Raw genomic sequence first — 72,089 nt, forward strand, 5'->3', positions numbered from 1 at the left:
GTCGAATTACTTCACGGGATAGTTCTATCAAGTATATTTGTACTTTTTATGTACAGGATGCATCTTTGTTTAAAATTGACTGGTCTGCAGGTGTGATCTGGCTACTCTGAGCAGAACCTGACCCCAGGGTCACGTTACTATCGTATCCCTTTGTCAACACTTCAAAATAAATGTATCCACGACTGATTCGTTTGGATTACTACAACTTTCTACCTTCTGGAAGAGACGTGTATATGATATACCATATTTACGTGGATGGATACTTCAGCATTTTAAATACTTTAATATATAAATACTTATAACCAGGTAAGCTTGTAATAATAATTAAATAATTAAATAAGTATTTATATAATAATCCGAATTTTTATGTTAATGACCGTAGCGACTTAACAACAACTGTTCTGAGTACATATTGACAAAATTAGATTATCTGACCACACGGGAACATTGTACGATGTTTACCTGCCGAAATATACGCAATTTAATTCCAACCCAAACCGCCACACAGCTTCAAGTCGCCATCTTTGCTCAAATCAAAGCATCTGTGCGTTTGAAAGAGTCGGTATTGCAAAGCTTCTAAACGATCTTGTGATAAAAAAAATTAAGATTATAATAGAAACGAAAAGTGAATTTTAAATTAATTTGATTTCAATAACTTACGCTTTAGGTTAGCGAATCGTAGCAATTATTAACGATGAAACTTTAATTTTGCACTAAATACTGATCTCAATATTTTTATTTTTACATTTTTTTTATTTCTTTCACTTCGGTTCATTTTAAGTGGTAATTTAGATTTCCCAATATATTCGCGGGAAATGAATTTGATGACGTAACCAGAAGAGAACGTGACCCGGAAAATATGCATGACGATAATAAAAACAGAAAATCACTGAACATTATACCGGATTTTTTTCGCATTTTTTGAGAAGCCAATGTGCTAAAATACAACGGAAGGTAACACTGATTTTGTTCATAACTATCGTATCAAGTAAAACGAACAGTTATTGCGAAAATAGCAGTATTTACTTTACCTAGTGGCCATGGGGATAGACCTACTTTCGTTTTACAGTTTACAGATATGGTCGTATAAATAATTCATCTTCTCAACCATAGTCGATCTAATTGCTTATCCGCGGGATTTTTCTATTAAGAATATTTGTACTTCTCATGTCAGTGCATCTTTGTTTAAAATTGACTGGTCTGCAGGTCTGATCTGACTACCCTCATCAGACCCTGACCACAGCCACAGGGTCACGTTATTATCGTATCCATTTGTAAACACCTCATAATAAATGTATCAACGGCAGAATCGTCTGGATTACTTCATTTTTTACCTTTTAAATACTTTAATATATAAATTCTTATAACCGGTTAGCTTGTAATAATAATAATAATAAGAAGAAGAAAAAACATAACAATAACAATAGGGATTTCCATCAGAAATGGAAATCCCTAATAATCAGACTAGTAGTGAGTTGCACTAATCGTGCAGGCTAATTGTGCAATGCAATGTAGTATATCAGGAAAAGTGTAGACAATGTTGGTCAACTAATATAATATATACATGTCTATATATCCTGTATTGGTCACAGAATTCTCCATCAAGGATAAATATAAGTTATATGATTCCATTTCCATATTATAATTCGTACGTACGATTTATTTTTAGTGGCCCTAATACGCTGCCGTAGGTCGGACACCTATTTTGCGCAAGTTTTGCATTTAGTGTAATAATTGTTCATACATTATGATGCTCATCTAAACAATATGTGAACTGGAGATGTAAATGTGTAAATATTTCCCGGGAAAAGAATGTGAAGATATTGTCATTGTCTTCCTGTAAAATACTGTTAAGCTAGTTTGCTATTTTATCAGGAAGATTCCCCGCGTGCTGACATCAGGACCAACAAGAGTGATTGGTATAGGTGGATGTAATATATTTCACTTCAATCGTCATCATTGGTATATCAACAAGTATCCTACAGGCCTTATTATACCTCTGACTGATATGCAACTACAGTCAAACTTCGTTCACTCGAACTCGGTTAACTCGAAAACCCCGTTCAACTCGAAGTATTACTCCGGTCCCGGCCAAAATCCTTCTTTTTCTTAGTAATAAAAACTCGGACAATTCGAAAAACTCGGTTATTCCGAAGTAAAATATTGGTCCCGATATCATAAAACCTATGTAAAATGTACCGGTTATCCCGAAGTTGAAAACATCATTTTCATTTTTAAACAAAATGTGTCAACACAATACTCATCGTACGTCTTGGTTGAATTGTTTACAATTTCGTGCACGGGAAATATCCAGTTTTTGTTTCGTTTTGTTATTAGATTATCTTGAAATCCGTCTTTATTAAGATCCAGCAGTATTGATGTTGACAAACAGAACTTACATAATCCCTTTGATGATTAAAGCAGTGCGATAAGTAATAGATACATATATGGGTACGAGTGATGTATCGGATATATCACACGAGTGCGTAGTACGAGTGTGATATATGCGATACGTCACGAGTACCCATTTTGTATCTGTTTTATCCAATGACAGCCGAGGTTTTGTCACCCACGTGCCTAGGGGTGGAGCTATAAAATTGATCAGAACCTGTCACTGTGATATGTTTCCCGCCAATTTCTGACACGTTTCATTTTCTGTCACAGTAGCCTATTCATTTCTAGTGAGACGGTCAACCATGGCGGATCATGTACTGATCATTGATGTTGATGTGTTTCACCGACCTCGACCAAGTATGAGTATGAACTGGAAGATAGTGACACGGTAGCTACTGACATTGGATTATATGATACCAAGAAATTTACTCAACCAATTGTTGTAAATAAACTGAATGGTAATGTGAAAAAACATGTGAAAGACTGAAGGATTCGAGGGAAATTACACAAACCGCTCCGGAAAGAGGACCTGCGCTACTTCCCTTTACCAAGCAGGTAAGTCGAAAATCAAATCGTTTGAACAAATTATGAAATGAAATATTTTTCGTACATTTCGATGTTCATGATGTCACAAATCTGACGTTCATGATGTCACGAATCTTTTCAAAGTCCATGAAATTGTTTAAATACATTGATGAATCGGTTAATCAGTATTTTTTATCCACTCGTCCTATTATCATTTCATCACTATTTTGTTTATGATAAGATTTTTGTGCAACGAAAATGTATGGTTACATTTGGCGTAATCTATGTAACCATTTTTTTAAATGACTGGAATTTTATATGTAATCATGAACGCGGTTTTTTTTAACTGATCTGTTAAAATATACTGAACAGGGTTTTATATTCTGTTTCGTCAGGTTTTGATGAACAACTCATTATGGACAGGACGGAACATCGCAGCACGGCTGTACGTGCATACAAGGTGAAGAAAGAAGACAACAAAGAACGTTTCTAAATGGCACTCGTATTTCATTAAATTTTGTTTAAAATGTATTTCCTGTCTTTGTTCATTTGTCACGCCCACATTTGAAATTGGCCCCGCCTCAAGACTGAGGCATGGACCAATCAGAAATGCCATGTGATATTTGAAATATAACATAGTATGCAATATATCGCAAACAAAAGATCAAAGAAAAACCGAGGCGTCATTGGATAATTATACCCAAGCTGGCGTCTCTGTATAGTTATCTAGGTCACCATGTGCGTTCAGGTGGAACTATCTGACACACCTGAAATCACAACTATGGCCGGGTAACGCGTGAATTAATTTCAGGACTTCGTTTCTGATCGAACTATGATAAACTGTGCATTTCCTGCTGCTACTGCACATGTCAACACATGGCCTGTGCGGATACATTTGTGTATGTATTATTTGCCGCAGACTTCGTATATTGGTTTTTTTATGATTTTTAACGATAATATAATTTTTGTACCACGATAGAAATTATTTAAATAGATTTTTAAGTGAGGAAATTTGTGTTAATCTTCTCGTCTTTCACTCACTTAGAAATGTCGGACACGACTCCCAATCACAAATACAATGTATATAAGTAAGTAACGTATTCTAGTTTTGCAATTGATATTATTAGATATTTCTAACGACAATTGACAGATACATTTGTAGTCAGTAATCAACTATCAAAACATAATTCGTTATAATTTGTCTATTGATTATGTATAATGCCCCAAAGATAAAACAACAAACATAAATAATAAAGATGAACAAAATAAAAAGGAAAAAAACAATTATGAAGAACAACAGAAAAAGAAGAAAAAACAACAAAAATAGAGAACAAGAGGAAACCAACAAAAAGAACAAATATATTACCAGCAAAATAAAACAAACATGCACAATAAAACTAGAAAACAAACAGAAATGACAAGAACAAGAAATACCAAGCACAATTAACAAATATAAACAACAAATATAAATAATCAAATAAACATCAACAAGAAGAAATATGAAAATACAAAAAGAAACAATAGACATACACTGTAAACAACACAAAGAATCAACAGATCGTATTGACAAACAAACAAACAACAAAACGATACAATATAACAAGTAAAAAGAAACACGTTACCTTGACATAATGAGTGTTTTAAAGCTGCTTTCGTTGTTTTGCTGGGTAGAAGAATGATATATCAGAACCTGGAGTATAGCTTGTTGTCAGAACCTGGAGTATATCTTGTTGTCAGAACATGAAATCTGTATAGTTATGGTATGGTAGACAGACACACTGAGTATATACACATTGCTAGCGCTCTCTAGTAAGTTATTAATAGAAGGTGCGGTCAATAGACCAACATATGCGGGTCGGTCTATATCACCGGGTGATACCGGAAGTTACGAATCCGACGGGGAGTATATACCAATCCGACGGGGAGTATCTACCCGAAGGGCGTAAGGACATGGCTGGGGTATGTTTTATAGTGATACGTGGCATTTTAACATACCCACGGAATTCTACGCTATTTCCTTTATACATATTGTCGTGAAACAGCACTGTATTTTACGTACGGTTCCGAGGATTCCGGGTAGTTATCCCCCGGAAGGCCTCGTACCTTTATATTACCTATGTTTTAGCCCTCAGTTATCGGTTAGACCTCAGAGCAATACAGACGTTTATTCCTGTCGTTGCTTTTCTGTCTGACAACATCGTCATAAAGATACGATAACTCAATCCTGCCATGGTACACCACTCGATGTCACAACATTGGTGTCAGAATCGGGATTTTATATGCCTGAACCCTCGGAAATCGAGTGAGATGTGATCGATTTTTTATACACTGTATGTTTTTCTGTTGGAATCATTGTTTAGTTTTCCCATTAGCTTTTTGCAGTATGCACATTTTTTATGTTTCCCGGCTTTGTACAGTTCTGTTTCCGGTTGAAATGTCCTTTTGTGACCATTGTAATTACTTTGTATGATTTTTCAGTTTTGAATTTTTGAGGATAATGTAGATTGTACAAATTCCTTCGTGTACACATAGGAACTATACCTGATCAGTTTACCTTTGGTTCGGTACGTGAGCTGTTTTCACTGGCTAATCACTCGTTGGTACTAGCCGATGCCTTGTCACTTGTTTGAATTGAAAGGTCACTTTACTCTGTGCATTTATTATTCATGTTATTGTACAGTTTACCTGTGTCATTTAGTGTACATATTTTATACATTCTCCAAAAGAACTTCTTGTTTCAGCTAGCTTTATTGTCGACTCGGATGCTTCAAATCGCTAACACTAGTTGTCTACTGAAGTTGCTTTTTTTGTAAATATTTACTTCATTACATTGGATTATTTAATCCATTTTTGTCACACAGGTATTCTTAACATTTTTTCTGTGATTTTTTAAAATTATTTTGTACACTTTGCTGTGTCAGCTTACTTTTTGTATGATTCATTTTCGCCTGCATTTTTTTAGGCGGGGAGGAAGCTGATACTATATTGTTGTATTCATACATCAAATACACTTAAATTGTGTTCACGGACGGAACGAGGCGCCATATTTGATTTCAATACATGTTTAGCTTTTGTGTATGTGGTTAGGTGGGGTAATCTCATCAGCCGTTATGCAAACGTAGTATGATTATATGTGACTTTATGCCCAGCAATAACTTTTGACATGTTTTCTCTGTACTTAAATTTGTTCATATTAAGACACATCATCGGATATCATACAATGTCGGATTTTCTAACGTGTGAAGTTTTCTGATACCCGTGCTTGTATTGTAAATTGTTGGTATTTTTTCATTATTGTAATCGAATACTGTGTAATGTCGGATACTCTGACGTGCATGGCTATCTGAATTTTCCCCATGTGTTGTAAATATTTGTAATCAGGTGTAGTGCAATGTCGGATACTCTGATGTACATATTTATCTGAGTTCTTATACTGTATTGTACATTTTCATTTTTGTCTGTATCATAATCTGTAGCTAGGGATACTCAGTCCTTAACTTGGTACTCTAATTATCGTTTTAAATATGCATTCTTTAACCTATGATGAACTTGTGACTATATGTAGAAAAGAGCTGTATCATTTGATGGTTACTCTGATAGAATCACAAATTTAGCTACAGCTGTTTATTGGAGGTGTGGGGAGGATAGCATCAAACGTACAGCTATAACCATGTTCCTGAAAACTGTGATGGAAGAGGAAGACTACTATACAGTTGTAGACAACGAATTGGCCAAATCAGTAGAGGAGGCGATTGCAATCGTTCAAGAGTATAGGTTGTTGAGAGAAAGTGTACCAACTGGGACAGGCAGCGAAAGCGAGAAAGACACCACAGGGGAAAACAAAGATGAGATAGTTGAAGCAAAGGTGTGAAGGGAAGATGAATCTATTCAGACACAGAACAACAACATACAAAGTATCGAAAGCGCTTTGGACAATGCCATAAAAGCAAAGAAAAAAAGGAGGAGGAGGAGAAAAGTCTACAGGAAAAAGAAGATCCAGATAAATTTGCCGGCGAACGTATCTTTACAAGACCAGAAAAGTAACATGTGTGATGTACGTCAAACTCGGCATGATTATCGTCAAAAGCGGCAAAAACATCCAACTCATCAACATCCTCATCATCATTATCATTCTCCTCATTCTCCTGATCAAAGAAGCTGCCTAAAGTCTGATGCTAATACCAGCTTCTTTCCTCTACCACCACCGCCATATATCTCTCATCAAGGTGTACCGGGCTTTCCACCTCGCCCACTTTCATCGCCACCTGCATATGTTCCTTATCAAGTACATGTACCAACCACACTGCCTCCTCCACCAATTCCAATTCTATATTTTCCAGTAGTACCCGCCATGTACAATAGTCTTAATGCAGTACACAACTTTGTACTAGGTTTCAAAAACATGCTTGGTGGGAATTTGCTGTACATAGTCCCGGTTTTAGAAAATCTGATATTTTAGTTCACATTTGTAAATGTTGTATTTTTAGATACAAGTACATGCATTCAGATCAAGTTCAAGTTTTAGAACAAACATAAACTTTGTAGGTTTGACAACATTACTTGGACTATTGTTACTAGCTGTTTTTTAATAGTTTAGCTGTGATGAATCATAGTTTTTATATACACTTTAAAAACGACACGATGTTATCATCAGCTCTGGTCACCTCTTAGTAGCCTCCTCAGAGTGCAAGTATACTTTACAATGTAGTACTGTAGTTTTATTGTTTAGAATTCATGCTGACCTTTGGTCTTTTATAACGTATCACACTCTTAGTAAACGGGGAGGAATGTTGTGAAACAGCACTGTATTTTACGTACGGTTCCGAGGATTCCGGGTAGTTATCCTCCGGAAGGCCTCGTACCTTTATATTACCTATGTTTTAGCCCTCAGTTATCGGTTAGATCTCGGAGCAATACAGACGTTTATTCCTGTCGTTGCTGTTCTGTCTGACAACATCGTCATACAGATACGATAACTCAATCCTGCCATGGTACACCACTCGATTTCACACAACAATATCAGTAATTCGTTAATCACATAAATTTGCCGTGTTTGATTGATGCTCAATATTATCCGGCTGCCCTACTGTCAAACGACGAATTTGATATGATTTTTGTCAAAAATACCCAATAATCGCGATCAAAACACGATGGACAGAGCTTTGGCATTAAACATGGACTACAATAAACTATTACTAATCAACAATTTGTTTGGATTACAGCTATAAAGTACCTTATTTGGCTAATTATAATGACAGGAAAAAAATCCGACGGGGAAACTCTCTCCGATATCTGAATCCGTCGGGGAATGTCAGTACACAAAGTCGCGACTGTGTGATACTTAAGCATTGAGCTTCTTCCATTTGGAAGTTATGGGCTGATGAATGCCAACTGGACCAAGGCAAATTAAATGAAGCGCGTGGGTATCATCATGTTTCCGATAGTATGTTAAAATGCCATGTATCACTATAAAACATACCCCAGCCATGTCCTTACGCCCTTCGGGTAGACACTCCCCGTCGGATTTGTATATACTTTACTTTAAACATATTTATTGTCTAAACAAGAACAAAAGGATCAGGCACAAGTTGTTACAACTTATGAAGCCTTCTCCACTCAACATGTTAATATTTACAAGTAATGACATAGGTATAATATATAGTAAATCATGTAACATTTAGGAGGAAAAATGGATAATTTAACATACAATGTACATTTACATAATAAAGAGATACAAGTATATATATTCAAAATCTTCTGCTGGACTTTATGAAAGACTGCACATATCCAAATACATAACTATTCACTTCCAAAGCCAAGTTTTCATTACCATATAATAACAAATTTAAATTTACATGTATATTTAAATCATTAAAATATTGGAACATTTCAGCACGAGCAGTAGCATATATTGGACATTCAAAAAAGAAATGATGCGCATTTTCACAAATGTTACCACAGTTTACACAAATAGAGTCCTCTGTCAAATTTACACGAAAAAGATCATCCTTAAGAGAATTACACTTATATCTTAATTTTGTATGTATTATATTAAACTTTCTTTCACCATAATTATAGTAGCAAGGCAGACTAGTAGAAATAGGTTGAGAGAGAGCTAGTTTGAAAGAAGAAAGAGAAAGGGATTTAACATTGTCGTCTAAATTGTTCCAGTTTCTTAAAGTAGAGGGAAAGAAGGAGTTTATTGTAGAAGAGAGTCTGTAATTTGGAATTCCTGAAATTGTCCTTATTTCTTAAAGGGTAAGGGTTATTATTGCCCACTGAAGGAGGTAATACGTTAGATAGATAACTTGGAGTCATATTATTTTTTATTTTATAAAGTAATTGAAGATTTCTTTTAGCTCTTCTGTCTGAAAGTGGTTCCAAAGATGTTTCAAAATATAAAAATTCTTTTCTTGTATAAGATGGTAGACCAGTTATTATTCTAGCTGCTTCAAGCTGAGCCTGCTCTAACTTTTCTGAGTCAGTTTGAGAGCATCCGTCCCAAACCTCACATGCATATTCCAGAACAGGTAAAATAAATGACTTATAAATTCTTAAAAGAGCATCACGTTTTAACATATATTTAATTTTCCTTTAAACACTTATTTTTTTCATTACTGATTTGTATATCTCATCAATGTGGTCAGACCATTTAGCATTTGAATTAAATATGACTCCAAGATGTCTATGTAAACTACTAAAATTTAAAAAGGTTCCATAAAAAATTTAATCAAGATTTTCTTCAATATTGTCGGAGTTTGATATAAAAATTATCTCAGTTTTATTTGGATTAAAAGAAACAAGCCAAGTTTTTGCCCACTGATTTAATTTTTCTAAATCTCTGTTTAAAACTAATTCAATTTCTCGGCATGAAGAAGACGACTTTATAAGAGAAGTGTCATCAGCAAATAAACGTGCTGTTGACTCAAGTTCATCAGCTATGTCATTAATATATATTAAAAAAGAAGAGGTCCTAGAATTGAGCCCTGGGGAACTCCAGCCATTATCATACCAGCATCAGAAGATGAACTGTTAATATATACTTTTTGTTGTCTGTTACATAAATAGTTTTCTAACCAGGGCAAGAGGTTACCTGAAATACCATATGAATTTAACTTTGTTAGAAGACCTTTGTGCCAGACTCTGTCAAAGGCTTTCGAAATGTCACAGAAAATCATACAAGTATGTTTCTTTTCTTCTAGATTTAGACAAATGTTATGATAAATTTCAATTAGTTAGCATACTGCTGAATTTCCAGGCATAAATCCTGCTTGAAACCGATAAAATAATGCATTTTCAAAAAAATAATTATACAAGTGCTTAAAAATAACCCTTTCTAACACTTTCCCAACAGTAGAGAGAAGAGATATGGGACGATAATTTGATATAGAATGCCTATCTCCTTTTTTAAAGAGGGCATAACTTTAGCTATTTTCCATATATTTGGAAAAATACAAGTAGATAAAGAAAAAATAAAAAGTAGTTCAAGGGGTTTACAAACTGTATTTGCTGTGTATTTAAGCATATGATGACTTATACCATCTTCACCTGAGGCTTTTCCAAGCTTTAAATTTTTTTAAACATCACAAATTTCATTAGAAGTAACTAATAAGGAATTTAAAGAGCTGTTAGTTTTTGGCTCTAAGATAGGCACTTCACTATTATTATCATCAATATTAGTAATACTACAAAAATATTCATTTAATAAATTTGACTTTTCTTTATCATCGACAGATAAATGACCAGTGTTTGGGTCTATAAGAGTAGGGATAGACTCTGTCCCTGAATTATTTATAAGTCTCTTTATTAGCTTCCAATAGTTTTTAGGATCTCCTGAATAATAATAATCAATAAGATCACCTACATTATCATAAAATGATGTTCTTGCAAATTTTTTCATGTTATTTACCTTATTCCTCTGTCGTTTAAAATTTGTTATGTCCCTTGGATGCTTGGAATTTATCGCTATTTTCCTCAACCTATCACGTATTCTCATATTTTTTCTCAAATCAGAATTCATCCATTGCTTATCTTTGGGCCTAATAGTAACTTCTTTATTTGGTATACATGTATTAGCAAAATCAAGGAAAACTTTGGTAAACTCTACACTGGCAGAATCTGCTGAATTGCAATTTGTAAAAAGAGTGTTCCAATCATATTTCCTGATAAGATCATTAAATAATTCAAAATTTGCTCTTTTATATAGCCATACTCGTCTTCTAAATACAGGTTTTATTTTAAAAGGAACTTCAATGTAAGCAACACAAGCTTCATGATCCGTAAAATCTTTATCAGTTTCAATAACAGAAGAGTCTATACAAGTAAGAGAATCTGATAATAAAATAGGATCAAGTAAACTTGATCTTGTAGGACCTATTCGGGTAGGTTCTGATATTACATTAGTCAATTAAAAGTATCAATAATATCTGCAAAAACATGATTTTGAGAAATTGTTAGCAAATCTACATTTAGATCACCCAACAATATAACTTCATCAGTAATGTCCTTGACGTAGTTTAAAGAGATACGGAGTATATTCCAAAAATGATTTGCATCATGATAATTTGACAGATAAGCAGTTCCTATAATGATTTTCCTCCCTTCAGGAAGAAACACTTCAAACCACATAACTTCAAGACCAGGAGTTTCTAAAACAGTTAATGTATTGACTTTAAGTGCATTATTAATATATACCATTATACCACCTCCTGCAAAATTTCTATCAAGTCTAAAAGGGGAGTAAAAACCATCCATAGATAAATCACTTGTTGGTAAACAAGCATCAAGATGGGTTTCAGTTAAACAAATTATATCATACTCACCTGCAATACTCTCTATATAATCAATTTTATTCCGTATACTTCTGATGTTTAAATAAAAAATTGAGAGTTCCCCTGGCTCAGGACCAGGATTTGATTCAATGTCCATATGTTGTAGTAAAAGCAATAGCAAGATTTACATGAAATTTATATTGTTTAGATGTGAAAGCAAAAATGTATTTAGTAAGCCTGCAAACTTGGTGAAATTTTGTTTTAAGATGTTTGTAAAAATCACATAAAATGTATAATAAGAGAATAAAAGATATGAATATTTCAATAAAACTCTACCATAGGCTTTGGAGTAAAAAGTACCGATTGCCATTCTATGAGTTATATAACCATTACCCATTGTCAAATATATAGACTTGGAAAATGAAATTGTGGCAAATCGGGATGTGTAAAAGGAAATATGCTTGTGAGCAGCAGAAGATATTGAACATGATATGTACATTGAGAACAAGAACACATACATATATATACAAAATTGGAAATTTGAGTTTCAACAGAATCATATTGAGAAAAATAAATTTTATGATGTTAGATGTATACAGACAAGGTTGATACATTCAGAAGATATGTTAAGGAGCAGGGAATTAACTTTTGTAATCTCATTTTTTCTCTTAATCCGGAGGTGAAAAACAAAAACAAAAAATAAAATAAAACTAGATTTGATCAAGATCAAAACACGGGATTTCCAACAAGAAAATGATTGCTGACATGTTCTCATTCTGACGAACGCTTTTGTACGTTTTACCTACGATTTCTCTTCGTTTTCTCTTCGTTTTCTATTCGATTTCTCTTCGCTTCCCTTCTTTAACCGATCAGTTGACCTTCTAACGTTGGAAACATCTTTAAAATAACCTTTTTCTTTCACATACGATGAAAATAAACCGGTTTAAAAGAATTTGAATTTTTAGATTTTGTATCATTTGACCTCCGTGAATCGTGTATCTCGTACCTTGTATCGTGTTAACTGTACCTGTATCTTGTACCTTGTATCGTGTTTACTGTACCTGTATCTCGTACCTTGTATCATGTTAACTGTTCCTGTATCTCGTACCTTGTATCGTGTTAACTGTACCTGTATCTCGCACCTTGTATCGTGTTAACTGTACCCTGTATCTCGCACGTTGTATCGTGTTTGCTGTACCTGTATCTCGTACCTTGTATCGTGTTACCTGTACTTGTATATCATACCTTGTATCGTGTTTACTAAACCGTGAATCGTGTATCTCGTACCTTGTATCGTGTTTACTGTACTGTGAATCGTTTATCTCGTACCTTGTATCGTGTTTACTGTACTGTGAATCCCGTTCCATGTATTGTGTATCCCGTACTGTATCATGTATCCTGTAACATTTATCGTCTCTCCCGTCCAACAAGAAAATGATCGCTGACATGTTCTCGTTCTGACGAACGCTTTTGTACGTTTTACCTATGATTCTCTTCGTTTTCTATTCGTTTTCTCTTCGCTTCCCTTCTTTAACCGATCAGTTGACCTTCTAACGTTGCAAACATCTTTAAAATAACGTTTTCTTTCACATACAATGAAAATATTTTGAAAATTTGAAATTTTCGATTTTTGATCATTTGACCTTTGTGACCTTGAGCCAAGGTCAACATCAATGAAAAGTAATTAAGTTTATAGCCCTTTGACCAAGCTATCACTGTACCAAAAATCAAATCTGTATGTGTAAAGATATATGAGTAAAAGGAAATTTAGTGCATTTTTGGGACAAATTTGAATTTTGGCGGGAAAAAGAAACATTTTTCTAAGTGCTATTTCTACGTCATTTTTTATCGCACGACCATAAAACTTGCACCGTTTGTCATGATTAATCATGCACTTTCCGATTCATATAAAAAAATTAGTAATTTTGAATTTAAAATGTTTGACCTTGATTTGACCTCATTCTTAGACCTTGACCTTGAGATATTTTTTGATAACATATATAAGAAAAAAGTTAGTGCCGACCATGATCTACAAGATGCACTGATTGTTCAGGGAATAAAACGAACAGAAAAAGAGCCTGACTCAAAAGATTTTTTTTGAATTTTAGTTTTTTTGATAATTTGACCTTGAATGAAGGTCAAGGTCAATGAAAAATAGTATTTTTTGTAGCTACTCTTACATGCTATTGTTGTGCCAAATATCAAATCTGTATGTGTATAAATGAAGGAGCTGAAAAATTTTTAGTCATTTTTTGCCGTTTTTTGAATTTTGGCGGGAAACACTTCGAAATTTTCAAAGTGCCATATCTCCGTCATTTTTCATCCGACGATCAAAAAAAGTTCATATTTCGTCTCAGTGCATCATACTCTTTCGTGTGGGATGAAAACAGTTTTCAGATTGAGAATTTTTTTTTCGATATTTTCTTTACCCCTTGGCGAGGTCATGACCTTGACATATTCTCTGATAAGATGGCATGGAGAAAAGTTAGCTCTGTCCCTGATCTACATAACACACTGAACGGGAACGAAATAGAACGATCCGTTACGAAGTTATGATCGTTCAAAAAACGTCCAAAAATTTTCTATTTATAGATCTGTGACCTTGACCGTTGAACGTATGAACATAAAATTGCACCAAGATCGACAACTTGATATTGTCTATCATGTACTAAGATATGAACGTTCTATCTGCATTCGTTTTTGAGAGATTTTGTTCACAAAAAAAGTGTTAATAATAATAATAATAATAATAATAATAAGAAAAAACATAACAATAACAATAGTGATTTCCATCCGAAATGGAAATCCCTAATAACTAGATTTGATCAAGATCAAAACACGGGATTTCCAACAAGAAAATGATCGCTGACATGTTCTCGTTCTGACGAACGCTTTTGTACGTTTTACCTACGATTTCTCTTCGTTTTCTATTCGATTTCTCTTCGCTTCCCTTCTTTAACCGATCAGTTGAGCTTCTAACGTTGCAAACATCTTAAAATAACGTTTTATTTCACATACAATGAAAATAAACCGTTTTAAAAGTATTTTGAATTTTTAGATTTTGTATCATTTGGCCTCCGTGAATCGTGTATCTCGTACCTTGTATCGTGTTAACTGTACCTGTATCTCGTATCGTGTTTACTGTACCTGTATATCGTACCTTGTATCCTATTAACTGTACCTGTATCTCGTACCTTGTATCGTGTTTACTGTATCTGTATCTCGCACCTTGTATCGTGTTAACTGTACCTGTATCTCGCACCTTGTATCGTGTTAACTGTACCTGTATCTCGTACCTTGTATCGTGTTTGCTGTACCTGTATCTCGTACCTTGTATCTTGTTAACTGTACCTGTATATCAACCTTGTATCGTGTTTACTAAACCGTGAATAGTGTATCTCGTACCTTCTATCGTGTTAACTGTACCCTGTATCTCGTACCTTGTATCGTGTTTACTAAAACGGGAATCGTATATCTCGTATCTTGTATCGTGTTAACTGTACCTTGTATCTCGTACCTTGCATCGGGTTTACTAAACCGTGAATCGTGTACCTCGTATCTTGTATCGTGTTAACTGTACCTTGTATCTCGTACATTGCATCGGGTTTACTAAACCGTGAATCGTGTATCTCGTACCTTGTGTTGTGTTTACTGTACTGTGAATCGTTTATCTCGTACTTTGTATCGTGTTTACTGTACTGTGAATTCCGGTACATGTATCATGTATCCCGAACTGTATCATGCAGCCTGTAACATTTATCGTCTATCCCGTCCAACAAGAAAATGATCGCTGACGTGTTCTCGTTCTGACGAACGCTTTTGTACGTTTTACCTACGATTCTCTTCGTTTTCTATTCCTTTTCTCTTCGCTTCCCTTCTTTAACCGATCAGTTGACCTTCTAACGTTGCAAACATCTTTAAAATAACGTTTTCTTTCACATAAGATGAAAATATTTTGAAAATTTGAAATTTTCGATTTTTGATCATTTGACCTTTGTGGCCTTGAGCGAAGGTCAACATCAATGAAAAGCAATTAAGTTTATAGCCCTTTAACCAAGCTATCAATGTACCAAAAATCAAATCTGTATGTGTAAAGATATAGGAGTAAAAGGAAATTTAGTGCATTTTTAGGACAAATTTGAATTTTGGCGGGAAAACCAATATTTTTCAAAGTGCCATTTCTACGTCATTTTTTATCGCACGACCATAAAACTTGCACCGTTTGTCATGATTATCATCATGCGCTTTCCGATTCATATAAAAAATAGTATTATTGAATTTTAAAAGGACCTCATGCTTAGACCTGACCCATTGAGAAGATTTTGTGATAACATGTATAAAGAAAAAAGTTAGTGGCCAACTCATTATCTTACAAGATGCACTGAATTGTAAGGTATACAAACGAACAAAAAAGAGCCTGACTCAAAAGAATTTTTTTTAAAAAGTTTTTTTTTGATAATTTGACCTTGAATGAAGGTCAAGGTCAATGAAAAATAGTATTTTTTGTAGCTACTCTTACATGCTATTGTTGTGCCAAATATCAAATCTGTATGTGTATAAATGAAGGAGCTGAAAAATTTTTAGTCATTTTTTACCGTTTTTTGAATTTTGGCGGGAAACACTTCGAAATTTTCAAAGTGCCATATCTCCGTCATTTTTCATCCGACGATCAAAAAAAGTTCATATTTCGTCTCAGTGCATCATACTCTTTCGTGTGGGATGAAAACAGTTTTCAGATTGAGATTTTTTTTTTCGATATTTTCTTTACCCCTTGGCGAGGTCATGACCTTGACATATTCTCTGATAAGATGGCATGGAGAAAAGTTAGCTCTGTCCCTGATCTACATAACACACTGAACGGGAACGAAATGGAACGATCCGTTACGAAGTTATGATCGTTCAAAAAACGTCCAAAAATGTTCTATTTATAGATCTGTGACCTTGACCGTTGAACGTATGAACATAAAATTGCACCAAAATCGACAGCTTGATATTGTCTATCATGTACTAAGATATGAACGTTCTATCTGCACTCGTTTTTGAGAGATTTCGGTCACAAAAAAAGTGTTAAGAATAATAATAATAATAATAATAAGAAGAATAATAATAACTAGATTTGATCAAGATCAAAACACGGGATTTCCAACAAGAAAATGATCGCTGACATGTTCTCATTTTGACGAACGCTTTTGTACGTTTTACCTACGATTTCTCTTCGTTTTCTCTTCGCTTCCCTTCTTTAAACAATATTAAAATAACGTTATCTTTCACATACGATGAAAATACACCGTTTTAAAAGAATTTGAATTTTTCGATTTTGTATCATTTGACCTCCGTGAATCGTATATCTCGTACCTTGTATCGTGTTTACTGTACTGTGAACCGTGTATCCCGTACCTTGTATCGTGTTTACTGTACTGTGAACCGTGTATCCCGTACCTTGTATCGTGTTTACTGTACTGTGAACCGTGTATCCCGTACCTCGTATCGTGTTTACTGTACTGTGAATCCCGTTCCATGTATCGTGTATCCCATATTGTATCATGTATCCTATAACATTTATTGTCTTAACCGTCCAACAAGAAAATGATCGCTGATATGTTCTCGTTCTGACGAACGCCTTTGTACGTTTTACCTACGATTTCTCTTCGTTTTCTATTCGTTTTCTCTTCGCTTCCCTTCTTTAACCGATCAGTTGACCTTCTAACGTTGCAAACATCTTTAAAATAACGTTTTCTTTCACATACGATGAAAATATTTTGAAAATTTGAAATTTTCGATTTTTGATCATTTGACCTTTGTGACCTTGAGCCAAGGTCAACATCAATGAAAAGTAATTAAGTTTATAGCCCTTTGTCCAAGCTATCACTGTACCAAAAATCAAATCTGTATGTGTAAAGATATATGAGTAAAAGGAAATTTAGTGCATTTTTGGGACAAATTTGAATTTTGGCGGGAAAACCAACATTTTTCTAAGTGCCATTTCTACGTCATTTTTTATCGCACGACCATAAAACTTGCACCGTTTGTCATGATTAATCATGCACTTTCCGATTCATATAAAAAAATTAGTAATTTTGAATTTAAAATTTTTGACCTTGATTTGACCTCATTCTTAGACCTTGACCTTGAGATATTTTTTGATAACATATATAAGAAAAAAGTTAGTGCCGACCATGATCTACAAGATGCACTGATTGTTCAGGGAATAAAACGAACAGAAAAAGAGCCTGACTCAAAAGATTTTTTTTGAATTTTAGTTTTTTTGATAATTTGACCTTGAATGAAGGTCAAGGTCAATGAAAAATAGTATTTTTTGTAGCTACTCTTACATGCTATTGTTGTGCCAAATATCAAATCTGTATGTGTATAAATGAAGGAGCTGAAAAATTTTTAGTCATTTTTTGCCGTTTTTTGAATTTTGGCGGGAAACACTTCGAAATTTTCAAAGTGCCATATCTCCGTCATTTTTCATCCGACGATCAAAAAAAGTTCATATTTCGTCTCAGTGCATCATACTCTTTCGTGTGGGATGAAAACAGTTTTCAGATTGAGAATTTTTTTTTCGATATTTTCTTTACCCCTTGGCGAGGTCATGACCTTGACATATTCTCTGATAAGATGGCATGGAGAAAAGTTAGCTCTGTCCCTGATCTACATAACACACTGAACGGGAACGAAATAGAACGATCCGTTACGAAGTTATGATCGTTCAAAAACGTCCAAAAATATTCTATTTATAGATCTGTGACCTTGACCGTTGAACGTATGAACATAAAATTGCACCAAGATCGACAACTTGATATTGTCTATCATGTACTAAGATATGAACGTTCTATCTGCATTCGTTTTTGAGAGATTTTGTTCACAAAAAAAGTGTTAATAATAATAATAATAATAATAATAATAATAAGAAAAAACATAACAATAACAATAGTGATTTCCATCCGAAATGGAAATCCCTAATAAGAAAAAACATAACAATAACAATAGTGATTTCCATCCGAAATGGAAATCCCTAAAAACATAACAATAACAATAGTGATTTCCATCCGAAATGGAAATCCCTAACTAGATTTGATCAAGATCAAAACACGGGATTTCCAACTAGAAAATGATCGCAGACATGTTCTCATTCTGACGAACGCTTTTGTACGTTTTACCTACGATTTCTCTTCGTTTTCTCTTCGCTTCCCTTCTTTAACCAATCTTTAAAATAACGTTTTCTTTCACATACGATGAAAATAAACCGTTTTAAAAGTATTTGAATTTTTCGATTTTGTATCATTTGACCTCCGTGAATCGTGTATCTCGTACCTAGTATCATGTTAACTGTACCTGTATCTCGTACCTTGTATCGTGTTTACTGTACCTGTATCTCGTACCTTGTATCATGTTAACTGTACCGGTATCTCGTACTTTGTATCGTGTTTACTGTACCTGTATCTCGCACCTTGTATCGTGTTAACTGTACCCTGTATCTCGTACCTTGTATCGTGTTTACTGTACTGTGAATCGCTTATCTCGTACCTTGTATCGTGTTTACTGTACTGTGAATCCTGTTCCATGTATCGTGTATCCCGTACTGTATCATGTATCCTGTAACATTTATCGTCTATCCCGTCCAACAAGATAATGATCGCTGACATGTTCTCGTTCTGACAAACGCTTTTGTACGTTTTACCTTCGATTCTCTTCGTTTTCTATTCGTTCTCTCTTAGCTTCCCTTCTTTAACCGATCAGTTGACCTTCTAATGTTGCAAACATCTTTAAAATAACGTTTTCTTTCACATACGATGAAAATATTTTGAAAATTTGAAATGTTCGATTTTTGATCATTTGACCTTTGTGACCTTGAGCGAAGGTCAACATGAATGAAAAGCAATTAAGTTTGTAGCCCTTTGTCCAAGCTATCACTATACCAAAAATCAAATCTGTATGTGTAAAGATATAGGAGTAAAAGGAAATTAAGTGCATTTTTGGGACAAATTTGAATTTTGGCGGGAAAACCAACATTTTTCAAAGTGCCATTTCTACGTCATTTTTTATCGCACGACGGGGTCGACCATAAAACTTACACCGTTTGTCATGATTAATCATGCGCTTTCCGATTCATATAAAAAAATTAGAAATTTTAAATTCTAAATTTTTGACCTTGATTTGACCTCATGCTTAGACCTTGACCTTGAGATATTTTTTGATAACATGTTTAAGAAAAAAGTTAGTGCCGACCATAAACTACAAGATGCACTGATTGTTTAAGGAATAAAACGAACAGAAAAAGAGCCTGACTCAAAAGTGTTTTTTTTTAATTTTAGTTTTTTTCATAATCTGACCTTGAATGAAAGTCAAGGTCATTGAAAAATAACTTCTTTTGTAGCCACTATTACGTTCTATGGTTGTGCCAAATATCAGGTCTGCATGTGTTTAAATGAAGGAGCTGAAATTTTTTTAGGCATTTTTGGTCGATTTTTGAATTTTGGCGGGGAAAACTTTGAAATTTTCAAAGTGCCATATCTCCGTCATTTTTTATCTGATGATCAAAAAAATTTCACATTTCGTCTCAGTGCATCATACTCTTTCATTTACCGTGAAGAAAAATCTCAGATCGAGAAATTTTTTTTCAACATTTTCTTTAATCCATAGCGAGGTCATGACCTTGACATATTCTCTGATAAGATGGCACGGAGAAAAGTTAGTTCTGTCCCTGATCTATCTTGCACACTGAACTTGAACGCAATAGAACGATTTGTTACGAAGTTATAATCGTTCAAAAAACGTCCAAAAATGTTCTATTTATAGATCTGTGACCTTGACCGTTGAACTTATGAACATGAAATCGTTAAGGGATCATCAGCTTGATGTTCTCTATCATGTACTTTAATATGAACGTTAGATCTGTTTTCGTTTTTGCTAGAGATTGGTCACAAAAAAAGTGTTAAGAATAATAATAAGAAGAAAAAACATAACAATAACAATAGTGATTTCCATCCGAAATGGAAATCCCTAATAATAAGAAAAAACATAACAATAACAATATGGATTTCCATCCGAAATGGAAATCCCTAAATATATACAATTGACTGACAGAAAATACAGTAATGTTTCAATCATATGTATGGTGTATATATTTATGGGAATAATCATCAAAATATTTTTAAATTCATAGACAAGTTTCTTAAAAGTACAAGTATTGAGATGATGGTACAAAAATAAATTGGATAACATTTTTTATCGTGTCTTTTGTAACTTTTAAAAAATAACTTACTCGTGTGAAATAAATTCCATATCCAACAACATCTCGTTGTGTAACCTCTATATATTAGATATTGTATAAACTATGATCTGAATAGAGAGGCAATCATCATGTCTGCGTTCAGAATAAACTAAGTTAAACTAAGTTAAAGTTAAACTATTTTCAGTTCCCTCGAAAACTAGGGTTATCTCGAAGTTTTTTTCGTGGCTTTACTGACTTCGAGATAACGAGGTTTGAGTGTAATTTGGAGTTCTTGCAAACACTCTATAACAATTTAGCCACCTCACCTGCTATTATCCACGATTATCAGGACTTTAGCTACCAGCCAACGTCTTTTTTTAACTCCCTGGGGAGAAAACAACTGGAGCTGCCATTTCGGCGCTAGCAGGTTACAGAGACGACTTTTTTAAAAAATAAAACTTTAATTATATTCAAATGCAATACAGCATACAGTCTTATCACACGTGTATTTACAGCTACTTGGACTGAGACACAAAGACGTAAAATATCTTCGTTGAAGATATAGAGGATATCTAACAGTGTCTTCAGTAATACCAAATATATTTCACGAGTGGGGCTAATATTTTGATATTTTTCACGAGTGCGCAGCACGAGTGAAAAATATCAAAATATTAGCCACACGAGTGAAATATATTTGGTATTACTGAAGACACTGTTAGATATTCTGTTTATTACATTTTTTATCAACGAAAACCCTACCCCGTATGCTAACTAGGACTACAGCGATAATTTGTAAACAAAAACAGTAGTTTCCCCTGTCCAGGTGCTGACATATTGGTCAATTATTTTGGTATTTTCTAATCTTGAATTTGATTGGTCAAATCAGCAAAAGTGATATTTTTCACTAGTGAAAAATATGATATTCTTCACTAGTGAAAAATATCACTTTTATAGAATGAATAATTTTTGATATTTCACTAGTAAAAATGTAATAAATAACACAGCGCCTTCGGTCTCGGTCCTGCGTCCTACCACTCGACCGTCTTTGATATTGAATTACTTTCATAGACACATGAAAATGCTTGTATCTGATTGTCTGGTCTGGAGTTTGTTTTAGGCACTTGTAAATACTGTAGCATTACTGACGAGTCCTCAAGCTTAAATGCTGGTGGTTATAACGTAAAACTGCTAATGAAATAAATTGAACTAATGCGTTTCAGCACGGTATCATTTTTGGTGATAATAAGACTGCATTTCAATCAGGAATACAATTTTATTAATGTGTCATTTGAAAAGATACATCCACTTATTCAGCTTGAATTCAATCTTGACTTTGTTTCGTTTTGTACTGCATTTCTGCATTTTGCATTTACTGCTACATTCACCAATCACATACTTCATCTTGACCAGTAACGCGACCTATCGGGTCATATCCGGGGCCAAAAGAATTTAGCACTTTGTTGAGACTATTATCATGTTGTATGCAGGATAACTTCCACCTTACCATATATAGGTATGTCCGGGAATGGCTCGGCTGTATGGTTTCTTCAAACATAGTAACAATGGACTCCGACAATTACTTCGTCCCGGAATCACTTAAAGCCGGACTACAGGAGACACAATCTGCATTTTTCTTCCCTGTTTTGGCACCACTGACAACCAAAGCGAAGACTTGTTTCATGAAAGAAGGGCCCCAAGGTATTATTGAGAACGTATTTATTATAACCCATATAATTTATTTTTCTTTGTTTTCATGGTAAGTACTCAAATGTGATTGGTATGAAAGAAATTCCGAAAATGTGACGTCACAATACGACAATTGACGTTGCGTATTGATTTGAGAAAAAGAATCCCATTTAAAACCAGTAAAATTGTACATAAAACATGTTTTAAATTAGAAAATAATTTTCAAAAATTGATTATAAGCGTTGATGTCAATGATTTTTTAGTTTCATCGGAGTATGAAACAAATTTGTTTGCAAACTTCTGTAAGAATCCGCTACGCGGATTCATACAGTTTGCAAACAAAATTTGTTTCATATCCCGATGAAACTAAAAAAAATGACATCAATGCTTAAGTTGTCTAACAAACACTCTGTGAAATGGATCATCGTTGTCTCGTTGCTGGTCATTTTCAAATATTCCGTTGGTAGTGGAGCTTTTGTTACTAGGATTCGGCATTTGTATTTTATGGTATAAAATGTTATTTATCAATAATGAGGTTAATATGGTGTTATATCAACCTGGTAGAACAATATTAACTAGGGGCGAATATTTTCTACAATGTCGATATATATAACCTAGGACGTTTTTGATTGGCTGTGCCAGTCAAAAATCGAGTGTGACGTCATATGGATAATGACATGACGTCATGAATTGTGAATGGCGCAAAATACAAAATGATTGTTTCCGTTCAATTAAGCCATCCACATTTTGACTTTAAAGTTTCTCAAAATGTAAGTTATTGAGCTATATGATGATTTGAATCATTATTTTCTTTCATTCTTTTTGTATGTGATTTTATGAAACTTCTTTTTAAAAAAAACTTCTAAGACTCTTTTTGTATAATCTAAAATGAAATGAAAACTCATTTCAGATCCCATTGCACATCCAGGATATTTATTTCTATGGCACAAATACTTTAAGTTTGACCACACACATTCAATAATTCAATTTTCCGGGAACAAGTTCAGTTCAATCTCAGTTCAAAGCATGATGTGCTTATAACCAATGACAAATAAACAAGGTATATTTAAGATAGTTGTAGATGAACATCGCGAAAGTCACCAAATCATATTTTTTCATGCATTTATTTATTTTTCATTTTGGTTTCTAGATGACGTCCTCAAAATGGACACATTTATTTTTATATCAGTTGAAAGACGGATAAATAATGAGATTACAAAAATGCGAGTGTACATTTCAAATTTGACGTAGTAGTGGTGTGTCAAAATGATATTACAATTATATACATTAAGGATATGACTTTGGCGAAGCCTTTCCGGAGGTAGTTGATGCAATGGATGAAAGAATGTCATTAAATGCTGACATGGTTGTTGAACAGCTCCTCCTGCCGGTCACTGAATTCAAAGGTAAGTTTCCTCAATTGTTTTTTAAAGGTACAGTCATTTTCTGTATCCGCCAATTACATGTACGTCATAAACTTAAGCTTTGTTTGGGGGGGGGGGGGGGGGGGGGGGGGGGGGGGGGGGGGGCTCACATGCCATTATACATATATTTGTGTGCTCAAAACAGCAAGGGGCATAGCTTCCTATACCCGGGTTCGCTCGCAAGTGCGTACACATAATTTTCAACAACAACAAAAAAAAATCTAAAAAAATCCTGAAGCTGTGATTGTCATTGTTTTTTTGTTTTTGTTTTGTTTTAAACATAGACATAATTTGAAAATGAAAAAAGCGGCATGTACTAGTCAAAAGATAGAAAGCTTTTAAAGCTAGTCAAAGAGATTTTTTGTGTTTCTGACACAGCGGTAAAGGTACATGTACCATTTTTTGGATCCTGTTATGGACATAGCCAGCGGCAAGCAGCTTCAAGCCTAATCCGAAAATACCAGAATACCTAGACATAGTGCGATAGGGGAAAGCATAACGGCTTATAACTAATAATGACACCATTAAGTTGTTCCTGGTGACAAACACATGGATAGTAAGTTAACAATGCAACTACGCGAAAATATTCTTCTTCTTCAGATATTGTCAGATTTATATCATGGGACACCCGTCACTCTCGTAACCTCACTTTCATATTTTAACAAACTGTTCGTCATTTACTAGGCTTGGATTTGTCGAAATTTAAATATTATTCGATTTTGTTGAAAAATGGTGTTTAGTGGTTTTGAGGATAATGGCGAAAGAAGCGGTACGACTGCGGGGTCAGTTGTGGGACTTCTGTAAATAAACCATTGCAATAAGTAATTGTTCTTTATTTAATCATACCAGAAAATTAGCACTAGGCCTATAAAAAATCAAATTTTCTCCTGGGGGTCAGTCCTAGTCCCCTAGCGGTAAGGGGACATATCCCTCTCCAATAACACCCCCCCCCCCCCCCCCCACCAACCAACACTCCCATAACCAATCCCCCCCCCCCCCCCCCCCCCCCCCCCCCCCCCCCGAGTTTCCCTGTACAGCGGCGAGACATAGAAAATTTCAGAGAACTAAAATTATGTGCCATTCCACCTCAATGAACCTCAATGATGACCCAGATATGTAATCCTTGTCAGAAATCCGTTCACCTTCAGCTAGAAATCCGCGCATGCGTCTCGCAATTTGTCCCAAATAGCTGCATATGGAAAATATTGTACTGTCCCTTTTCTTGTGACACGAAAATGATTTAACATTTACAAGCTACACAAAAAGCAATTTCCATAAGACCATCCCTCTGTATACTGATTTTATCAGAAGTATAATGGTTAAATATTCTTCCAGAATGTACATAATCTACAAGTAAGCAATTTGTTTATGTATATTTAAACAACGTTTTGTGTTTTTCATATGATAATATATTCAAACAGATATCTCAAGATTGATCCATTTATAACACAGTATGCATACCTGCTCCTTGGTTAGTATGAAAATTAAATATCAAATTGCATTGTATTTTTAGAATCCCTGAGAACCATATTAGATCTAGGATCCGGAGCAGGATGCGTATCCAGAGCGATAAGCAGGCGTTACCCAGACGCAGATATATACGCCGTTGACTACAGCGAGATCGCAATAGAAAAGGCCATTGAAACTTCCGAAGTCCAAGGAATCACAAACATAACTTTTCTGAAGGAAGACTTAACATCTTTACCAAAAGAGTGGACAGGAAAATTTGACTGGGTTATCATGTACGACGTTCTTCATGATTTGCCTGATCATAGTAATGCCATGAAAGAGGTGATGTGAATTCTACGGAATGACGGGGTTGTCTCCCTTACTGACCCGGATCTACACAGTGAGCATGAAAACAACAGAGGTGATCCGAACGTAGCTGGAGTAGGATATGCCATCAGTTCCGTGATATGTCTGCCGTATAGCTTGTCGATAGATGGCGGTTCTGGTCACGGCGCTGGCTGGGGAATTGAAAACAAGAAGCATTTTTGATCAGTTCAGGATGGAAAGTGCAGGACAAGAGAAGTATAAAAAGCCTACGGGGTTTCAATTTCACCTGTGTCAAAGCGTAAGGCATTTCTGAACGCCCTCTAGCGGTATAATGACGAGGTGACAATCACATTATATACCGTACTGAGATGACCTCTTTGTTTAAACCCATGGTATTGTTTTCAAAACATAGGGATTGAACACAACTAATTTCTTATAACAAAATTTTTTTTTCAGAAAGTTAGTTTTATTGGTAAGATTACAAGACTGGTGTGTACGCCCGATAGAAAATTCGATATTTTAGTTACATGTATGTCAATGACATTCTCATTAAAATGTTTTCGTTTTCGGACCGATCGACTATTCCACTGTTCTCTTTATGTGGAAGTGACATTTCTTTATGTGCCTGTTGTCTTTCTAATCAGTTTTAAAGGAAGTATATTTGTAGCTTTCATATTCATTAAACGGCAATTTATTCTTGCAAATAGTAAAATTGGTTTAAGAAATAGTGATACCAGAGCCTACACCATTAAAATGTTCTATAAAGTATTTGTTTACGAGTTTTAAACCATTGTTTACCTCGGTTGATGTTTGTAAAGAATTCTACCCGGACAAAGCAGATTGGAGTCACGTGAGCGCGAGTAAGGATTACGTGCAGCGTTCTGCTTACGAGCGGTAACATGCATACATTGTACTTGTAGGTCATACCGAACTCTGATGTTATTGTTTCGTGATGATTGAAATATTTACAAAACACGGCTACGAAAACTTTTATTTCTCGTAATCAGGGGAAAGTTTCAGTTATATATATATATAATACTAAGCCGAATAACATTTTCTAACAGTGAATTTTACTGTTAGTGTTGCTGTAACCGTGGTAAATACTACCCGCAATATACCGCTCGGTTAGAGAGATCTTCTCTTTAGCTCGATCGGTTGAGCGTAAGACTAGTAAGCCAGAGGTCCCGGGTTCGATCCCTAGCGGAGGCAGTGATTTAAATTTAATTAATCCTGCACTCTGTTACATTGCTAGTAATAGGACATACATAATTGTAACCGGTTCCTCTATTGTCTAAGTTCCCGCTTCCTCTTGTGACCAACTTAGTTCCCTAACTGTGGATTTGTCCCCAAAAATCCCTTGGGACATGTACACGAGCTCACGTTCACGTGGTTTTCACCAGGTTCCCCGTCCCTTCACTGTCTCCCTTCAACCCAACTCCTTAAATTTATTTAACCAATGTGCTTTTATTGAGACTAAAACATTGATTAACACAAGTTACTAAAATTGGTTTCATGCAGGTTGCATATTTGCCGGTTTACCCAGGTGCCCGTTTTCTAGGTTGGAAAAAAGATAGGTTTTGTCTAAATTCTTAATGTAAACAGTTACGAAAAAAAATCCCAATAATGTAGTATATAATAGATGATGATACAATGTACATCGATTTTAAGCCAGCATTAAGTGATCTCAATATCATGAACATTTTTTCTTTTTCTTGAAATAAGAGTTATCTCTCTTTGTACTGTGTGGTTCACACTGAAGAATGAGTTGATTGCTGACTGTGTTCGATATACTACCAATCATCAGCCTTAGTATACGGCAACGTACAATCATGTAGACCTTATCATTTAAAACAGATATAACCCCAAAGAAGATATAGAAATGATATAGGGGATACTGGGGTATACATGTACATTCTTCAGAGGCTGTCTTCATAAAAAAAATTTTTAACTTCGACTTTTCTAAAAAGAGGCCGGACTATCCCCGGTCTTCCCTTCATTCATCAGGGACATATTTTCCCGGGTATGTTTTTGATGTTTTTGTTTTTGTTTGTTTGGTGTTTTTCCCGTTCTTCCAATTTTCGTTTGATTGTAGGTCCTTCGCTCTCGACCTCGACCTCGACCTTGACATCGACCTCGACCTCACCTTTGCCTTCGCCCTCGCCCTCGCAACAGTCGGGTTTTCTAGGACGAGTATCAAGTAGACACCTACAGAAGAATGAAATGCAATAGGAATGAGTAGGTAGGAAGGCACTGACAAATTTAAGATCCGTAGTGTTAACAATGGGACAGAAAACCAGTTATAGTTTCTTCAGTGTCCCCTCAAACATCAGACACTGAAGAAAATCACAGATTCTTTAGAGGGCCGACTAGTCGCCTTCTTACTATCAATATGTAGTGTGATGCAGTGGGCCTAATATCCTTGGGGTGTCAAGTGTCACCGAACAAAAACGGGACAGAAACCATCCCCAGTTGTTTGTTTCGTGCATTTATATATCCTGTAAGTTGGTAATATTCGCGAGAGGTTCAGTTTCGCTACATTCGGGATTATTACCTATAGCACGAGTAATGCTTATTAATACACTCAAAAGTTTAGCGACAATTACAACAAATACAGGTATTGTAGATTTCTTCTAAAATTTTGTTTTTGTTTTGAACAATGTATGCTTTTCCCTTTCTTATTTCAATACTTTACTGTATCATTATTTATTGTTGCCAGATTTTAGGTCATACCATGCCCTATCTTTTAGATATATGTTCGTCACTGCTGTTAATGTTTCATTGAAATAATGATGTTAATGTTCCCAGCAACACAGATACCATCTGGTTAAAATCGTAGTTTGGCGCCAATGAAGCATAGCACATGTTTAATTAAATTTAAATCACTGCCTCCGCTAGGGATCGAACCCGGAACCTCTCAGTCTGACTTACTAGTCTTACGGTCAACCAATCGAGCTAAAGAGAAAATTTCTGTTGTCAAGCGGTATATTCCGGCTAGTATTTACCAGGGTTACACATCCTCACGATGTCATTGAACTCTTGAAATAAAAATCCAACTATTGTTCAAAGTGACCACTTTGTTTCCATTTTATAGACAAACGCCCTAAATTGTGACGACCACATGTCGTTTTCTCGCTCGGACTCGGCGGGATATGTTAACACATTTAGAAACACAGACAATGTTGGACAGCGTTTTCCAATCTTCAAACAGTCGGATATTAAGAACTTCATTACAATTCATTACAGTATTTGCAATATTGTAAATCAAATTTCACGCTGCCCATTGAAAAATCAGTTGTTACATTACAGTATCGGCCAACAAGAAAAAAGAAGATAAATAGAAAAATCATCGCTCTCGCGCGCGCCCCTCTTTTGACCCACTCGTGTCCAGACAAATTGTCAAGGCTAATTGTTAATAAATACAAAAGATTACCGCATTTATGAAAATCGTTTTGTCTGAATTGGTTTTAAAATGACGTCCGGGACATATAACAATAATGAATGATGGATAACTGTGAGGGTATTCAGGTTCAAGTTGATGTGGAAATAATTTTTCGGCAATTTTCGCTCTTGATCCGTATTCTACAGCACCGACTATTTGGTTGTAACAGACAACAGTTTTCACGGCAGATGGTACTCAGTTCGAGTATTGCATTAATCAAATCCGAATTAGCATTTGAACCGACAATGAATATTGTGTTCTATTGTCCCGGTCCGTGTTCATAATTAGACATTCGAATTTTAACAGACCACACGGCCCAATGAAGAAGTAACAAGATTACAACACATTTAAAAATTCATTTGCCAGTCCTACGAAAACATTTAATTTCTCTGACAGCTTGTGAAACATGTGATAAATACCTCATAAGAGGGATGCCGGGATATGGTCATACGTCACGTGATTGTCTGTGAGTGATGCACGTGCTGTGACGTACTGGTCAAGATGAATGTTGAGACACAAAAAATATCGATCGACTAATTAATATGCTATCTCTCAAAGTCGAGACAGTTCTTTATATGTACGTTTAAAAAAACGAAGTCATATAGATATTATACATTGATTCGTATGCTCCAGGAATATGTCACTTTGGAATAAGAGCTTAAAATTCATTTTCCGAACCTTTAGATGGTATCCATGTGTAAGTAGCATTGCTGCTTGTAGATTATTTACTTCGGTGTAAAACATAGTGTGTGTATCTGCCTTTTTTTCTTTATTTTACTTTATCTACGATGTATGACATACCATTACAAATGTTCGAATTTATCACTGCCATCTCTCTATAACAACTACATTTCTTTGGTATTTATCATATTTATACAAAGTTATTTAAAACAATAGATATGGTGAGTTTGGTCATCCATCTCTGTGACATCATTTCTAAAGGTATTAGGTCAACTTATACAATGTACAAAGCTCATTAATGTTATCATGGTTTCAAGGTCAAAGCCACAGTTGCTATATCAAAGATATTTAAAAACAATATTTTCATTTCATAAGAGCATGGCTATTCCTGTCTTACAGACTTATTCTCATCAATTTTCATCTTGGCACTCACATGTGGCAATCGGACATCATCCCACCGCCGCCACCAAAATATAAAGAAGGTGTAATCCAAAGCGAGGTTATAGATTTTAGTCGCTAGTCACCATTATTTCATTCTGAACAACAAGCAGATCATTTTGTTGTCGGCTTGGTCTGAATGTGAGAGGCAGATATAGCCTGATGTACCGATGAATGTGTCTGTTCTTATTAGCACCGTCTCCTGTGGTGACCGGAAATGATTTCATCCAAATCTGAAATCAAATCTCCACATCCGCCATGACGGTCTTGCCTGATCATTACACACATCACGCTATCGCCATTATAACACATAGCCATAGAATACAAACGTTTGTGATGTTGAGGGAGGAAATCAGTTCTTGTTCAGCCTTTGTGTATAACATCAACAGGTCTCAGGTTTATTATTTGTGACGAGACATAAGGACACGGCTCTCCTTGGAATAGCGTTGCTGGCCTTGCTGTCTAGATCTCTAAATATCTTTACCCGTAATTGACGGTTAAAACCCACAGTCTTGTGTCTGGTCGTATAGGATCATCCAACTAATGACGAGTCCCATGCTGTTACCTGGCTTCCGCTGTCTGTATCCTCCGGCTGGGGTCAAGTACGTGTACCAAACAACATCACCAAATGAATCAATCGGAATCCGTCGGCAACTTCCGTAAACGAGAAATACTTTTACGGGATATGCCGACGGTTCCCGATGCCAAAACAGATTAGAATTTCTCTCACAGTTCAGCCAAGAAAAGCTTCATATCGATTCTTAATAAAAATCTAAGTAGGTAAGGAACTGTAGATGGGATAATATGACGCCAAATTCCTACAACGCAACCATGTTGTACGGTTTTATGAGGAAAAAAGAGTTTTAATTGTTAAAGTTAAAATAATATCAATATATTTCAGTGGTTATCAGTGTAAACGTCACAGTGAGAGTTCCATTGTAATGCTATAAAGATGGGATCAACAATGATGACTGAGTTCGCCTATCTTGCGTTGTCGCGTTGGCGCCCTCGCTAATTTAACAGTACGACAGCGCGACAAAATGTACGCGAAAATGCGACATACAATTCAAAAGTTTCCAATCCATAAATATCATAATAGCGCGAAAGAAAACACTTTTTTTTTTGTTCCATTTAGTTGAGGAAATAAAGATGCTAATAGTAGCGCATTCCCCGTGTAATGTGTGTTCAGGAAAATTAATTATAAACGATCATGATTTTTTAATTCCAGGTCTAAAAATGTGGGGTGCCTTCATCTTGCATTAGTGCCAATAGAATGGCTTTTCGAGCATAATTTGACCTATAAGCTTCGAAAGGACTTCCTCATTTCTTTGATAAAATGTGAATTGCACGCTCTGCTGGTTGTAGTATGTTGTTGACATGGTCACAACTCATTTTGTACGCTTCAGCGACTCAGGAATGTCTCTTTTAAGCGTAGGAGGTTATCAATTAATAATCTTACAAGAATTACTTTAACTGGACTTAATTTCCTCGATAAATACATGCATACTAAAAACATTCCAAGTTTCATATGATGCGAGTCAACTTTTGTTAAATTATTCTTTGTATATTAATATACTGCAAAAACTTACGTATAAAAACCCTTTTGGTACCCCAAACGCCTCTTCATTAGTCTCGAACAACGAGACGTTGGCGAGACGTGATAACGAACCACGTTATAATTCTGCAAAGTCTCATTTGTGGCGACTGGCTGTTAATTACATGTAAAATCACGGGGCGGTCTTGTCACGTGGTATTGTTAAAACATAGTAATTGTGTGCTTTAGCAATACACAATAAATTCCTCAGATTTATTAATAAAATCAACATATAGTCAATATTCATAAGTATGATGATACATACGCCTGCTTCTAAAATTATATTAAGAGGGGAAATGTTATTAAGTAGTTAATTTTAAAATCGTCCATGTACTGAAAATATCTCACACGTTATGACGGTTTATGTAATTGATAAAGCGAATAGCTGATGTCTGTTGTGGACACTGAGAACATGGGACTATTTAAGACACACTTGTCCACAACTGCCGTTTGCATGGTCGGGTGGCGCAGTTGTAATGTATTGGCTGTTTATCTAAAAGGTAGGCGGTTTTCTACCACAGTTTGACTCCTCGCGCGATTCCGTCCGGACCAAAAAGAGAGATATGATTGTGTAAAATTTGAAATAATTTGATTCACATTTGTTTTAAATAAATTTCATAGTTTTTTTATACAATTGCTCTTGTTTTCTCTGTCCCATGAATAGTTAACAGAATTCAGTGTAGGAGAAAACTCCAGAGGCTCAGGGTTATGCGATCGCCAATATAACGCGCTGCAGACCGGTGTTGACATGCGTCGATCAGGACGGCGTGTACACCGAACCTGGAAAATTCATGAATATTTTATCATGACCGTCCCACTAATTTAAGTCCTGACCTCGAATTTGTGTTTAAAGTACAAAACCAATGTCTTAAGTTCGCTAAATTCTAATTAACACCCAACTCAGATACAGACTGTAGCGAAACCTTGAAGGATTACGTGATCGACAGGAGCGAAACGTCTTTAGTTTCGACATCGGCACGTGTTTTCATTTTTATGTAGATGGCGCCACTTGCACTTCTCCGTTTATGGCGGGAACTGTCTCGTGCACTTCTTTGTTTTTGTCTGCTTCACGAGGTCGCGAGCTGAGGATAATTAAATGTATGAGAAATTTGACAGGCTATTTAATTGTGCATTGTTTCCGAGTGAAAAGAGTACTGCCAGTGTGATAACAAACACTTACATATTCCATGACAGAATTATACATTCCTTAAGTCGCGAACATGTGTTTCTGAGATTGCGTTGAAGTGACGACATTATGATAAATGTTCTGGTTCGCCATGTACGATGTAGCCACTCAGATATTTTCTTATACGGCCAAGCTTCGTTAACCCAGCTGAACCTCTAAACCAGTTGTCCATAACCCAGTCTCGTTAAATCAGATATGCTAATACGTATCATCCTCATATCCGGTCAATTTTAATCCATTTGTTTTACTCCTCTAATCTCGTTAATCTAGCCACCACTAATCCGGTTGTTTCCTTATCCGGTAATGGCTAATCCGGTTATCTTATTAGACAGCAACCACTGACCCTAATCACCCTATCCAGTCTCGTTAATCCTGTCACCATTAATCCGGTTGTTTCCCTATCCGGTAATTGCTAATCCGGTTATCTTATTAGACAGCAACCACTGATCCTAATCACCCTATCCAGTCTCGTTAATCCAGTCACCACTAATCCGGTTGTTTCACTATCTGGTAATCATTAATCTGTTTATCTCATTAGCTGGCAACCACTAATCCTAGTCACCCTATTCAGTGTCGATAATCCTGCCATTAATCCATCTGAGCCACTATCCGGTCATCACTTATCCGTCTGTGACAATTTCCGGTCACCACTAATCCGTCTGTGACACTTTCCGGTCACCACTCGTCTGGCTGTCTGGATTTTAGTGTACACCACTTCACTCCACTTGGAGACGAGTTTCATTATTTATTTAATTGCAGTAATCGACAACTATTGCCAAGCATGACATTTTTTTTTATCTCGATACTGTTATGAGAGACCAAGTGCTTTTAAATTCAACACTCTTTTTTAATTTTGTAGTAGATGAAGAATTGATTTCACTTGTGAGGTTCATTAGGAAAATAGGTAACTGACTGAACTCTATGTAAGCAGTGCAATTGTTTATAAAATGTATGTATATATATGTGTGTATGTCCTGTATGTAATTTTCTGCACTATTAGTTTATGAGATTAAAATCATCGTCAATGTCCCAATCCGTTCCCCTTAATCTAATTTAGTAAAAGTGACATTCCTTCGTTCGGACATCAGAAACATGCACAATTTCCATTGATGAAATCTATGTCCGAACGATGATAATATGAGTGTCTGTGCCTACATGTAATGAAATTAACGCAGAAATGTACAGGAAATAGGCGTGTCATATACAAATACCGTATGTCTTTGTGGTAATTAGTGATACTTAGGGTCGAATTAAGAATTTTCAGGACTTAATACTACAGGATCGTTGGTTAATCTTGAGAGTAGAATTGTCTTATTGATGTAAAGATCATAACTTTTACTACTTGGAAAAAAATACGTATTTTCCAGTAAGTTTAATTTTGACGACCTAAACTTTATTCAAACGAAGGAATGTCCCTTTTAAAGCAAGATGATTTCTATGAACCCTCCATTTGATTGTAAAGTCATTATTATACCACGTGATTCTGATACATTGGAAGGCATCGCCTAACTCAGAGCATATTGAGATTTACATTTACACAATAGTCTCGATTGTGTCATATTTTGTCCTTTTAAAGTTATAATTCTATAAACGCGTGCTTAAAAATAACCAGTTTACCGACTCAAGTCATAGTGATAAAGATATGTAACTATCCCGAGCATTTCATCAAGGTTACAGGATGTTCAAACAATGATCCTTCAGTATTGGGCTAACCATCACCTTACCTATAAACGAGGAATGGTTAGCAAAAACATACATTAAAGAGATGGGTTCGATGTTTAATTTTCAGTGAGAGAAAATAGTTTTTTGGGTTTTTTTTTTTTTTCGTCAGACGACATTTTGTCCATTATTATATTTTTTTTCTAATAATAGTTCACTCCTACTGACAGAAACCACCGAACCTTTTTTTCTGAGTCATATTGAGTCAGTGAGAGTCAGTGATATTTTCTCCTTAATTATCACCCGACCCCTGGAGCTGGCCTACTCATGTTATAATACAGTTGTAATATGATGTTGTATACAAACCCAGAAATCGAAAATTACAATTTCATTTACCGCACTAGATTATCGCAGGAAGGTGTTGTACGGACTGCATTATTTATACAGCTTTCTGAGGCACGTGTCAATCGCGTGCGGCACTGTCCGACGTCAGTGATCGATGGCTGCCCGTGGCGCGGTTCGTTTGTCCAGCCGGTCGCCTGGTGGATGATACGGTTTCTGACTCGCCATTTAATCCACTTGTCGTGCTGAGTGGGAGAAGTGACGGCAAAAGCACAAATCTCCGGGAAATGACACATTTTGTTCATTTAAAATTGCGTCTATAGGAGGCATTCCTCATATTGTCAATGCTCCCAAATTAAACCTAGTTAACGACTTACACGTACATTTTTCGAATATCGGCTTCAGTTAACCAAGTACTCATGAGCGTATTCTACAATTTTTTTTTCATGTTCAAAATAATTTTATTGATCAAAAGCATGTACATATAATTGGTGTCCTCGTACAGGAGGAGATTCATTCAACATGTACTCCATTCATATATGTATTTATTATAATTATCGCGAATGTGTCCGATAAAAAAAATTCATCACATAGAGTTCCGGAATTTTCTCACCACTTACGACTCCATTGTCTTGCTAATTACATGTCATATTATGTCGTTATTTTGTACTGCTAATATTTGATATTTCACCCTTTATTCATTGATTTTCGGTCTATAATTATCGTTGTTTCGTCCCGCTAATCTTTGATATTTCGGGATATAATTTTCGCTTTTTTTTACCGCTAATTTTGACATTTTAACCTGCAGTTATCGTTATTTCGTACCGCTAATATGTGATATTTCGCCCTATAATCATCGTTATTTCGTGGCTTCCTCCAGCATCCATTTGATATTTCGTCTTACATGTATGATTATGAATCATGATAATTATCAAAGAGGAACAAACATAAAGCATTAGAAAGATATTGAGTATCGTGTTTGACAATCTATTTCAATATGTACAATATGGACGAGATTGAAAACAAACAAACAAATAAACAAACATAACTATACCCCATTGTATGTCGAATGCTATGACATGATTCACACCGTTAGTGTGGCAGGTTTCCCTCCCACCTGACCTTACGACTCATGTTCTCACCTCGATCTATTCAAATGAGCACGCGCTCATTCACATGCGCGTGTCGACGTATTTTGGCGGGACGGAGTTGACATCTATTGGTTGGGACGCGGCGCGTGTTGCTAAATTAAGCAGAAGGCGGAGTCTATTACTGGAAATCGATTTCTGACACGTGCGACAAGAGAAATATTGATCTTTTCAACATGCTCATGAAATGTAATGACCGGCAGAATTTATCGTTTGGTGTTGTAAACGACTAATCCAAAATTCATACAGTATGACACAATAGGTCTTTTCAAAGTTTTTTTATGAGGTTAAGGCGTTGGTCTCTGCAGTCGCCATGGAGACAATGGAGACCGTTTCAGACAGCTTGGATAACGTTTACATTAACGTCTGGCTGTTACACGAATACAGTCGGACTGGAATCAGGAGCGTCCAGAATGTAAACCAAAAGCATGTGTCTTTGCTATGATACCAAATTGTACCTTGGTTAGCGATAACCTACTTAAACCGGACCCTCTCTTTAACGATCGATTGTGTGCTATGTGTATCTCGGTCGTTTAAAACATTTATATCCAGATCAAATTTCGAATCATTTACTATCAGGACCACTATAACTACTTCGGCAATCTCAGGTTTTATAATAAGGTATTCGGTAATATTTTCATGCAATTGTTCGAAGAACTCTGAACTGTCGACTCCCTTGTTTATTTTTCACTTATGTTTTGACAGAGATTAAGAGATTAATTCTTTATCTCAGCGGTACACCATAACAGCAATCTCCAGTACACGGTTTACTCTATATGTAGTAAGTCAGAGATATGTCGATTGGGTGGTCGGCTAGTTTGTAGTGTGTAGTGAGTGGGTGGTCGGTTGGAAGTTTATTGGTTGGTTGGTTGGTGGGTGGTCGGTTGGAAGTTTATTGGTGGCTGGGTGGGTGGGTGGTCGGTATGAAGTTTATTGGTGGGTGGGTGGGTGGTCGGTTGGAAGTTTATTGGTTGGTGGGTGGGTGGTCGGTTGGAAGTTTATTGGTGGCTGGGTTGTCGGGTGGTCGGTTGGAAGTTTATTGGTGGGTGGGTGGGTGGTCGGTTGGAAGTTTATTGGTTGGTGGGTGGGTGGTCGGTTGGAAGTTTATTGATGGCTGGGTGGGTGGGTGGTCGGTTGGAAGTTAATTGGTTGGTGGTGGGTGGTCGGTTGGAACTTTATTGGTTGGTGGGTGGGTGGTCGGTTGGAACTTTATTGGTTGGTGGGTGGTTGCTTGATTGCTTGCTTAGGTATGTAGGTATGCACTATGTAGTTAGATAGGTAGGTTGGTTTGATGTGTGGTCGGTTGGTGCATCTTGTAGGTAGATAGGCTTTTTGTACGTTTGGTGAGTGGCAGGTTAGTGGGTGGATGGGTGGTCGGTTTGTAGGCTGTTTGGTGGTGGTTGTTTGGTTATTGGTTGATAAGTTCATGAAGTCTGTAAGTCTCAACATTTTGTCAGCATGATGTGTCAGAGAGTGGTTTCCGTGAACACAGTGGAAGCCGTAGCTGTATACACCAAACCAAACGCTTGTAATCTTCGAGAAAGATGGCCGATGATATACTTCCGGTTTGGAAAACAGTACCTTCGGTCCAGATTTTGATTCCGATTAACTAGCTTCTTGGTCATGCTGTTTGTTATACACAAAACTATTTTTTTTTGTTGATATAATGAATTTATGAACATAAGTTTGTATGCAAATATATAAACGGCTGTTTAGTTGCAGGAAATATCTTTTATAAAGTAGTGATGGGAATAATGAGAGTTTTTTAGTTTAAACAGATTTATTGTCAAAACATAGACACGGGATTAGGCACAAGTTACAACTTATCAACGCCTTCTCCCAACATATATACAGTGTATTACAAGGCATAGTTACATTTACATGGATGATGACAAAAATGATATAATATACGGTTTACTAAATAAACTGATCAAACTACAAAATTCAAAACCTATGACTGGGTTTAATCAAACATTGCACATATCTAACGATATTTCTATTAAGGTCAACGGAAAGTTGTGAGTTTCCATTTAACATAACTTCTAAATTAATTGTAACATTCAGATTATTTAAGTTTTGCAACAAAATATGCCTTTCTTTAGTAAAACGGTAACATTCCATAAAAAAGTGAAAGGCATTCTCACAAGGATGACCACAAATGCAAACAGCGCTTTCTACAAGGTTTACTCTAAAAAGATCATAATTAAGGGAACTACATTGGTGTCTTAGTTTGGTATGCAATATATTAAGTTTACGATTTCCAAATTTAAAATGCACTGGAGGACGTGACTGGACATTTTTCGATAATGATAATTTAAACGGCTGCAAGGACGGCAAAGAACGGACTGAATTATCTAAATTATTCCAACAATGAATGGTAGACGGTATAAAAGACGAGTTTAAAACTTCAGATTTGTTTTTTCTACTTTCTTCAGTTTTGGTATGTAGTGACAAAACCTGAGACCATGACTTTCCAAATACTCTAGGGAAAGGGCTAAAGAGAAAAGCTTCCTTGCCGAGTCAGTATATTACTAATGCCCCTCCCTCCTCCTACAGTAGTTAACACCTCCGGTTTTCTTAGGATAAAAAGGAAGATGTCCCAAAAGCTGATGTTGAAAACTTTTACAAAATGGATAAATAAATGAGTATATAATCAAAATCAAATTCATAAATAAATAAATAAATAAATATATAAGTATTATTGATAAAGAAATAAATAAATAAGATAAAATGAATAAACAAAAAGAAACTAAAAAAATGAATAAATATAACACAAAATCAAATTGATAAATAAATAAATAAATTAGATAAAATGAATAAACAAAAAGAAACTAAAAAAATGAATAAATATTACACAAAATCAAATGATAAATAAATAAATAAATAAATAATAAATAAATAAAAAAATAAATAAATAAATAAGATAAAATAAATAAAAAAATAAATAGAAATCAATTAAATACAAAAATAAATAAGATCAGTATGTTAACACGGGTTTTTGCTCTATGGAATGCTGTCTGATATTGTGACTATAACTGTAGACATGGACAAGAATTCGGGACCGAGTGACTCCAAGTTTACCAGGAGTATTCCTGGAGAGGACCTTGGTTTTTGTCCATCTTGTGTAGGCTGTGATGTAATGAAAAGCAGACAATGCATGACTGCATTTAATAATTAAATTGGGTATGAAGCTGCCGAATTCGATGATGTGATGGCAACCGAATGTCTCGTCTGAGAGTTGACTCGGTGCGAATCCCGAACATTTCCCTGTGGCTGTGAGAAAGCGTGATGGCCGCTTGGCGTCTTTAGAGTAATTAAACGGTCCAAAAGGAAGATATATGGAATTGGAAGCCGACTAGAAAATAAATTTCAGTGTTTTTGGTATTATACAGTAGTCAAATTTCTAAATTGGCGTTCATGTTTATTACTTCAGTTATTTAAACGAGTTACGAGATTTGTAATTGAAATTTGTGACATAATGTATGTTATATTTACTAGTAGTCCACCAAGTATGTACAAGACAAAGTGTTGTTTTAAAATTGCAGCCTTGGTGTCCATCAGAACTTGCGTTTCTGTCAGACAAAAGAGGATAAGGTCTGAGGCAATATTAATTCTAGGTATATGTATGTTTGCTTGAAGGCAAAATAAAAACTGGACGACTTCCGGGACTTTTTGGTAAGCCATCTTTTTCAGATGATGGTGTATCTTTAAATCTACATACCGATGAAACCGGGTCGGGGGACAATGGTTTTCCTCTCCGCGTCTGTACGGTTTGTCAGCGCTTGGCGACCGAGCTCCTCGTGATATTTTGGTCTAACTTAACTTCATATGATTACAAAACACCATTATATCTCATAGAAGTCTTAATGTCAGGGTTGTTGAATCAAAGGTCAATGACATTGTTAATATTTTAATAAAAGCACTGTACGCGCTCTGGCGACTCCATTCCTTGTTGGATTTTGATCAAGCTTCTCACAATTACAGACGGCCATATTATCTCGGACACATTCGAGTTTTAGGGCTGTTGGGTCAAGGCCGTTGCGCTATTACTATTTTTAGGTTGCTTAATTCCCCAGTCAAAATAATGACGTCACAATTGTTTCATTTTCCCAAGTGAACACCAAAGGACATCATCTTTATAAATCATTACAGCGTAATAGCTAACAAGGGACCAGTATGGGACAGGTATTTGGTAATACTAGTACCCAGTATATATACGTGTTAAAATGGAGATTGTATCTTAACATGTATTAAAAGCTTTAAACACAAAATGTTGTGTTATTCTCGGAGATATCAGTGTAGCTGAGGATTTTTAGTCATTTAACTACAATGTAATTGAAAATTCATATGGTGGATAAAATCTATCATTTCGTATATTTGCTTTGCCGCCATTTTTAGTTTGATCTACAGCATCAGCAGCTGGTTGATTTTCGTCCGTCTTTCGTCCTGCATGTTGTTCTTCACATCTTCATCAACACGATGGCCCAGTTGTTCAAAAGGATCTAAGGCTAAGCACAATTTAACATCAATTCTAAGATCATGATAAATCATTTTTGTAAAAAAAAAAATAATAAAAAAAATAACTTGACAAAATATTATGTAAATATAACCTTCACTAGTCTCTTCCTATGCCTGTCTATTTTAAGAAATACACACACAGTAAGTTTGAAGTAAAGTAGAAATGAGATTTTCACTAATCAAGTGATTAAGCTAATCATCTTTTGAACAACTGGGCCCAGGATGTATTTGTTGTGTGTTTAACCGTAACAGAGTAATTTTCCAGCAGATTTTGTCCTTGTCTGGGCGTGTCTAAAATCTTCTGCTGTCAGGTGTCTTTAACAAAAGATGATACAAATTTTAATGCATGTCTCTATCAATGAAAAGTTAATCATTGTACTCTCAGATTGTGATGCTTTTGGTGTATTTTGTCTCACGTCCTATTAACAGTCAGGGTCATTTCAAAGACGTGCCAGGTTTCGGAGGTGGAGGAAAGTCGGAGTACTCGGAGAAAAACAACCGGCCTACGGTCAGTACATGGCAACTGCCCCACGTGGGTTTCGAATTCGGTGGAGGGCTAGTAAGTGTCGGGACACCTTAACCACTCGGCCTTCGCGACCCCTTGTGATGCTCGACAGCGCGATAGGGAATTTCTGTGATCAATGGGCGCTCCTTTTTCCATAATAGGGTTAATTCTTTTCTTGGGCGTGTTGATATTTCGAATAAGAATGCATATGCATGTATTTTCCCTAGAGAGTGCCTTTCTCATGATAATTTTATCAATATGATGTTCGATTTTATTACACAGGCTGGGAGAGGTGAAACATATACATGTATACATTTGTAAACATCACTCTTAAGTTTTACTACAATGATGTTCAATTGCATGGCTGTCAATCATTTTTGCATTGAAAATCGAATGAGAGAAATGGGATTTTTGTTTTACGATCACGTGACTTCGGTATTGGACATAAAGGCGCGCAGGATTAATAGTTAATTAATGTTGCAATCAAAATTGGCTTAAAGTACTAGTTTTATCTTCTACAGGTGTCAGAGGGATAGAACGGTGACACTCAATTATGGATCATGGATTTTGTAGAATTGCACATTAACGAAAGGTCATCGCATAGTTACCCAAGGTCTCGGCAATGTTTAATGAAATATGGACAGTTTTGTTTACACTGTCCGGTCAGGATAATAGACCACTTTGTGTGGAGCCTGATCTGTGAGACTGGACAAAGGGAGTTATTGCTAACATTAATGGTATATGGATCGCTCTATAATCCCTAATAAGGAAAATGCATTAGAGAATCAAGTATGGACAATAGAACTGATTATATTGCTACTGTACTTTCTTTTTATTCCTTTTTCTATTTTATGGAATTCCGATATCTTCCATTGGTGAGTACTAAAATGGGATTGTATTTATGGGAGAGAGGGTGAGAGTGTTTCAACTGTAAACACATTTTCTCTGGGAGACAGAACGCCCGCAAGAGCCTAGATATACATAGATTATACTGTATATGTTATGAGAATATTTTATTGGGCGTAGTGTCAAATTTCAGATGAGTGATATCTACGGTATTGCAGTGTAGTCGTAAATATTTATACCAATATACCGCCTAGTAAAGTTTTGTATTGTTACCTCATCGCCAAAAGACATGCGTCAAATTACACGTGAAACATATAACACCGTCAACACACGTAAAATATATCACAGCGTCATCATACGTGAAATATACCACAGCGTCAACACACACGTGAAATATACAACAGCGTCAACACATACGTGGAATATATAACATCGCCAACACGCACGTGAAATATACAACACGGTCAACACGCACGTGAAATATATAACAGCGTCAACACACACGTGAAATATACAACAGCGTCAACACACGTGAAATATATCACAGCGTCATCACACGTGAAATATACCACAGCGTCAACACACACGTGAAATATACAACTAGCGTCAACACGCACGTGGAATATACAACATCGCCAACACGCACGTGAAATATACAACAGCGTCAACACACACGTGAAATATACAACATCGCCAACACGCACGTGAAATATACAACAGGGTCAACACGCACGTGAAATATATAACAGCGTCAATACACGTGAAATACATCACAGCGTCATCACACGTGAAATATACCACAGCGTCAACACACGTGAAATGCATCACAGCGTCATCACGCACGTCAGAAATATAGAACAGCGTCAACACACACGTGAAATATTCCACAGCGTCAACCAAGTGAAATATACAACACCGTCAACACATGTGAAATATATCACAGCGTCATCACACGTGAAATATACCACAGCGTCAACACGCACGTGAAATATACAACAGTGTGAACACACACGTGCTTAATAATCGTGAAAGTCAAACATCGGTCCGGTCCATGAAAGATGATGTTTCTTCAGAGACGCCATTATAGAGATTGACATGCTATCCCAGTTAGTGAAGTTAATGCTATCCCAGTTATCCAAGTGAATGCTATATCTGTTAGTCAAGTTAATGCTATCCCAGTTAGTCAAATTAATTCTATCCCAGTCAGTCAAGTTAATGCTATCCCAGTTAGCCAAGTTAATGCTATCCCAGTTAGTCAAGTTAATGCTACCCCAGTTAGCCAAGTTAATGCTACCCCAGTTAGTCAAGTTATGCTACCCCAGTTAGTCAAGTTAATGCTATCCCAGTTAGTCAAGTTAATGTTATCCCAGTTAGTCAAGTTAACGGGCTAATCAGTCTGTCCAGCAGACAGCATACCATGCAGGTAGGGCGTAAAATGATCGTAAGAGGCGACTAAATTTGGGACCTCATTTTTCTCTTCTTTCTAGCAACTTTGTCCTTCCCGATGTCTCCCTTGACCCAGCCTCAATCTTGGCCATACGTAGAGCTTTGCCCCTGTGAGGATGGATGTTGGTTCTGTCTCGTGGTAATTTCTGTAATAGTAGTTTCTGTTCCTGTTAAACGCTCGGCATTTTGGGAGTGGGACGACTGGTTCGCCCGTTGTTAGTATAATGTGACTGAGTGGGTTGTCCTGCTGGCATTTTCGACAGTATGCTTCAGTGATGTAGGAATAAAGTCGGAATTTGTTCCGGATATCGCAAAGACTGCATCCTCCCAAATGCATTTCGCTCACAGGGGAGACCGTTCTTAAATGACCTTTACTGTTGATAGGACCTTCAACAATATTAAACCGACCAAGCAGATAGCACTAAGTATAAATAGTATATAGACTTCGGACAGAAACTTGAAATAGAACATCGTGATATCTCTGTGGACCGCGTAAAACGGGAACAGTAATAAGAGAACCATCAGACATGAAAACAGGAATTCATCGTCGTGGTATGCAAATTAGCTTCAAGGAATAAAAATCTGTTATTGATTCATTTTGATAGGAATAACAATTTAGATTTAAATTCCTCGACGGAATCCCGACCAATATTCAATTCCTGGGAGATTCAATGCTACATTACACATCCTGGCTCCAATCTGCACATGAATATTGGATTTTTCTTAACCATGACGGAGTTTTTGTGTTAGAGTTGCTTTAATTAATTTGGGTTTTGGAAACTGTGTATTAAGATACAAAGTGAAACATGCATTCTTTGCATAAAAGTCTCTACAAATAGAAAAAAATATACATGAACCTCCGATAACAATGATACAGCGTTTTATCCCGAGAAAGGTTTCATCGTCGATGACTTGGAAGCCTTTTATGTGTGCAATGTATAACATTAAAATGTAAATCAAATACAGAAGACACGGAATCAGCCTCTATATACTGGATGTCAAATATGGTGTAGTATTTGTCAATTGGAGGGAGCGTATGCTACTCTATAAAAATAATTATTTTTATTTTGTGTTTGTTTGTTTGTTGGGTTTTTTTTATTTTATTTTTTTTGGGGGGGTGGGGGGGGGTTGTTTTTTGTTTTTTGTTTATTTGTTTATTGGAGTTTTTTGGGTTTTTTTTTTTTTTTTTTATTGTAGATATTTCTTATCAATTGTGATTTTTTTGTCACCAAATTATATTAATCACGCTTGTTAGACCGTGTGATAACGCGCATAAGGGGTCTTACTGTCGGAGGAAACTGAAGTACCAGACGAAAACCCACGTGGTCGTGCATGCGATCGGGAGTCGAACCGCGATCGTCATGGTGAAATGTGAAACCGCTACCCACTGCGGCACTGAGATCGACATGGTTCCCTGTATACCTGTACAATGAAGTGCGTGTAATAAATGTAACAAAATTATTTCTTGACCGAACATTTTGGCACGTCTCTGTACATAAACTATAAATACTATACATGTACCGCTAAATCTAGCGGGTTACACATTATAATTCGTGTTTATAGGGTCTTTACCAACCAGATAGCATCCGCCTCAACTCTGGTGTTTTTTATGAAGCCGCAGCTGCCATTTCGGCGCTCACAGCAAGCACACGATTTGTCTTGTACTGCACTACCATCATCTCACTTACAGCTCTGTCGATTGGAACTCAGGAGAGTAAAGTATCTATGACACAACACAGCGCCCGTGCCGGGACTCGAGCTAGCGACCCTTATCACGTAGTTCTGCATCTTACCACTTGGCCACCGTGTCTCCAAAGGAAAGTCATTGTCTTTGGTGGCAGTGTACAGTAAAAATGCCCAAATCTGAAAAATATGGCACATGTTTTAGATATGTGAACATTGCCAGTTAGCCCTTCATATTACCTCTAATAAAGTATATACAAAAAAATGTATATTTGTAATCTTTACAACATTTGCAATTTTAATACAGCTCTGAAGGATAAGTAAACTTATTTTTTCTGTGATTTTTAGAGCTGTGAATACCATAGTAACAGCTTAAAAAAATTGCTAAAAAATTGCAAAATATTATGATATTTGACACAAAATGACACAATTCTCTTCACATTTTTTTTTCTGAAACCTATTTAAAATTAAATATCTCTATCCTAAAGACAAAATTAATCTTGTTTTGACATATGTTGTAAATCAAGTTTTCCTGCTATCTTACCTTTTCTGTGGGCTTCCATTTTTCGCTGTAGGCAAAACTAAAACATATTGAGGCAATGTTGATTTGTCAAGCTGGGCGGTACATGTTTGTTTAAGTATGGGGAGTAGCAATTTGAAGAATGGCCAAATTTTCACTTTGACATTGTGTTACGAGCACGTGTTTTAATTTTTTTTTTTTTTTTTTGCCAAGGCCGTTGATGTGTGAAATTTAGGCAGCGTTACACACCGGCATGTAAATATTCATCATAGCACTATTCAAATGTATAGAGGATATCTAACAGTGTCTTCAGTAATACCAAATATATTTCACGAGTGGGGCTAATATTTTGATATTTTTCACGAGTGCGCAGCACGAATGAAAAATATCAAAATATTAGCCGCACGAGTGAAATATATTTGGTATTACTGAAGACACTGTTAGATATTCTGTTTATTACATTTTTTATCAACGAAAAACCTACCCCGTATGCTAACTGAAAGTTTGCATACGTTTACCGCTTACATGTCTAGACATATAAGTCGGGCTTTCTGATTGGTCAATTATTTTGGTATTTTCTAATCATTAATTTGATTGGTCAAATCAGCAAAAATATCACTTTTATAGAATGAATAATTTTTGATATTTCACTGGTAAAAATGTAATAATTTGCGTTACTTTACCTGTCAGCGTTACACAATATTTATATTTTCCCTCTAAAATTGAATACGTATATACAGAACACAAGATGACGTCATCAACTTTGACATGCGTTACTTTTCTCCTCGTGTTATTGTTCCCCCTCCCTTATTTTTTCCAATTCATACCACCTAAACTCATTGTCTTCCAATTTGTGAACAAAATTGCTAAAAGCGCAACACAAACTAGACGCTTTAAGGACTGAAATAAAACGTTTATTCAACTATTGGCTCGAAAAGAAAATCAAAATTACAAAATTTCGATATTCCCATTTCAGGCCTATTAGACTTGGCTCTTGGTATTTTCTCGTTTAGAAGCGACTTTGAAGCGTTAATCCAGGAGGAAATCCTTTCAAATGCTCTCAGATTGCAAAGTAAGGTCTAATAGGGGAGGCACTAGTTGTTCTTAAAGGCTGTGTGGCGCTGTTTGATGGGACTAAACTTGTTATGATCGATGAAGGATTACATGTAATTATTGAGAAAATCGGCCCGCTAACTCGTGTATTAAACTCGATCACTTTGATTACAGAGAATGCAAAACATTACTGCTATAGGACATATTTCAAGAAAACTGGAACGGAAAACAAGTGTTAGTTGATGCCTTTTTTTCTTTTTCTTTTTTTTTTTCTTCTTTTTTTTCTTTTTTTAATGTTTAACTTTTACACAAGAAATTTAGATGACACCATGACGCGCCTACCTACATTACCATTTCACGTGAATGTCTTGCAGTCCATCATAATGTCACCGAAATGTCTTGTTACAGGCACGTTCCATGACATTTATCCCTTTCCATTATACTGAGAACGAAATGTCATTTTACAAGCACATTTACATGATATCTCGCTGCCCATTATAATGACACCTGATCTGGCCAGGTAAGTCTGTTCATGTCATTCAGTGCTGAGGGTAAAAACGAAAAAGAATGAACAGAGAGAGAAAATTCCAACTCAATATCGACAAAATGAGGACAAAACAAGGAGAATACGACCAGATGTTTCTAAAGGTTAAGCGTCCTCTTCTTCACCGACGACACCTACGGGATCTCAAGTCCTTTGACGACTTGGTGTATCACAAGTACTCTGGAAACGGAGCTTTTTCGGAAGTTTGTAATCAATTACAGTAGCCTGTTATGTTTGTGTGCTGAAATAACAGTGGGTTTATGAAAGTAGGCGAAATTTGGTAGCGTATAATGTTTGCGAAGTTTTATAATAAATAATATTTGTTTTATAATGCGCTATATGAGTTTTATTATGATTTTGATAATTTTTTTATAGAAAGGGGAAAACCCACGTGGTCGTGCAGTTAATTCCATACCTTTTCACGTCCGATCGGGGAAACGAACCTCTTCATCCTACGTGAAAGGCAAGTGTGTTTCCACTGTGTCACCCGACCGACCTATCTATATCAAAATGTATTGTATTACAAGTCTGAAGCACAGAAAATACAGAATACCAACAGTTACACTAATTCGTATTTCTAACTCAAATCGATAAAACAATGGTAATGACAGACCAATCGTCCCGGAAGAGCAAGCGTCTACCATTATATCGACAACATTCGGCATAAATATAAATCCAGAAAAAATACAGGTATATAACGTCCTGGAAATTAAATCGATACTCAAATATGTCTGTCATAGTAAAGTAATGCTGTAGCATGTACATTGGCACCTCGTTTCGTTAAAATTTACATTAAAATACATTTAGACAGCGTCACAAGGAGTTTCATCTTCAGAAAAGTAGTGACACATTCGACCACTCTGGGGTACAATCTCCCATCTGTCACCTTCAATTGAAGGCCGATGGAATGTGATACGGTAGGGAATAAAAATAATAAAAATGGAAATATACAATTTTGTGTGAAATTAACTTCCAAATAAATAACATCCTTAAACATCCCGGAACACGACAACCGGTAATATCATTTTTGAAAGAATTGACCAAATGATAATGCAATTAGATGAGCTACTGTTATTGGTGTTTGCAATGCAAAGGTCTCTGGACCTAGGGGATGTCAGTTAGGGAATTTGTCGTCCAGAAATGGTGTCTTCATTTCTACACTAAGCGTAAGGTCAGAGACACCATCTAACCTGTCCTACTGGTCCTATTTGATGTAACCGCTTACTCGCTATTCTATAGACTGTTCTTAATTTCAAAAGTTTATATGTCACAGTCGATTCGGTTTTTATAGTCCGTTTCAAATATCCAGAGTTAACCTGTCACAGTTGATTCGCCACTCAACAATCTGATTCTAAAATAGCATGACCATACATATCACAGTTGATTCGGATTTATATATTATAGTCTGTTTCTATTTTCAATAGTTGACATATCAGTGTTGATTCGCTACTCAACAATCTGATTCTAATATCAAGAGTTCACATGTCAAAGTGGGGCCGCGGTGGCCGAGTGGTTAAGGTGTCCCGACACTTTAACACTAGCCCTCCACCTCTGGGTTGCGAGTTCGAAACCTACGTGGGGCAGTTGCCAGGTACTGACCGTAGGTCGGTGGTTTTTCTCCGGGTACTCCGGCTTTCCTCCACCTCCAAACCTGGCACGTCTTTAATAGACCCTGGCTGTTAGTAGGACGTCAAACAAAAAACAAACAAACAAACATGTCAAAGCTGATCGGCAACTATATAGATTATTTCTAATATCAAGAGTATACTTGTCGCAGTTAATCCGCTATTCTATAGTCTGTTTCTAATATCAATAGTATACTTGTCACAGTTGATCCGCTATTGTATAATCTGTTTCTAATATCAATAGTATATTTGTCACAGTTGATCCGCTATTCTATAAACCTGATTTTAATATCAGTTGACTCTCTGCTCTAGTCTGTTCCTAATATCAACAGTTGACATGTCACAGTTGATTCGCTACTTTATAGTCTGTTTTTTTATATGAAAAATCAACCTGTCACACAGTTGATCACAGCTACTCGGTAGCCTATTTCTAATATGTCACAGTTGATTCGTTATCCTTGCCTGTTCTTAGTATAATGATTTGTTGGATTAATACATTAGGCGCCATTATTGATATATGAAAATACTTAGACCTAACCAGTATTATAAGGAATTCCCTTCTCTTTCCTACCAACCCCGCCGTTAAAATGGGGGACCGGAAGTCAGGTCATGAAATATTTAGAAAATTACATGCATAATATATTTTCATATATTTATATATAATAAATTATTAGTTTTGATTGTAATAACTACCTGGAGTGGGAAAGGTACCGCATATGGAAGAATATGACGCGTGCAGTTGATATACATATTAATTCGAGTCATTCACGAAACATCGGCCAATATTTCAGTGAAGTCCATGTTCATTTTATATGATAATCAACTGTACCACTTTGTATTGTAGGGCATATATCAATCCAAGCGTTTTATTGACTTCGATGTACCGTAAATCATGTCGAGCACGTGCACTTTGCTCGTGATTTATATTGGTGCAATCTCAATGTTTCTCAAGCTCCTCGGTGACATGGATTGATTATGGCCGTTTGACATTGTAAACCGGTAATCAATCAGAGCAAAGTCAATCTAGAAAAGTAATTCCACTTGAAGTTTGTTGCTTTTATTGGTGTAAACACTCGTTATACAGAGAAATCCTCTCTGCGTTGTGTTGTCGCCATTTTATTATTTTAAAAAAAGGCGAAATGCGATTCCCGTGCATCAAATGCATTTCTTGGCATTCCATAATCATACATTGTCACCGTTAACTTCGAATTTAATATATATATATTCATGATATTTAACCTGATGTTAAAATTCAACATGAATCATTCATAATGGCAGAAGTAAACCTGCTAACGTTAAACTATTTGAGAATAACTTAAGTGTTAATTTGCACATGCAATGAAATGGCATTGTATAAGTTGCAAAACGCATAGCTTACTCCGCTTGCTGCGAAAACACAATTTTATCAGAATTGCCATTTATTAATATTTTTGTTTAAACATTAAACTACATGTGTAACTATTATATAATATGATGAGCGGTTAGATGTTCATTTTCTTAAATGATAAGAAGTGCATGATAAAAGTTAGGAAATTCTTGTTAATTCTGAAATATAAAGGTAAACACAACCTTTTCTCAAAATTTGGTTTGTTTTGTTTAACGTCCTATTAACAGCCAGTGTCATTTAAGGACGTGCCAGGTTTTGGAGGTGGAGGAAAGCCGGAGTGCCCGACGAAAAACCCACCGGCCTACGGTCAGTACCAGGCAACTGCCCCACGGAGGTTTCGAACTCGCAATAAATGAATGAATAAATAAAATATGATTGAATAGATGAATGAATAAATAAATAAATAAATAAATTTGCGTTCAGTTATACTGATTCATATCATCATCGTGCAGAAAAAGGGTATGCAAAGTGCACATGCGCGATGTAGGAAAATTATCCAGATATCAACCTATCAGGTTCAGGTTCTTTTTTACTTTGATCATTACGACTCGCCAATAAACATTAAGCCATCAGTTGGGGTCTTACGTCACTGAGAGTGCAAATGAAAAAAACGATCTCGTGAGTCAAAAAGGACGAGAATTTACTAAGGTGACTTAGCAGAGCAAAGCGATGTAAGGGAATCGTAGGTCCATTCCTCTTTTGGAGCTGCTACCTCTCAGGTACGTTCAGACAGTTGATCTGGAAATTTCGACAATTCGTAAAAATAGTTCCAGTCACGTGAAAGTCGTGGTTTGGTTAGTTTTCTTAAACGTCCTATTTACAGCCAGAGTCATTTAAGGACGTGCCAGATTTTGGTTGAGGAAAACCGGAGTACCCGGAGAAATACCACTGACCTACGGTCAGTAGCAGGCGATTGTCCCACGTGGGTTTCGAACTTCTGCCCCAGAGGTGGAGGGCTAGTGATAAAGTGTCGGGACACCTTAACCACTCGGCCACCGCGGCCCCGATAATCATGGTGCCAGACACAACATCGAGGGTTGAACGGCGAAATTTTGGATATTCCAACAATTTCTCATACCAAGTGGTATAATTCTATAAATTCACATGAAAACTAATGCTTGAAAAAAGATATTTTACCGTTGAGTTATTATTGAGTATTATTTATATCATAGATTTTGCTATTTATAAAAAAAAAAATATGCATTTCCGGTGTGAATCTTTCCCATTTCCGGTTGAATAAATTGATATTTTCGTCTTTAGAGTTAAAAATTAATCTTTTTTTTCAAATTGTTTCATTACATGGCATGAAAAATGTACAAAATGCCAAACTAATGACTATTTTTTAGGCCTGGATTGAGATTGAAAGTGCTGTATCGCCACAATCAGGTTTAGAAGTGGCGACTGCGGCTTAGCCTTTCCTCTAAGTAATGGTATCTGTCGAGCACGATTAATACACTGTCTTCCTCTTCTCGCACAGTTTCTTCCGTCAACACGTTTACTCTCCTAATTGATCTGGTTTTCGGGGTCGGGGTCAGGGTTTTGTCATTTTTCTACAGGAATGTATTTCAAATTGAGGTTGGCTACTGGTCATATGGAAAAATAGAAGAGGCGATATCCGAATTCTCGTATCAGGCCAATAATGAATTTAACAGAAATGGAAGTTTTTCCACACCATGAAGCAATATTTGCATGGCCATCAGAAGTGCAAATTTGATTAATGTTCCCATGATGGTGTGGCGGATTTTACTGTCAGGCATCATAGCACCAGCATTAACAAGAACGGAAATTTTCCTCTGTGCAACACCGCTACGGTTCCGTCACACTCTGTCATTCCCAATGTTGAATAGCCTGCTAGGATTATCAATAACATTGTCAAAAAATCAAACACAAAATTCTTTCGACGATCCATGCTACTAGTTCGAAAATTAAATCTGAGACCAAAGTCTGGAGCAGAATTAAAGAAATACTGTAAAATGCATTTCCTTGATATCTATTGCAGAATATATCTTTAAATTACTGACTATTCTAGAGTTGTATGTCGTAAATAGAAGAATTTTGAGATGCAAATCACCAAGAAATATGGTTTTTAAAAATGCACAAAAACATTTCTTAAAAAGCTGCAGTTTTGAATTTACTGTCTAGCCAGTGCTATTTATTTTCGTTTTCATTTTCATGAGCCATCTAGCTTCAAAGATCTTTTTCGCATTATGTTTGCAATCGGGACTCTTCGGCACTTTCCGTAAACGAGAAAATACTATTCATACATATTCGTCTCGACAACAATATCAGACAACACTATCGTGTCATAGTGCCCATGTGTATAGCCAATCGGAAGTCAGTATTATGTCATGTGATATATTTATATTAACTTTTCGTTTACGGAAAGAGCCGAAGGTTCCCGATTGCATTCCTTCAATAATACATGTTATTATTATCATTTTGAGCTTTATATACCGTAATATCACATCAAGAGCTGTCTCAAAGCGAGTCCCGAATAATTTTCCGTTGTTAGTGAGCCTTAAGTAACCAGTCAATGTTTTTCTCTACTCCTTGGGAGCATTATATACAGCAGGAGCTGCCGTTTCAGCGCTAACAGCTTACACAAGACACTCATTGCACTGACCTACCACACGCTTAATGTACATCGTAGCCGAGTGGAACATAACGGAGTAAAGTTTCTTGTTCAAGGACATAACACAGCGCCCCTGCCGGGATTCGAACTAGTATCCCATGGGTCACGTTACTCTGCGTCCTACCATTGGACCATCGCATGCTCTTCGGAACACGTGATCATAACCGCCAGTTTGGCGGGAAACATTTAAAATAAGGGTACTCCTTTTACCTCGTCTGTGACAAGATGCACGTATAAAACCTCAAATATATCGCATGTTTTAACCAACGAAAATTATAGTTCGAATTCAAACATTCGTTTGCTAGGGAACTGGGTTTCATGTTCAAGGGCAGTAATTCTTCCCAAACATATATCAAATGGTCCATCTAAGGATTTCTTGAAAAAAACAAATCCGAAACAATTGTCGAACCACATTGTTTTCAGATACCATCACGTAGAACTTGTCAGGATAGCAGAAGAGAAGACAGCCTTAGATTTCAAAAATGTCATTCTCTCAATTCCCAGCTAAGGTAAATCACGTGACAACCAGACATGTTTGATCACGTGACAACCATTAATGTTTGATCACCTGACAATCATAATTGTTATACCCCTATAAAATAGTTTCTATATAAACTCTATTGACAAAAATGCCAATAAATGAACTGTTCCGTCGAGCGGTCCAAAGAACTGTTAAAATGTGCTGTTGGACCGGATTGACGTCACACCTACAATTCGTGACGTCAATGCGACGTCAATCCTCTTATCGTTTGGTAAACAAACATAATGGCGGAAGGCAGCACTCGATTTGCGGAAGCAACAGAGGATGAAATTCAGAAGATTTTGAACGACCGTGACAGCAAAAACACGAAAAACGTTATCAGAACTGCTGAAAATCTTCTACATGAATACTGTGAAGCAGTTGGATGTACAGTTGGATCGCCCCTTACCAATGTTACAGTTGACGAATTGTGTGAAATCCTACGGAAGTTCTACTGCGCTGCAAAGAAAAAAGACGACAGGATGTATGCTCAAAACTCCATGATATCTATAAGGTATGGGCTGCAAAAATCCTTTGAGAAGTCCCATGGCATCGACATAATCAACGACGTCAGATTTAAGACCGCCAATGACGTATTTTATGCCAGTATGGTAAAAATCAAGAAAGAGGGGATTGGCGAAGTGAAACACAAAGAAATCATAATGTTTTGAGTCATTGGGGTATAACAAAACAGTTATCGACTGGATTTTCGGGCAACAAATGACTTGTTGGACCCTCACACAAACTGTTGCCCTCGGCCTTCGGCCTCGGGCAACAGTTTGTCTTCGGGTTCAACAAATCATCTGTTGCCCTCAACCCCAGTCAACAACTGTATAATGTTTGATCACGTGACAATTATAAATGCTTGATTGATAAAAAATGTATAAAAAGCTTGAATAAACATGAAAACAGGATACAAGACCCACACAGGAAACCTAACCGAAAACAAATCTACAAGTTTCAAAAAGACAAAAATTCAAGGAAGATAATTCGAAAAACATTTGAAAAATATGGCGTCTATCGACACTAATCTGAAGGATGATGTTGAGAGATCCATGAAACATTACGATGATATGGGTAATGATATGAACCATTATGAAGATGTAGATGAAGATATCACTAAGAGAAAGGTTTAAAGGTTTGTTAAATGACAGATACTTATCCCCTCGCCTCAAAACGCTATCGAACCGAATCTTTAGCTATGTTTTTCTGGATAATTGGAATATTTAAACTATAATGCCACTATTTAAAGATGGGGTTAAATATAGCCAATAGTTATAGGGTTATTTCATAAGTAAGTTGTCTCGAAAAAAAGAGATTGGTTAAAATTGATACAGCCTATTCGACCCAGTACCTATTATTGAGGGTAAAAACTGCGTGTTAAAGTTTATTTTGTAAACGTGTTTCAACCACACATCCTATATCACCATCGGCAGCATCAATCAGGCATTATCGGAATTGGGATGTATCTATAAAACCAGAGGAGCCACATCCTATCTTGTATATCACACCGACAGGGATTCCCAGCCTCCTTCTGATTAAAAGCTCGGTAGTGTACCTAATCAGGTGTACTCGTGGACGTGTCACGCTGTGGTGTGACAGTTTCGCAATGACCGCCCCTAACTGTTGTTTTACAGGACGATTAAACTCTTACAAACACGGAATCAATCTTTGGAAAAAAAGACATTTTATTGGAGATAAAATAAAGAAAAACTGTATTAGTATACAAGTATTTCCTGTAATATTGATACATGTAGTTACGCTAAACGTGATGTAGATTTGTTATTGATTTATTTGTTATTTATTTATTTGTTTTTGTTTTTTATAATTATTTTTATTATAATTTTTTTTGTGTCTTGGTCACGTGCTGACGATACCTGCCTTACTTGTTACATAATGACTACTTGATGTCGTCTAATGTTAAAGTGCTTACGTTAAAACTATCAAAATTATACTTCGCAATGTCTATGGAACGAGGAGAAGTGCACGATGAGACTGACTGAGGCCGGATACCGGAGTAAGGGAGAAAAAAAACCAGCAATTGTGGTCGGGTAGGTGACCCCATACCCGTTTGTCGGTCTGATCGGGGAATTGACCATCGGCCACCCAGGTGCCATCAGTAAATATTGAATCAATTATTTTAATCTTGAAAAACGGAAACTGTATTTTCCCTCCCTTTCAGTAATCCTCGCCCTCTTTAATTATTCCCTTTTTGGAGACGTTTACCAGGAACCGACACCCATATAAAAACCCATGAGAAGTATCACTCTTTCAATACGTGAGCAAAGCGACACATCTCGACCTCCACAACCCTCCATCCACGTTATCTTTACAATGTACCAATAACAGAAAATGGGGAAATTGAACAGGTGACTATCAGAAAATGGTTGTAATTGATTAAAAAAATTCATAATCTATATTACATTGAAACCGACAACGAGAAAAGAAGAAGAAAAAATTCGACAAAGGATTTATTATATCCTTATAAACAAGAATGTGTAAAAAGTTACATCCATCTGAAAACGAATACTTAAGGGGCATCTAAACAGCAAATCCAGTCAAAACATTGATATTTTACAGGCCTATAAATCCCTATTATGGTGCAATGTCACAGAAGTAACATGATGAACTTTTAGTATGTATCATGGCAAACCGTGGGACTTGCTATTGACATGTAATTTGTTAAGCTGTTTGTAAATTTCAACAAAACGTAAGAAAAATGCATGTTTCAGGGGGACATAATTAACTCATTTGTATCCCATATATTACACCAACTTGCCATGTCGTTTTGCTCACAAGTGTCTAAAGCACAAAATAGGAGCATTGTTTTGACCAGCCTTGACGTTATTATATGTATAAACGCTGTTTTTATTTTGACCTTGAATTGCAAATGGCGGTCGTGAATGATATCACACAAATATGGCATATTAGGAGGTATTTAAAACATCAAACATGCTCTTATTAGACAATATAAAGTATTCTTAGCCTATTTCTGAAAAAGGCTCCAAACTCACCATTTTAACAAATTGACTTCAAAATGTTCGTGTTACTATGATAAGATGTCTTAAAAATACGATATAGGAGTATTGTTATTAACTGAAATGCCCCCCTTTAAGCCATATTTGTGTAATATTATTCTCAGCCGCCATTTGCATTTCAAGGTCAAAACAAAATAAGTATTTATACGTACATACAGTAATATTTGGTCAAACAAATGCTCCTACCCTGTGCTATAGACACTTGTGAACATAACAGCATGGCTATTTTTCAGGTTTGATAATTTCCGTGACTTAGAATTATTCCATGCTACATCTTACCACAAAGTTACTCTATAGAAGAAACTGGTAGCATCTATAGCATATTATTGGTGATTGTAAGAAGCTACATGTCCAAACAAACATTTTGGTATATTACATCACATTTTTTGTGCAAATCTTTAGGTATTTATTCGTATTTGAAATTCAACACTATTCTGCTATATAGATGACCCATAAATATCTCAAAACTGCCGACATGTAGCCTGGAGGTCACTTTGCACGTGCTTTACCAGGTAAGCGTTTACATGATGCAGATTATAACGAACACTACCACAGAGTAAAATTGTCAAGCGCTTTAATGACAACGAGAAGCCATGATATGTACGTAAAGGAATGGATGAACTTCTTGAGATCTATTCAGTATTTACCGATGATCATTTGTGTTCTAATTTCATTTGTAAGAGGAATTTGGAAGAGAGCTGAGAAGTACTGATGATCTTCACTAGTCTATAAAGACCTCAGGTAAGTGAGTAAGTATTCACGTGATCGACCAGGTAACCCGATGTACAGATGTATACAATGTACAACCAGATGACTACAGGTGTGTCTGTGTTACTGTGACAATTTCACGGGCTCTAGGGGGTCAGATCCGGATATGCGTCTCCAAACAGAGCACAAACAAAAATGTCGGCACTTCCTTTGTTTCGATGACTGGGACATACAGGAAACATGGGGGATATCTCAAAAACGATTTCTGAATACTGAAATTTTGTTTACTTTTGTTTAATCTCAATTGGAAGCTTTTAAACTTGCACTGTCAGATTTGATTAAAATAATAACAATCACGATTAACTTATAACTGAACCAGAAGACGCTTATACCTCTGGAACCCTTGGACCAGTATTCATGAAACCGTACTGATACTCAAAAACACATTTCATACTCAGGTCCAAGTACTTTTGCTGATAAATCGGATATCTGAATATAAGTTTTTCAATGATTTGAAGTAATGTCTAAAAGACTTTGATTAAGATGTAATTTTCGATGTTTAGCTTTTTCTTTCTATCTGCTATTTCACGATTTAAGCGAGTTTTAAAAAAGTTCGGATGATAATATATTTCATGTTTGAGCATGGAATAGGTTTGATGAATGAGCTGAGCTTATCCTCCTGGTACAAATGACCGCCATGTAAAGTTTGTATTAGTATTTTACCACCGTATTGTCGATTTAGAGTTTGAATTCCAGTTTCGTTTTAATGTCTGCATTTTTTATTCGTGAGATAGAGAACGGTTAAACTGACTCGTGGTCCCTCGCTGATTGTAACAACGCAAGACAGTTTTAGAAAAATCACATTGTCTGGGTCTTTAAACAGGAGTCCTCAAACACACATTTGTCAGCCCGTTTGTTTGGAAATGTCCGCCGGGCACATTTTTGGTTCACTGAAGTTGTTATTTTCATATAAATCTCGAAAGCCAAAAGTCCTTAACGGATAGGATATTAAACCGAATTCTCTGGAGGGGAAAATAAGGGGAATACAAATTTACTTGTGAGGCTAATAACGAAACAAATTACAAATCTTCTCCAATCACTATACACGACAGCTTTCAATAGCGTAACGGACTTACTTTCATACTCTTCACTGATTGGCCATTATTTACTCACACAGCGCATGTGCAGGGACTAGTTATCTTAAAATTTAGGATTATAACTATATTACGTTAACAGTCCCTGAACATAACAAATGGTATTGTTTGCCAAATTACTGACATTTTGTTCTAAGTTGAATCTGATATTTATTTTTTTAAACTTATATGAAGCTAACCGGGAGAGAGTGTTTTCGCTGTCCATTTCCAAGTCTTCATTTCGGCTAATCACAGCAGCTCGATTACATTACATGATTGCTATTTGCTGATGCGATTATTATGATTTTTGGGTTCACAGGAATATAGGGTTTTCGCTCCTGATTCGAAGACGATATCACATACCTTTAAAATTAGCGGTTGAGTTATCTTCGTCTTAAGAATACTGCATTATCAACGACTTAAAACAAATGTTACCCTCGCATTTAACTGAATTTTAAATTAGGATCATCTTTATCTCCCGATCATCCTCATTAACAAGTCCTAATCCCTTTCCATTGCCCGGTCCTGATTCCATGTCATTTCCTGCTTAACATTCATCCTTATTTCCTGGTCCTTATTTATCCTCATTTTACGACCCGGATCCATCCTAATTTCTCCGACCCTGATTCATCCTCATTAAGGGCTCACCCAACTAAATAATTTACTGTATACTATCACTTATCATTTTAGTTAATAACTTTAATATTTGAAGTTCAACACCTTCGGCAACTGCCTACATTCACAGATATATACCTTGCCAAGGCTACAAAATTAATTTTTGACAGTTTTAATGGCATATTTCCATGTCACGGTCATCTGTTCATTAAAATTCCTCTGTAGCCCAGAACTCACTTTTACATAGGAACTACAAACACGTGAAACACTTGTTCATTGGCTTATTTAGTTGTGTAAGTCCTTAACGATCCGAAGTCATCATAATTTCTTGATCCGGATCATTCCACATTTTTCCCGACCCGGATTCATCCTAATTTTCCGACCCCGATTCATCCTAAATTCCTGACCCGGATTCATCCTAATTTCCGGACCCGGATTTCTCCTTAATCCCCGACCCGGATTTATTCCTATTTCCCGCCCAGGAGTCATCCTCATTCTCCGGCCCGGATTCATCATAATTCCCGACCCAAATTCTTTCCAATTTCCCGACCCCGATTCATCCTAATTCCCGACCCAAATTCTTTCCAATTTCCCGACCCCGTTTCATCATAATTTCCCAGTACGGAGTCATCCTCATTCTCCGGTCCGGATTCATACTCATTTCCCAGGCCTAATCCCTTGCCTTTCCCCGATCCAGATTTCATTATCACGTCCCGTCTCTCACTCTACCTTAATTCCCGACCCGAATTTATCCTTATTTTCCGACCCCGATTCCTTGGTCCTAATCCATCCCTTGTCTTTTCCTGGGTATGATTAAAATAAAGTGGTTTTGAATTTTTTTGACTTTTTTTTTTTTTTTATAGGAAAAAAACATCGACATCGCGGTCATCCAGTGTATATATAACATAGATAAAATACACGGCAATTCCAATATAGAAAATCTTAGTTCTGGAAACGGAATGATAAGCGCCATTATAGTACGTAAGCCCTGTAGCAGATTGAGCTCTTGTGATTCATTAAACGGCATCAAATCTTCAATATTGGAATTTTTGAAATGGCAGACAATTTGATTTGACAGCATGAATGTACCTAACTCGTTACTAAATGGAACAGCGATCTGTAATGATGTACTATTGTGTCCTTTTTTCTCAAGTTTGAAGTAAATTGACATTCATAGAAAGGATTGGTATCACAAATCGAGGGAGTTATTGAACTTCTGACTTGGGGCTACCTCTGCACTGTGTCTCCCTGTGAAGTGAATACCTCTTCCGTGTCGGAGAACAATTCGATTTGCATTGACTTATTCCAGTAAATCAAGTCTCGATACAGATCGCGAAAACCCGCACTTTAAAATAACGACGAGCGTTTGTGACATTGGATTACAGATTTAAACGGTCTGGATGGTGCCCGGATGTTGCATGGTGTTTGCTGTTCCTGAGTGGCAGGGCGACCTCTACCGGAGAGGGTCATTTGGACCGGTAGATTAATGTTTAGGGTGCAGGGGTACTCTACACTAAGCTTCGGATTTAATTGTCATGAGATTTGGCATTGATAGAATTCACGAATCGAATAAACAATTAAGAATGTGTTGCCAATAAAACAAAACAACTGTCTTTATGTAGCCGAGCCATGCTTACTTGACATTATCAGAAGATAGCAGAGGAACGGAGATTAAAAAAAAAGTAAATCCAGTTTTCTAATTTCTCGTGTAATGCATTGCATTACAAATGTCAAGCGAATTATTTGCGTAGACGGCTTACAGGATATGAACAAAAAATATTGTAAATACATTTGTCATACCGATACAATGCAATTGATGGTTTTCCTTAGTGGGATTGGACGGTTCCTTTGTGGGACCTGACGTTTCCTTGGCGAGAACTGACGTTTTCGTGGCGAGAACTGATGTTTCCGTGGCGAGAACTGACGTTTTCGTTGCAAGGCCCGACGTTTCTTTGGCGATACCGGAAGTTTCCGTGGCTGGACCTTACATGTCTTTGGCGGGGCCTGACGTTTCCGTGGCTGGACATTACATTGCTTTTGTCGGGGCCCGACGTTTCCGTTGCGAGAGCTGACGTTTCAGTTGCGAGAACTGATGTTTCCATTGTGGGACCCGACGTTTCCGAGGCGAGAAATGAGAATTTTATATAATAACTTATAGTGGCATTCGTTTAATACTTGTATATAGAGTAAAAGTCGGCCATCATATCATCACTGCTTATTTTAACATTGCGCTATATTTTCCAAAAATTTCACATCATCAACATAGTGGTTAGAATTGTACATATCATCCCTGTAAGATGCGACTTAATTTTAGATATCCGTCCCTTCTCCTTTATATATTCTTAATGTCCCTATTGACACTACCTCACATTCGACCTTTAGAATTGAGAGCTTGTCAAAACAATGAATGCTATCGTATATGTTCCCGGCTATGCCATGGTATACCCGAGTCATTAAAATCGGTAGCTGATGTTCCTGCTTGATGCTCAGCAATGAATTGAAGCACCTGGAAAATAACTGACCAATTCCGTTATCATAATGGACCAATGAGAAATATCATATCGATGAACCTGGCATGACATTTCAGTGGCACCACACTATAAAGTGGCCATAGGTATAGCCTTGTCCAAGAAACAACATGACTTTCAGTTGACGTTTTCAAATAGCAGAAATCAAATTAAGAATCTGAAGGCACAGAATATATGGCATGCCAAATAAGAACGTCTTTGAAGACATAAGAGCCAAGACGATGTTCAGTGTAACAAAGGCATATTGTGACCTGTTGTGTTGAAATTATGTTATAACAGCAATCAAAATATTACCAAACCCCGTTATAACGTCAAAATCTATCCAGAGAAATTGTGACGATATGAAAAGCTTTCGGTGTAAATCATTTAGTTTCACACGGTAAAAAGTCGAAATCAACAACTTGTACTGCGCGTGCTGCCGTTCTATTCAGGTCACGTTCTACAAATGTACGGATTGCGCCTGAGAAAACATTAACCAGTCTTCGCTCCCTGATCACACTTCGTCATGCTAGGCCCGACACCACCGCACTATATTATAACACGCTGATCGTGACCAATTTACTTCTCTCAGCTTTATTATTGATTTTCTGCTTTTAATTTTTTATTATATTTTTTTCCTGTTTTAATAAACATATGAGAGAGAGAGAGAGTAAATGATTGGCTAGGTTATCAAGGTAAGCCATGCAGAATGTTTTTTTTTTTTTTTTTCGTCTTTCTATATCAATCTTCTTATTTCAGTGCAGTTTTACTGTCAGCATTAAGAGCTTTATATTGATATACAACCTACTTTATATAGAATGTATATACTACCATATACAACCATCAATTGGGCCATGATACCATCATTATGACGTACTAGATCCTAGACTGCCGTATACATGATATACAGTCAATAAGACAATGTACCGTGCTGGCTCAAGCGAACAATATAATACTTACTACTGCTGAAACAATTCCTCACTAAATTCCGACTGGGGCCGCGATAACACCGTCAGTTAGAGCTCCAGACCACGTATCCTCCATACCCGTTTTAGTTTGTGTTTCTAGGGAAACGGGCCAGTCTGTGCTGTCATGGTTGGGTTCTTGGGCAAGACATTTTTACCCTTATAGGTCTTGATGGCATCCCACGGACCTTCCGTATGTTGACCAGTGAGGTTGTCACCAACTACTACAAGGGGACCCCGCCACAAAATTACCCTGGCTACATGTGGTGACAGTAAATGGAAAGCAATCCGCTCACTAAATGAGGAGCCGTTTGCTAACGGAACATTGAGGACTTCTAGTGGTATAGAACGACTGGAAAAGGGTATGTTCGTAGTAGCTTATGAGCACCTCACTAAAGATCATAGGACGGCCAGATGCGTAATATCCAGAGCAATTTGAGTAAAGTGTCTCGCCATAGGAAACAACCACGACCATACTGGATGGACAATAATCCCAACTTTCAGAGCAATACCAACCCACACCCCCAACCCCATGTCACCCCAGAGAGTGATCAAACCACGTACGTTTGACAGTCACCTGTGACTGCACTAGTACAACATTTATCATATATCCCTGACTTGTCCCATAAGAAAATGACGTCACTACATGAAGCGGTATGTCTTCGTAGTTTTCTACTTTGGGGTCAGAGACCATCTCTTTTTCTTTCTTTCTTTCTTTCTTTCTTTCTTTCTTTCTTTCTTTCTTTCTTATCTAACCTTTTCCCCCTGTTTATTCTTCTTTTCTGCTGTTGATACCCCCTAGATACCGTTCCACATCATGACCTCATTTGGAACTATTCTTTTTTAATATGTGATATGAAGTCAGACGTGTCTTTGGCTTTTTGATATGCCTGGTAGTTCTACTGTTACCACCCAAGTTCTCATCCTCAGAATAATGTCTTGTAACCCTGTATTTCACCTAAAGCATTCGTCCATGTAGTAGAAGACGCTCACTCTCTCGAAACACCTGGTCTTATTATCCTTGTAATTACAGGAGTCTCAATGCAAATCTATATTTTTTGTTCAGTTGTAGATCTCATTTTATCGATTTTGAGTAGAATTACGCTTTAATAAAAAAAATCTAAATTGTTAAATGGATGATAAAAATTAAAAAGAAAAATTGAAAACGTAATTTTCTCATGAAATAGATTCTATATGACTGTTTCGCCTTTCCACTGATACAGTATAAGCAATCGACATCCATCTTTGAAGATATTGAATTTGACCCCGCAGACGAAATTGACATTTGACCCCTTTGAAATACATTCTGTATGTTGGTTTTGATGCATGTGTTGCTGATAATTACGCTACTTTACACCGAAGCATAACACCGTTATTGATTAGGAGCTCTACTACCGTGTTCATTGATCAACAACCTCTGCTTGCACGTAACAATAAAGCGTGCTTGTCACACAGAATTCCATCGCATCATTTGAATGTTTGAATGCTTTGACATGTCTCCAAGGACAACAGCGGTAATGATTTTGTACCGTTGCGTGATGGAAGGACACATAAAAAATCTATATTAATTTCTTGATAGATTTTGATATTAGAGAAAATATCAATGGCAGCGTATTTTCATGAATCATTGGGATCAGACTCGCAACACTTGTAACCAGATATGACAAGTCGTCGCTGTAGACTGTGCTCTATGACATCACACTCGTACAATGTATGATGGCGTTCTCAGTGATGGTATTCAGGTCTCATGCAACTTAAGTCCTCAATATACCCTTCTTTTAAGAGTAAACACCGTTGGCTGTAATATTTGTTATATTTAAATTAACCAATAAAACAAAATCATGGATTCAGAGATGTAAATCAGAAGAAAAAAATTACACTACATTTTTTTAATGTTAGAGATTATCATATGGTGCGCATGTTGTAATACAATTGCACAATGTTTTCTAACAACTGACCATGAACTAGTAAATCTTCCTGTTTGCTCCGATATTTATCCACAATAAGGTATCATAAAATACCTGTCGAATTGGTAACGTTTATAATCAATATAATTGAATTGTTTTCTGATTGATTGATTGATTGTTCAATTGATTGATTGATTGTTAAATTGATTGATTGATTGATTGATTGATTGATTGATTGATATAGTTGTGGAAGATATACATGTATAATATAAGGATTATAACACGTTTCCACCAGGGACATACATAGATCCATAAATTACGTAAAGCGGAGTTTTCACTGGCGAAAATTCAATAAACCAAATCATTGAAGCTCAATTGTAAAAAAAAAAATAACACGACTGGCTAGCACAACCTATAAATAATGTCATCACGAGTTTTCAGCGATCGAACATCAACATACGAAACCGCGTCAGCTAGGTTATTATATAACCCGAGCGGGGTAACCAACTGTCTGCTTATAAGATACAACTTAAAAGTGGATAATGTTTTCTGCAAGCCTTCTCTAGATTACCTGTTGTACCTCCATTTTGTTTTCTTTTCGGAAGTGTCCCCGTCACTTCCGTTAAGCATTTCACCAGGTCACGTGGCCAGCGGAGTATCATGCTGTCATTGACAATATAATCGTATTGTATGCAAACACGCACGTGAAAACCGATATTATCAGGCTTACTTCATCCGCCATCTTACTACTCACTCCGTTCGATTCGGTTAATAGAGTGTCATGGTTCTCCTCCTCAACCACAGTAACAGCAAGTCGAGTGCCGCCTGAGGTGTCTCGTATATGATTGCGCATGCGCGATATTCATTTCGGGTTACCAAATCGAATGTAGTCTAAACTGGTCCTTGTAACCAAACCTCGGTTTGGTTTCGTAAGGTTACACAATGGCAATAGTTGCCTATTTATTGATAGTAACCTGATTTGAAATATCTCACCGAATGTAAAGACGACATCTCACTTTGTTTACTGTTGAATATTGCTTGGTACATTATAATGAAGAAATACTACATCTGAAGCAGTTATAGTAGAAACCAGTGTAATATTATTTATTAATCGATAATGGGAATAAAAAATGAAAAAAAAATGTTGTAATTATTTCAATTGACGTCCAAAGCAAATATGAATGGCATTAATATGACATTAAGCTGCACATATACCAAGCGACAAACTAAAAGTTCTGAACTATTGTGTAATGCAATACATTTGAATAAAGTATCCAACGTGTTGAATTCACAAGTACCCTGTAATAGTTTAGAACATATGCTAATCAGGTCATTCAGTATTTCCCCTGGGCAGATATGGGTATTTTTTATCTTATTTATGCGCGTGTAATTACATTTAATTTTGTTGTCAATCCATGCACATGATATGCACATGTAATACACTTGCAGATTCGTCTGCAAGTTTGTGAGTCATAAATAAATTCCGAAACAGACGTTGAAATATTGCCAAACGCAGGCATTGAAAACACGCAGACGACAAAGACATTCAGGACATTCAAACATTGACAGTGCACGGATGTTCAAAGCATGGAAAGGACACAGACATTCAAACGTTGAGAGGACACAGACGCTATTTTTGCTAATTACCCTTATCTGACCTTGCACAAGATTTGCATCGGTAACGCTGATAGTCTCGCATGCATGATCCAAATGCTCTGTAATTTGATTCAAAGTGAATATTACTGATAAAAAATATCGCTAAATCGATAATTTCTCTACAATATTTCAGTTCTAACTATCTGCTGTAAAACTCTGATGAGAATAATAATAATAATCATAAAATGATCAAAATATCTTCATAATGAATTCTTTTGTTCAGGGGATCCCCGATGGACAAACTGTGGTAACAGACAGATCTCTCTTTTTTATTTATTATCGAATGCTCTTATCTTTCATTGTCTCCCCTTTATCGATTATAGACGGCGCTTCATCACATTACATCTATTCGCGTTCTGCATCACTTTACCAATGCACGTGCATCGTTTGTACTGCAACGCAACAACCCACTTTAAAACAAATATTCATTTTGATGATATAATTTACGATTTATATGTAAATTACCAGACTCGTATTTCAATGGACATTCTGATATTATTACGCGATCAGTTTGATAATTTTTTTACCGATGCGCCTGCATTGCATATTGAATGCATGTGAACCAGGCATGCGTTATATCAGATGTCTTGTGAATTGTCAATAATTCAAATACGTGGTGCTCTCCTTAGAGACGGCTAGTTAGCACGTTGTCAGAACGATATGATCCCGTATAGGATACACCATTTACTGGTTATGATATTTCAGAGAGATGACACTTTAAAATGTCCTCCGAGCGACCCTATCGGACATGATTTCCATTGGATCTTATCTGTCTCGTGGACGCAGAGGTCATAAAAAATCAAGACATTACAGACGACCTTAAGATAAACCACGTGATTCGTTATTTTTATGAGTTTCGTCGTCTTAAACCTGATCACCAAGGGGAGATAACTGGAGCGGTTTTAATAAACAGATGTTCAACATATTGACAGATAATATTTTCGATACGTGTTCTCATTGGCGAGGTGTCTCATCCGATGAATTTTCTAAGCATTCTTATTTCTATTTTCAACTTTACCTGATGTGAAACTTAAAAGATAATGTTTCGTGTTGATGTCTTGAATATTCGACACAATCAAATGCATATGCTTCAAAGCTGTGTGTTCGAATCCCGCTTTTTGAGACCCGCTTAACAGGTTAAGTTAATGCAATTTTTGTATACATAGACCTTCATCCGTATTGTTTTTGACGGGACAGATAGACTGTGTGATTCCAGATTTTACATCACAGTAATGTCTGCCCATACTTTTCTATGGAGACCAACCGTCTATATCAACCTTATCTGTAGCAGATTCTTCCACACAACCACTCCAAATGTCAGACTGGAGTTTTCTCTAACCATGTACATACATAACGATCACGCTGTACAACAAGCCATATACTATAGGACAAGAAACCCCAGGGAATCTTAATTAAATAAGCTGAATATAGGGGGCATGTGGTTAGAATCGCCGGACGGCTTCGCCCCACAACAAACCGGAAGTGAGGTTTAGGAGCATTGGCAGCTCATCATTCATCCTTGTCGAGTGGCTAGCTGGTTTGTAACAGGTTGCTCCGGTGTCGTTCCTTGTTCAATCGCTGCTGGTCACCCCAGATGTGGCTATGATCAATGCTAATAGCCTTCGTACCATACTGTGTAGGGCTCGACATGTAGAAATATCCGGATACTGGCAGTTCCGGTTGAATTTCTGCTTACCGGAAGAATAATGGTTGTTTGATCGAAGATTAAATTAAGTTCTCATATCACAAACATAATAAGTATTACGCAAGAATAAATATTAGTTTAATGAACTGATAAGCGATTTATTCATTTATGTATTTATTTATTTATTTTTATTTTTATTTATTAACTGATGTGTGGGACTGTGCAAAAACATAATAAAAAAGGAATATCAAGTGAAGATATGAATTATGAAGTTATACAGTACATTGTACATACATACTCATAACTTTACCACACAGATGTTTTGTCATTCTAGGACTTGTCTATGATGTTTGGAACTAAAACTTTGGAAATCCCAAAGATGGCATAGGGAAATCTTGAGGAGGTGTGGATCACTAACCACCCAAATAAGGACATATTGCTCTGGATATGGTATATCTTTTCTGTTGGAATACTCTTCAATATCAGAGACAAATTATAAGGTTTGAGTAAAATTGGTCCCGGCAATGACAATGACAAGGCAATTGTTTACTCCCATAAACAGTACGGTGCAGAGAATATGAACATTAACAAATGGATAACAATAATTCAAGGTAAAACAGGATGGACATCAGTATTGTGGATAAATTATCTCATTTATATCAATAATACATGTATCCAATGAAATAAGTTCATTTTGAATTATGCAATTGAATAATGTATGAAATTTAAATGTATTTGGTCTATCATAATACTATCTAGATATATATTTCCTGGAAGTTTTATAGATAAAAACAACTTCCATGTGGTCTTTCTTTATGAAAGACAAGACACGATTGAAATTGATGGGTTTGTTATTTTGGCAGGTATATCATACATTTTGGAATATATTAAGATGACTGGTAGTCTGTGAGAGTAGATAGTGATATAACGTCTCAATCTGTATATCTTAAAACTTTTCGATCTGTGACCGGCTACATTTTGAATGATAACATGACTCAGTGGTGTACAATACATATCTACTCTATAAGACACTCTCACATTTTTTCATTTCTCAGCCCCAATCGGCTGCCAAGCTTACTGCTATACTGAGAGAGTGAAATGAATGAAAGTAACTCTTGTCGATTGTTCATCGGGGTTGGGGGAGAGGGGGTTTGGGGAGAGGGGTTTTTGGTTTGGGTGTTGGGGGTTGGGTGGTTAGGGGTTAGGGGGTTGGGGTTGGGGGTAGGGGAAGGGGGGGATTAAAAAACCTCTTACAGGAACAATGGAATTTTGCCCAAGAACCGATTTGACCCTTAAAGGCAACCCATGATGTATGTTTAAGAAGCAAAAGGTCTCGAGGGCCTGTACTATGTTCGGCTAAGTGTTGCCCACCAGAGGCTAACTTTCGTGTAATATTATTTTGTGTATGATGATGGTTAAATATTGTGAAAACGGTGACACAATTAGTAACCGGAAGTCAAAATTTTGTATGACTAAATACAATGAGTATTCAATTTGACTCGACTTGATTCCATTGGGCTATGTTAAGGGTTTCATAAATAACTCAAAACCACACCCAACACATTTATCATAATGGATCAAAGTGTCATCTGTGGAGATTCTCGATTTGATCTTTCTAACGAAATTGGATGTTTGTCAACATATTTGCATTCCATGCATGTTGAACATGACCATGCTATATTTGACTTATATATATAAATTATATATGTATAAAACAAATGTGCTCAATTATATCTGAAATATGCGTGTATCATAACCGCAAACTGGTTTTTTGACTTCCATACAGGAATTTGAAGAAAAAAATCTAAAAAGAACACATTGCAGTATGCAGGAAACTGGTTTTTTTTTGAGAATGCAAAACATCTATTGTTTTGTTTAATAATTAGCTACGAACGTGGTCCCCATAATTATTGGATTTTTCTAAAAATAGATCTTCCAGCAATTTGACAATTAGATGACAATTTTTTCGGTTCCTGATTTTTATGAAATTTTCATCATCATCTCTCAACATTGTGATCCAAATAATTACAAAATATTGTCAGTGTGCAAGCACCGGAAGTTGGTGTAACATGTCAATGAAGACTTGACAAGTTGAAATTGTACATATAAATTTTGAAATGTTTGTAATTGAGATTGCATAACTCAAGTAATTCACAACATCTAGCTACATAGACGTGCTCAAAATAAACAGCGACCTTTACTGATGACTATATGAATAGATTTGAAAATAAATTACTTTTGTTTTTATTTTGAACAAGGTCTTGTAATTATGATTTTTTTTCTAAAATTAGACCTTCCCATAATTTGATGTCTGCATGACTACCGATACCCGATTTTTCTAACAATTTTAAAATGATTACTCACCATAATATGTAAAATAATCACAAGCTATTTTGGTGTACAAGAACCGGAAGTGGTTGCATTGATTTGGCAAAATATTAACATAGCTAGGAATGCGCCTCTGAATTTGAACATGTTTTGTTTTAAGATTTTGCTTCACATATTTGAGTTCATAATTTGCAGTAAAGCATACTCTTGAAGAATATAAGATGATTTGACATCATACAGCATTGTTTTAATTGTTTCTGGAGAAAAATCTTAACCCTTTCCTACACCTAGTGTGCATCACTAAGTAGGCCATACTACCACAGGCCCCTGGGACCTTTTGGGTTTTTTAACGTTCAAAATTGGTTGTCTCAAATGTTGCTACAAATAACACCAGGTATTGGTCAAATGTTTTTCATGTAATAACTCCCGTCCCAAAAATCCACATCCAGCTAACCCCCTACCACCAAACTCCTCACCCCAGTAATCTTCCGTCCCCAAAAGTCTCCATCCTCCTCCATTTCCCCATTTCCATCCCTAACACCAGCCACTATTCCTACTACCCTCTCCCCTCAGCCCAGCAGCCCATCCTTCACAGAACCTTTGTTTGGTGAAGAAGGACGTTTAACACCATGCAATGCTAAATCGTATTATGCTGTTACCGCTGACGTCACACAGTTCGTCGAGATGAGACTTGCATGTTTATGACCGCAATTGTCCACAGGAAAAATAAAACAGGATTAGAAATAAAATGCAAAAGACATTAGTCTTCTTTGTGAGTGGTGCATTCTATCCAAACGTGACAGCGACCCAGACACTGGAACTTCCTTCCTATAGAGAGACATTATACACAAGCTTTACCAAGACCAAGAGCAGAATTGTATAATCTCTCGAATCTTTCCAGACAGAACAGAAAGAACTTTGGCCCGAGGTTAAATACGCTTCCTAGACATTATACTGATATTGTCGCCATATAACCGACTCTATACAAATAATTTTCTATGGTTGAGCCATTTAATTCTATTTGCAGCCGACCAGACCCAGAGGAAAATAGAATTCATGAAAAAATATTCCAAGATAATGAACGAATTCGGAAAATAACTTACATGATGTCACAAGATCAGAAGGTTATTCTTGTTTTTTTTTTTTTTTTTTTTCATTTTGTTTGAAAGTGTCGTTGGAATAAGTTTTATTACAAAAATATCAGAAAATCTTCCTGATTACAACACTTTAATGTGACTTTTGTTTAGATGGTAATACATTTCACTCAACTGCAATGACTTCTTAAAGGCTGCTCACCATGTTGTCCCGGCAAATGGTTGTTCATATATATCTAATATTTCAAATTGTATAGTTTCTGCCCAGATTTCAGTTTAATCAATATTTCTTCAAACTTGCAGTACAGTGCAAGTTAAAAAGCTTTCAGTTTGAAATTTTTTTTATATAAATACATATTTTTTCTAAATGCTTTCGTGATGTCCCGTTTAGTATAAAATCTTCCAGTTGCCGCTCTAAGGAAGTACAGACATTTTAGATTACACGTGTATTTGCTTGGAAACGAGTAGAGTGCAAGGGGTCCCTAGGTATACAACTTTCCATCTGAAAGCATTGCAGAAATAAGTTCCCTAGCTACCACTTAAATCCAAAATTGCCAATTCATGTAAAAGTTAGCTAAGAACGTGGATGAAACGGTGGCCTGTTCAGAACTCTCTCTCCGTTTACACCGGAAGTCGCAAACGAATGCACCCACGGGTACATACCTCCATGCTCCCACGAGTACTTTTAAAAGTTTCCGTATTGCATGGCCAAATACGTAAATGGAAGCATGGAAGATTTACGGCCTAAAGTTATTCTGAAATAAACTGTTGTTGATCATACATTTAAAGAATATCTGACATTTAACTATCTTTTTGTTAAAAACTTAAATATTTAGCCATTATTTTATTATGTTATTTCTATACATTTTTTAACTTGTACCTTGCACAGACGAATTTTTGAAAAATAGTTCTATCATGATATCGGATATCAAAC

The 72,089-nt window shown here is 36.3% G+C and overlaps 1 protein-coding gene across 1 annotated transcript; it reads left to right on the forward strand.

Annotated features, from left to right (window-relative positions):
* Window positions 1-22,469: 22,469 nt before the first annotated feature.
* LOC117340543 lies at window positions 22,470-25,817 on the forward strand. Its single transcript, XM_033902301.1, has 3 exons — window positions 22,470-22,605; window positions 23,886-23,999; window positions 25,531-25,817. Exons 1-3 carry the CDS (start codon window positions 22,470-22,472, stop codon window positions 25,815-25,817), a joined length of 537 nt encoding a protein of 178 aa, XP_033758192.1.
* The last annotated feature ends 46,272 nt before the right edge of the window (window positions 25,818-72,089 follow it).

Source organism: Pecten maximus, chromosome 13 (genome assembly GCF_902652985.1).
Source record: "Pecten maximus chromosome 13, xPecMax1.1, whole genome shotgun sequence".
In the NCBI taxonomy this organism is placed as follows: domain Eukaryota; kingdom Metazoa; phylum Mollusca; class Bivalvia; order Pectinida; family Pectinidae; genus Pecten; species Pecten maximus.

Coding starts and splice junctions, on each gene's coding strand:
- LOC117340543 (XM_033902301.1), top strand. CDS start 22,470: ATGGACTCCGACAATTACTTCGTCCCGGAATCACTTAAAGCCGGACTA. Junction 22,606..23,885: donor CATGAAAGAAGGGCCCCAAG/GTATTATTGAGA, acceptor ATATACATTAAG/GATATGACTTTGGCGAAGCC. Junction 24,000..25,530: donor GCCGGTCACTGAATTCAAAG/GTAAGTTTCCTC, acceptor TTGTATTTTTAG/AATCCCTGAGAACCATATTA.